Source organism: Schistocerca americana, chromosome 8, assembly GCF_021461395.2.
Source record: "Schistocerca americana isolate TAMUIC-IGC-003095 chromosome 8, iqSchAmer2.1, whole genome shotgun sequence".
Classification (NCBI taxonomy): domain Eukaryota; kingdom Metazoa; phylum Arthropoda; class Insecta; order Orthoptera; family Acrididae; genus Schistocerca; species Schistocerca americana.
Genome location: NC_060126.1, coordinates 109,315,989 through 109,388,077, shown reverse-complemented (window position 1 = coordinate 109,388,077; position 72,089 = coordinate 109,315,989). Strand labels below are relative to the sequence as shown.

Here is a 72,089-nt window from a genome sequence, read left to right as displayed (position 1 = left end):
CCCGCGTGTCGCCACTGTCAGTGATTGCAGACCGAGCACCGCCACACGGCAGGTCTAGAGAGACTTACTAGCACTCGCCCCAGTTGTACAGACGACTTTGCTAGCGATGCTACACTGACAAATACGCTCTCATTTGCCGAGACGATAGTTAGCATAGCCTTCAGCTACGTCATTTGCTACGACCTAACAAGGCGCCATTACCAGTTTATATTGAGATTATAAGTCATGTATCAACAAGAGCGATGTTCTCCAATTGTGGATTAAAGTTAAGTATTCCAAGAGCTTCGTACTTTATTTATTAGACTCAACTCCTTTAACTGTTCCAGACCTCACGCCAGTCTGCGTGAGCTTAAATGCGTGCATTTCGGCCTCCTCTAGCAACACGGTGTTGGCTCTTCTGCCGACACATCAACAGGTCCAGGAATATATTACAACCTCAGTCATATCACTCCCGTAGCCATCGTGAAGACAATGCTACAGGGTCAACGCAGGCGTGGATAGAGGGGAATGAAGCTGTCAGAGGTTCATGAATCTATCTACTCACTCCGTTCCCCTTACAAAAACTAATAAAATCGTTTACATTTTTACATAGACAGCATCAGTTTCCAAACTTTTCAGTTAACTTCCAAAGAATAAAGTAGCGTGAACACTAAGAATCCTGAAAACGACAAGAAATCTTGGAAATTACAAGATACGTGTAGAACAAGATTGTTTTAGTTGCTTGTGTGAGAGCGCCCACGTGGGAGAGCGTGTGGTCTGAACATCTGCTGAAACCATTCCAGATAGGATGACCGTGCCAGCTGCCAACACCCTATCCGACACTGTTCGTGAATCCACAGGCAGAACCGGCAAACCGTAGGGAGTTTTGTAAGGCAAGACAGGAAGGGAAAGACCCTCCAGAATGAAAAAAGAAAAAACAGAAATACTCACTTCCCGAAAGAAGGCAGAAACGATTGAGAGAAACGGAATTCCCACCACTTACATGCTCACAAAGCTACACCGTACAAAGCAGGTTACAAATGAGAACCGAATCCTGTACCTGATATGACGAGGCATTTTTGCAGACAACGAGAAGAAGTCCTAACAACTGGTCAAGTAGGAAACACCCTCTGCCATGCACTTCACAGTATTTTGCAGTATGTCGATGTCAGTGTAGGTGTAGATTGTTCTGGGCATTTATCGTCAAAGCAAAGTTCCTCCTTGTCCAAGAAACCGTTTTATTAGTTTTGCTTCGCCAGTTTCTATTCTATCCATTTTCTGTCGGTAAATTATTATTACATCTTAACATCGTGGGTATTTTATACTAACATTTGGATTAGGTTTATTTGCGAATACAATGGCATGGCAATAAATATTACGCGTCAAATTTTACGTCAGTTTATATACCATACAGTATGACGTTAAAGATACATGTTAGAAAGTTCAGGAGATGTGTGTTGTATGTTCGCGCTATGCTGAGAAATTTAAGTCTAGGATACTAATTTTGAAATAATACTCTTGTTCAAATACTTCACATGAGACCGTCAACTATGTACGTTTTGTAGTTTCATACCTACTGTTCTTTCTACAGCTTTTCATCTCTAAACGACCTTAAGTATTCTATTTTTCTGTTAATGTTGAAAATCTCTGTATTATATCGTCTTCTGTAGCATGTTACTTACGATTCCCTTGTTTATGACGTTTGAAAACACTTATTGAATTATTTCTATTGTCATTGGTATTACACAAGCAAATTTTCTATCGGCAAAACATAAGGCTTCTGTCACCATTTCAGGCGTTGTTGTAACTATGTGACTTTTATCTGTCTCGTTCGTTTTTATTTTTAGGGCGTCACCTGACTTCAAGGGGCTGTTGACGTTTGAAATGTTAGCTTGGTGTGTGTATGAGGCAGAGAGAGAGAGAGAGAGAGAGAGAGAGAGAGAGAGAGAGAGAGAGAGAGATGGTTCAAATGGCTCTGAGCACTATGGCACTCAACTGCTGAGGTCATCAGAACTTAGAACTTCTTAAACCTAACTAACCTAAGGACATCAGACACATCCATGCCCGAGGCAGGATTCGAATCTACGACCGTAGCGGTCGCGTGGTTCCAGACCGTAGCGCCTAGAACCTCTCGGTCACTCCGGCCGGCAGAGATGGAGAGCCCGATAGAATGAGTAGTTTATAGGAATGGGAGGCGATATTTAAATGTGCAAACTAATTATACGCTGTTTGGGTTGAGTAGGGTAGGGTGTTATTTATGCAGTTCTTCTTTTGTGGCAAATAATAGTTTACTGTGAAGTAATGTCTATTCGTTTACTAAATTCTCTCAATGAGCTATTGATTTATGTATGTCATTCCTCTCTTCTATTCTTGTGCAAGCTGTTGCTAGTTTTAAGAATCTATAAATCATTTTCTATGCTCGCTGAATGGTGATCCTGTGCCATTAGGTGATCAGCAAATACTGTGTAGCATTTACAGTTATTGCTTTTCAATATTGTGGGATATTCTGTAAATCGGTTCTGAAATTTCTACTTAAGTCGCAATTTCTCTTCAGTTTTTCTTAATAAGCGCTGAAGGAGGAGCTAAAACACCCAAAACATGTAAAAGTCGTCGTGAAACGGACGGAAGGGAAGAATACTGAGAAGCAAAATCTCTTACCAGTACTCGCTTGGCATGTTATGAGATACGTCACCAAAGTCGTCGTGAAACGCACGGAAGGGAAGAATACTGAGAAGCAAAAATGTCTTACCAGTACTCGCTTGGCATGTTGTAATGAGATACGTCACCAAAGTGTCCTCCAGCGATGCCCTGTGGCTTGCATACCAGAGCATCTACGCTACTTCCTTCTCAAGGTGGAAAAAAGGGAAGGAGAAACCTGATCAGGTGAGCACCGCCTGTGGTCGAGCCGAAACCTGACCCTCAGCCCGCGCACCGCGCAGTCTGCTCGTGTGTGCGCTCTACGCTGCGACTCGTCCAGCCGCGCGCTACTGGATTTTGGAATGCTACGATGAGGTATTCGCGTGACGTGTTGATCAGTGCCACGGAAAGAACGTGTGCGGGAAGAGTGTTAAGCCTCTGACGCCTACAGGAACTACATTATGGCACAGTTGGCAGCACAAAGTGTCGGCAGCATAATCCAGGCTCGTTCCTTTCAGTAGGCTGAAAAACTTGTTGTAGTGTCATGTTGAAATCAGTGTCGGTATTCCGAATCCCGTCAGCTATGACGTGAGGAGTGAAATGCAGTACGGTTTCCTCTTCCAAAGAGATACACGCCATCCCAGATTTTTAACGAAATCAAAACTTTTTATAAGGATACTATGATGAATCCTACTAACGTGTGCAAATGGGGTCGTGAGTCTGAAGTTGGCAGAACGTATGTTCATGATGAATAACGGGGTGGGCGTCCGTAATCGTGAATGTTGGTTCGTGGTGACCGTCGATCGAATATGGATAAGATGAAGCAATGTTTTCAGAAGTCTCTAGACCTCATCTGTAGGAAACTGTAACAGCCCTTGACAGGCACTGTTACAAAGTTTGGTCTGCCTCGGGAGCAGCGAAACCCGTGCTTTGTTTTCGAGCCGGCCGGTGTGGCCGAGCGGTTCTAGGCGCTTCAGTCTGGAACCGCGCGACCGTTCCGTTCGCAGGTTCGAATCCTGCCTCGGGCATGGATGTGTGTGATGTCCTTAGGTTAGTTAGGTTTAAGTAGTTCTAAGTTCTTGGGGACTGATGACCTCAGATGTTAAGACCCATAATGCTCAGAGCCATTTGAACCATTTTGTTTTCGAGTGTTAGTGTTCAAAACGACAATAACACTCGTCTTATCTGGCGGCAATTGGCAGTGAAAAAAATTCTGATTATAGCAGGCTCTAATATTCGATACGTGTAGGAGTTTCCTGTATCATCAAAATAAAACATTGTCTCAGAAGCGACTATGAAACTCTGCCTTCAGATAATGTCACGTAACTGCACATGACATTTACGTTTGTGCAACTTTCCCAGATTATCTCTTCCCTGTCTTAAATGTTTCAGTGAGGAAGATAAGTAAATAACTAACGCGGATATTTAATAACGGGTATCTGTGATTTTATTCTGAGTAAAACTCAGAAAAGTTTAGAGTGTGTTCCACATAGGTACGTCGCAAAGATAAACTAAGCATTTGTCTTTAAATAATTCTCAAGATACATATTGCTTAATCAGTCCAGCAAGCTCAAATACCCAGATAAGGCCTAGACAAAACCAACGGTAGAGGTGAAGTTCATAAAATAGCGGCTGTGCCTTTTATATTTTTTAGTAGTTAACAAGTGGAACGAAAATGACTCCAATGATGTTTAGGTTATGCGCGGAAACGTCTCTGAAATTTAACACGACCAATAATCAATGACGCTTAAAATGATTTGAAATAAAACTATATATTATAAAATCGTTCCTGAAACGCTTGTTTTTTGAAGTTGTGTGAGAGGTGGGAAGCAAAGCAGCTCACAGATCAACACTAGGTCAACAGAGAGCATAAAAGACAGAGTCGATAAGTCAGCCATAATTTTAATTGATCCAACTGTGGGTTCTTGGTGAAACACTGTATGTTATATTAAACAAACGGAATACTTTTTTATCTATGTTTCATAAACCTTTTTATTACTTTATGAACTAGGTTTCGGATTATAGCCGGCCGAAGTGGCCGTGCGGTTAAAGGCGCTGCAGTCTGGAACCGCAAGACCGCTACGGTCGCAGGTTCGAATCCTGCCTCTGGCATGGATGTTTGTAATGTCCTTAGGTTAGTTAAGTTTAACTAGTTCTAAGCTCTAGGGGACTAATGACCTCAGAAGTTGAGTCCCATAGTGCTCAGAGCCATTTGAACCATTTTTTCGGATTATAAGCCTATTTTCTAGCACATAACTGATTCATAATATTCCTTTCTCGTATGTATATCTTGCGAAAAGACTTCTTCTTCTTTTGCTTTCGCCTTTTTCCCGCATTTTTCGCAGGGACGCCGTGATTACAATCGGATTTGGCATGGTTAATTTGAAGGGGTGGCTGGATGCCCTTCCTGCCGCCACCCCGTATCCCCCGGGACAGAATCAGTGTATCCCAGCTGTCTGCGTCTAGTGTAATACATGAAGGAGTGCGAACGTGTTTCAAAAGCCCCCGAGTCGGGTAACTGCACCAGCCCGGTATTCACCTAGTGGGATGTGGAAACCGCCTAAAGACCACATCCAGGCTGGCCAGCACAAGGGCTCTCGTCGTTAATCCATCGGGCGCATTCGATCCGAGGTCGGCGCACCTATCCGAGTCCAGGAAACAGCGCATTAGCGCTCTCGGCTGACCTGGAGGGTTTGCGAAAAGGCTGTGAAGGTAAAAGTAAGAGAGATTCGAGGCCACACCGAAACTTGCCGGCGATAGTTGTTCCCGCGACCCACCTGCGACTGGAACAGGAAAACAGCGATGTGACGCTGATAGGCAATGTAAACTCCGTCATACACCGTAAGATGGCTTGTGAGATAAGCTGTAGATGTAGATGAAGAACGGCATCTTCACGAAAATTCTAACTGAATGAAGGATAATACCTTCTATATTCTGGCTGGCGACGAAGTATGGGTTGCCCAAGTCATGGTTAAGAAAAAAAGACGATCAATACAATGGCATATGCACAACAACACAAAACTAGCTCTCAAGAGGGATGCCTCAAAGGCCATAGATAAGGTAAAGACACCAAAATTTGTTCCCTAAGGTTCTGTCACATGTCGGTAGGGGCGCCATGAGTGATATAGTTCGATAGTTGTGCTCATGGCTACTAGTTAGTCAGTTGTGAAAGCTTCATGCGACCAGTCCTTTGCGTAGCCGTTTGAGTAAATGTATTCTAATTTCTCAACAGTTTGAGTAAATGTATTCTAATTTCTCAACAGTTGAGTTGTCGAAATACTACACACACCAAAAGAAGTTTTGCATCACCTCGGTTCCGAGGGTTCCGGAATCTGTACAGAAAATTGGAACAGAGATCAACATAAACATCATTTCCGCCCTTTTTATTTCTCATGAAAACCACACATTGCATGTTGTACCACACCATACAGCGAGACCATGAGAGGTGGTGGTCGAGACTGTTGTACACATCGGTACCTCTAATACCCAGTAGCACGTTCTCTTGCTTTGATGAATGCTTGTATTCGTCGTGACATACTATCCATAAGTTCATCAAGGCACTGTAGGTGCAGATTGTCCCACTACTCAACGGCGATTCGGCGTAGATCCCTCAGAGTGGTTGGTGGGTCACGTCGTCCATAAACAGCCATTTTCAATCTATCCCAGGCACGTGCGATAGGGTTCATGTCTGGAGAACATGCTGGCCACTAGTTGAGCGGTGTCGTTATCCTGAAGGAAGTAATTCGCAAGATGTTAACGATAGGGGCCCGAATTGTCGACCATGAAGACAAATGCCTCACCAGTATGCTGCCGATATGGTTGCACTATCGGTCGGAGGATGGCATTCACGTATCGTACAGCCGTTACGGCGTCTTCTGTGACCACCAGCGGCGTACGTCGGCCCCACATAACGCCACCCCAAAAAGCATTGACCCTCCACCATGCTGCACTCGCTGGACAGTGTATCTAAGGCGTTCAGCTTGACCGAGTTGCCACCAAACACGTCTCCGACGATTGTCTGGTTGAAAGCATATGCGACACTCATCGGTGAAGAGAACTTGATGCCAAATCTGAGCGGTCCATTCGGCACGTTGTTGTGCCAATCTGTACCGCACTGCACGGTGTCGTGGTTGCAAAGATAGACCTCGTCCTGTGGCTACACGAAATGCATTATTCAACGTGGTGGCGTTGCTGTCAGGGTTCCTCCATAATCAGTAGATAGCAGTCATCGACTGTAGTAGTAGCCCTTGGGCAGCCTGAGCGAGGCATGTCATCGACAGTTCCTGTCTCTCTGTATTCCTCTATGTCCGAATAATATCGTTTTGGTTCATTCCGAGACGCCTGGACACTTCCCTAGCTGAGAGCCGTTCCTGGCCCAAAGTAACAATGCGATCGCGATCGAACCGCGGTATTGACCGTATAGGCATGATTGAATTACAGACAACACAAGCCGCGTACCTCCTTCCTGGTGGAATGATTGTAACTGATCGGCTGTCGGACCCCCTCCGTCTAATAGGCGCTCCTCATGCATGATTGTTAACATTTTTGAGCGGGTTTAGTGACATCTCTGAACAGTTAAAGGGACTGTGTCTGTGATGCTCCAGTTGAAGACAGACTGTGGATATATATATATATATATATATATATATATATATATATATATATATATATATATATATATACTACAGGCCATTAAAAATGCTACACCACGAAGATGACGTGCTACAGACGCGAAATTTAACCGAGAAGAGGAAGAAGATGCTGTGATATGCAAATGATTAGCTTTTCAGAGCATTCACACAAGGTTGGCGCCGGTGGCGACACCTACAACGTGCTGACATGAAGAAAGTTTCCAACCGATTTCTCATACACAAACAGCAGTTGACCGGCGTTGCCTGGTGAAACGTTGTTGGGATGCCTCGTGTAAGGAGGAGTAATGCGCACCATTACGTTTACAACTTTGATAAAGGTCGGATTGTAGCCTACCGGGATTGCTGTTTATCGTATCGCGACATTGCCGCTCGCGTTGGTCGAGATCCAATGATTGTTAGCAGAACATGGAACCGGTGGGTTCAGGAGGGTAATACGGAACGCCGTGCTGGATATCAACGGCCTCTTACCACTAGCAGTCGAGATGACAGGCATCTTAACCGCATAGCTGTAACGAATCGTGCAGCCACGTCTCGATCCCTGAGTTAACAGATGGGGACGTTTGCAAGACAACAACCATCTGCACGAACAGTTCGACGACGTTTGCAGCAGCATTGACTATCAGCTCGGAGACCATGGCTGCGGTTATCCTTGAGGCTGCATCACAGACAGGAGCGCCTGCGATGGTGTACTCAATGACGAACCTGGGTGCACGAATGGCAAAACGTCATTTTTTCGGATGGATCCAGGTTCTGTTTACAGCATCATGATGGTCGCATCCGTGTTTGGCGACATCGCGGTGAACGCACATTGGAAGCGTGTATTCGTCATTGTCGTACTGGCGTATCACACGGCGTAATGATAGGGGGTGCCATTGGTTACACGTCTCGGTCACGTCTTGTTCGCATTGACGGCACATTGAACAGTGGACGTTACATTTCAGATGTGTTACGACCCGTGGCTCTACCCTTCATTCGATCCCTGCGAAACCCTACATTTCAGCAGGATAATGCATGATAGAAGGTTGTATACATGGAAGAACCCTGGAGATACTAAAAGGTATCAGATAGATTATATAATGGTAAGACAGAGATTTAGGAACCAGGTTTTAAATTGTAAGAGATTTCCAGGGGCAGATGTGGACTCTGACCACAATCTGTTGGTTATGACCTGTAGATTAAAACTGAAGCAACTGCAAAAAGGTGGGAATTTAAGGAGATGGGACATGGATAAACTGAAAGAACCAGAGGTTGTACAGAGTTTCAGGGAGAGCATAAGGGAACAATTGAAAGTAATGGGGGAAAGAAATACAGTAGAAGAAGAATGGGTAGCTCTGAGGGATGAAGTAGTGAAGGCAGCAGACGATCAAGTAGGTAAAAAGAAGAGGGTTAGTAGAAATCCTTGGGTAACAGAAGAAATATTGAATTTAATTGATGAAAGGAGAAAATATAAAAATGCAGTAAATGAAGCAGGCAAAAAGGAATACAAACGTCTCAAAAATGAGATCGACAGGAAGTGCAAAATGGCTAAGCAGGGATGGCTAGAGGACAAATGTAAGGATGTAGAGGCTTATCTCACTAGGGGTAAGATAGATACTGCCTACAGGAAAATTAAAGAGACCTTTGGAGATAAGAGAACCACATGTATGAACATCAAGAGCTCAGATGGAAACCCAGTTCTAAGCAAAGAAGGGAAAGCAGAAAGGTGGAAGGAGTATATAGAGGGTCTATACAAGGGCGATGCACTTGAGGACAATATTATGGAAATGGAAGAGGATGTAGATGAAAATGAAATGGGAGATACGATACTGAGTGAAGAGTTTGACAGAGCACTGAAGGACCTGAGTCGAAACAAGGCCCCCGGAGTAGACAAAATTCCATTGGAACTACTGACTGCCTTGGGAGAGCCAGTCCTGACAAAACTCTACCATCTGGTGAGCAAGATGTACGAAACAGGCGAAATACCCTCAGACTTCAAGAAGAATATAATAATTCCAATCCCAAAGAATGCAGGTGTTGACAGATGTGCAAATTACCGAACCATCAGTTTAATAAGCCACAGCTGCAAAGTACTAACACGAATTCTTTACAGACGAATGGAAAAACTAGTAGAAGCCGACCTCGGGGAAGATCAGTTTGGATTCCGTAGAAATACTGGAACACGTGAGGCAATACTGACCTTACGACTTATCTTAGAAGAAAGATTAAGGAAAGGCAAACCTACGTTTCTAGCATTTGTAGACTTAGAGAAAGCTTTTGACAATGTTGACTGGAATACTCTCTTTCAAATTCTAAAGGTGGCAGGGGTAAAATACAGGGAGCGAAAGGCTATTTACAACTTGTACAGAAACGAGATGGCAGTTATAAGAGTTGAGGGACATGAAAGGGAAGCAGTGGTTGGGAAGGGAGTAAGACAGGGTTGTAGCCTCTCCCCGATGTTATTCAATCTCTATATTGAGCAAGCAGTAAAGGACACAAAAGAAAAATTTGGAGTAGGTATTAAAATCCATGGAGAAGAAATAAAAACTTTGAGGTTCGCCGATGACATTGTAATTCTGTCAGAGACAGCAAAGGACTTGGAAGAGCAGTTGAACGGAATGGATGGTGTCTTGAAGGGAGGATATAAGATGAACATCAACATAAGCAAAACGAGGATAATGGAATGTAGTCGAGTTAAGTCGGGTGATGCTGAGGGTATTAGATTAGGAAATGAGGCACTTAAAGTAGTAAAGGAGTTTTGCTATTTGGGGAGCAAAATAACTGATGATGGACGAAGTAGAGAGGATATAAAATGTAGACTGGCAATGGCAAGGAAATCGTTTCTGAAGAAGAGAAATTTGTTAACATCGAGTATAGATTTAAGTGTCAGGAAGTTATTTCTGAAAGTATTTGTATGGAGTGTAGCCATGTATGGAAGTGAAACATGGACGGTAAATAGTTTGGACAAGAAGAGAATAGAAGCTTTTGAAATGTGGTGCTACAGAAGAATGCTGAAGATTAGATGGGTAGATCACATAACTAATGATGAAGTATTGAATAGGATTGGGGAGAAGAGAAGTTTGTGGCACAACTTGACCAGAAGAAGGGATCGGTTGGTAGGACATGTTCTGAGGCATCAAGGGATCACCAATTTAGTATTGGAGGGCAGCGTGGAGGGTAAAAATCAAGGGGGAGACCAAGAGATGAATACACTAAGCAGATTCAGAAGGATGTAGGTTGCAGTAGGTACTGGGAGATGAAGAAGCTTGCACAGGATAGAGTAGCATGGAGAGCTGCATCAAACCAGTCTCAGGACTGAAGACCACAACAACAACAACAATGCACGACCGCATGTGGCCGGTCCCGTATGGGCCTTTCTGGATACAGAGATAGTTCGACTGCTGCCCTGGGCAGCACATTCTCCACATCTCTCACCAATTGAAAACGTCTGGTCAATGGTGGCCAAGCAACTGGCTCGTCACAATACGCCAGTCACTATTCTTGATGAACTGTGGTATCGTGTTGAAGCTGCATGGGCAGCTGTACCTGAACACGCCATCCAAGCTCCGTTTGACTCAATGCTCAGGGGTATCAATGCTGTTGTTACGGCCAGAGGTGGTTGTTCTGGGTACGGATTTCTCAGGATCTATGCACCCAAATTCCGTGAAAACGTAATCACATGTCAGTTCAAGTATAATATATTTGTCCAATGAATACCCGTTTATCATCTGCATTTCATCTTGGTGTAGCAATTTTTAACGGCCAGTAATATATAAATGAAACTTTTCTTCACCGCGACAAGTTTCGAAAGAAAGATTAGAAATTCTTGAAGCAGTTGTTTATGTTCCTTGGTTGCGCTGTTGCTTCTAATCGTCTTGAAGCAGTCGTGTCACAAACCTCACAACAACTATTGTACGTAGCGGCCACTGATCACATCTTAATGTGCTACAGCACATAGTAAATATCACACTAAAATTATGCTATTTTTCTTCGAATGCGAGGCAGAAATAGCATTAAAATCGCACCGTTTCTCTTCAAATGTGTACTGGTATGCAAATAAAAATGGTGAAATTAACGTTTCTTTGCACTCTGTCCGCGGTAGCTAGAAAGCAGTGTTGAGTTCTCACATGATGGTCAGGCATATTACGATCAATTCAGAGAAGGGACGCAGCTGTCTATTTTCGACTGCACAGGCTCTGATATGACGTCATTCCTGCCAGCACTAAGGGTGCTGCGTTGCTCATAGCGTCAGATCAGTACTTTTCTTTGAAAGCGCGTATAAAGTATTGTACAAGCAACAAGGCGAATTTTGTAGACGATCTGCTAAAGAGGGCCTTGTCCAGTAGATCTTTGGAGGAGAAAGTGAGAGTTACTTACTCCAAAAAATCCATGGGACGAGGCTCGCCGATTTCACTGAAACTATGTGAGTAGAAACAAATAGATGCTCCTTACAGGTTACCAGAATATTTCGCCTGAGTGGGTCATGCAAAAAGATAAAATGATCTCTAAAAATTTATGAGAAAAGGGTAAGGATTTTTTGAACAGAAACAGATGTATCGATGCTGTGGTGCAGTGGTTAATCCTACCGACTGGTAATTTGTCTGCTCAGATTCAATTCTCACTGCTACTTTTTTCATTTAATTATGTTCCTAGCAACGTTAAATTATTAACTACAACATTTAATTATATTTAAACAGTTCAATTTATACACACAAAATTAATATGTTCAATTTAGTTATGATTGTTACTGTTGTAAGTCAAAAGGCTATACGAAATGAGGACGAAAGCGAATATATGAGGAAAATTTGTGTAAAAGTGTACGAAAAGACTTGTAGTTGACGGTATGATGTGCACAATGCACTTTTTGGCTTTCCGCGTTTGGTATTCGGGAACAGTGATGTGTGGATTAGAGGGGGAGTGAAAGATCTAGGATATTTTATGAATTAATAAAAATACAGATCAAATGTAAACATATGAACAATATACTTGAGCTTAGCGCATTAGGTAAAGTTGATGTCGCATCAATAGTAAGTCGCGCCGTTCGTGACGGCAAAGTGAAACAGAATCTGATTATTTTTCTAGTATTGAAAGACGTCGGTAAAATTTTGCATCAGCTGACACTGGTATCATGATCAGGACTGCTGATAGAATACGTTTCACATGTACCATAACGTACTCACAAGGTGTCGTAGAAGCCTTGCATGAAACTTCCTGACAGATTAAAACTGTGTGCCCGACCGAGACTCGAAAGCTGTGAGGACCGGGCGTGAGTTGTGCTTCGGTAGCTCAGATGGTGCCGGCACGGTAGCTCAGCGTGTTCGGTTAGAGGGTTAGCTGTCCTCTGTAATAAAAAAAACTGAGTTAATCGATCACCAACGAACTTAAACGGATGTCTTACTACGTCCGCCACGAGCAAATTCAACGAAGAAATGCGAACAAAATGAGATTTTTTTTAAAAAAAAAAAAAAGATAGTAGAGCACTTGCCCGCGAAAGGCAAAGGTCCCGAGTTCGAGTCGCGGTCGGGCACACAGTTTTAAGCTGCCAAGAAGTTTCATAACAGCGCACACTCCGCTGCAGAGTGAAAATCTCATTCTGGAAGTCTTGCATGGTCTGTCTACGAGCTTGCAGAATCCAATCCCTTACTTTATAAATATTTTCTGGAGTGATTCCAGCTGACAGCCGACCGGAAGGGGTGTCACAATGAGTCGATGTTCGGCCGTGTCTGAAACTTTTACACCAATCCTAAGTATGTGTCTGACCTAAAGTGTTGTCTCCAAACGCTTGATTCAACTTTTTGTATACTTCTACAACCGTTTCCCCAATTTTAACACAAAACTGTGAAGAGACACTCTGCTCTTTCTGGTCAGCCATAGCGCACTCGTAAACTCGAGGAGACACAACAGTGGGACTATGGCCACCAACAACGAGCAAAACCATTCAGCTTGCAGCCACTCGTGACGCTGATTCGCAAAGGACATGTGAGAGACACAAAGCGATATTTCAATGTACTTATTGGTAACCCTTTTCATGAAAAATTCAAATTTTGGGAATTGTTGAAAAGCACTTCGTTACCAGGTTTATTTGTTGCAGCATACTTGAGCTTCGTTTAACAGTCCTGCATGCTTCACTGAGCGCTGTATCCACCCGTCTGTTATGTGATGATTTGTTCCAGAGCGGAGAAGCGGTTTCCACAGCAGAAAAACAGAGCGTCACTGAACATGCAAGAATTGTTGCAGGACGTGAGGAGTCAGAGGAAGACTCAGTAACACTGTTAGAGTAGATGGAGTTAAATTGCCCCATTGATGCAAGCGCTAGCGTGTCAACAACTGGTTCTGAGGATCGTCCTCGGAATTAAGCCGAGGAAGGTGGTGTAGTGGTGAGCCACCAGACTCGCATTCCAGAGGATAGATGCTCAAATCGCCTTTCAAGCACTCAGATTTGGGTCAGCGGTTTCCCTAAATCCAATAAGGCTAATATGAGATGGTTTGACTGAAGTAACGATCGATTTCCATTCCAAATCTTCCTAAATCCTTGCTTGATCTCGCCTCTAATGATTTCGTCGTTGTCGGGACGTTAAATTTTAACCTACCTTTCTTATTGGGTAAAGTCCCAGCGACTGACTGGAAGCGTCACTGTGTTAGGGACGAGCCCTGGGGTGTTGATGTTACATTATTATTGACTATGCCCTGGCGACGTTATAAAATCAAATGACTATTTTTGTAATTGCAAAAACCTGAAGAAGTGAATGTTGTCCATTAAAGCTCCATCTACCACGAAAATAAAAAAAATGTTTTTGGTAAACCCTGGATATTTTTTGGTGTAGAATTCAAACTGGAGGGGGGAGGAGGAGGAGGAGGAGGAGGAGGAGGAAGGAGAGGAGGCTTCCCTTTCGAAAATAAAATGTGGGCGGGTTATGGGGTGGCCACATTTAGCACAGACAAAAGCCGCCTTGAAAATATTTTCATCCATAAATTTTTTTTCGTTTGTTGTGTATTTTTGAAGATATTTAGTTGTTCCAAGTTAAAATAAGTACCCTGTACACATATAAGGTGAAATTAGGTTTAGCTATGTTGGGTTATGTTGCATATTGATTCACGCTGGCTATATAGATGTTTGTAACTGGCTAATTAGTTTTGTTCAAGATTTCTTCTAGGGTACAGTTGGAGTTGTTAACTAGAAACAATTTCAATTTACATTTGAAAACAGTTCTGCCATATGTCAGCGATTTATTCACTGGTCAGATATAAATAATGTTTTGTAGCTGAGTGTTGCATTCTATTCTCTTCCAAAGTTAGAAGTGCAGAGGAAAGCGTAGATAGTTTTTCCTTCTAGTATTGTATTGGTGAATGTCTCTATTACTCTCAAACTGCAATGTGTTGTTGAAATTTCGTTCCCTGTGAATGACTTACTCGGGGGAAAGATGGTGACTGCAATATAAATGCGTGAACAATCCTTTTTGTCGCGCTTTTGGGTTTGTAATTCAGTGTGCCAACTTTGCGTCTTGTGATGGTCCCAGGATGCTGTCTTAAGGTCTCTGTGCCAGGGGATAGCTATCGATCCTCGCTCTTGCTGCTATCTAGACAGGGGTGGAGGGCGGAAGGTGGAGGGGTGCCCGCAACGTAGGAAGGAGGCAGCAACTGAAGTCGGGAGGGGGCCACGCCGCTACTTGGAGGCTGAGGGGCTGGCAACTGGCCAGCAGTAACAGGCAGACGACTATCTCACCGTGAACACCTCGGATTTCAAGGAAGCTACAGGCTTCTTGCATAGACGAAACAACCATAACCTCACCGGACAAAAAATTAGTCTCCGCAAGGATAAGTCACGTTAATCTCGTGTAACTCCGCCTCTAGGCTTGATAATGCCCTCAGTTAGGCGAAGAGTAGTCTAAAAGTTTATCAGTTAACGTCATATCCACTTGAAACCACTCACTGATAATCCTTCAGAGCTGTGGTGGTCAACCCGTCCCATATTTTATGGAGGGCTGTAGGTAGTTGTAGGTTAAAGTATTTTCATTAGATTTATATAAAATTTTGACATTAATTATGTGGTAAGTAATTAATATTACATGATTTAACTAGCTGCAACCATTCTTTACAAATTTTATAACGTAATGTTACTTCCATGTTTTAGAAATCACCATTACTGAAGAACTGATGGGCGGTTACAAAACTTTATTACTAGTAAAAATACAAGAGTAGGCGGTAGGTAGAAAAGGTTGACTACCCCTGCTCCACAGTTACCAGAGTGCGGGTGTATTGCCTGCTATGTTTCATCCGCTGTCACCAATAATTCAATACTTGTTTTGCGGATTACGATGGGATGATAAGCGGGCCATTTGAGGTGCGTAATAGTGAGTGTTCATCAAATCATAAATGTGCGGCTGCACCCGTATAAACACACATTTTGTCATTTAAGCGCAGCATTCTCATCGTCAAGATGTAGCTGAAATGGCAATATTTGGTCACTGAGAATCCTGCAATAAACATTCTTGTACTTGTTCACGGTAATTCGAATAGGTAGGCGCCAAGGATGGTACGAGAAACACTGGAAAAACATCGCAGAGCCACACCAAGCCAAACTTACACCCTCCACACACTACAAGTTTCGTGGGAATGTTTTCTTTGTAAAAAGGACAAATGGCGAAATTTTGGACTTAACTATACCCCTCCAGTCAGCTACTGGCCAGTTTGTGTGTTATTTGATGAAATTAAGACGTGCAGCTTCATGTACCACTGTGGGCAACGGCCTTTAGAGAGGTATCCGATTTCAGATGTGCGTAGCAAGCGGTTCCGTTGACAATGTTCACTCGGACCCTGGCCGGGATGGCCCTGCATTCACAGACAGCAACCATTCCTCTTTAGTTTCGAACAGGCTGTCAATTACATGGCATGATATTCGACAACGGATCCTGCCGCTTAGGATTTTATGTAATACCATTATTAGTCCATGTTATATGGCTGCGAGTGCAGAAGCAGACTAGAACAGACAAGCAGTCATTCTTCGCTAAAAGAAGTTGAAAGACGTGCACTTCATTTACCATTCAGTGCTCATATTTCATATTTCTAATCACAGCATTCTGGTATTCGGTAATATAATAATTCAGGCCCTGTTAATAATTTCTATGGGTTGCCTTATTTATTTGACGATGTTTACAGTTTGTCTCACACTGACCTGTGAGAGGAGCTTGGCGCTACGAGTTTTCTTTATTGATGGGCGAAGGCAGCAGTCTACTTAGCACCCATGATGGCTTCCTTTTCCATCCTTTTTCCGATCGTCAGGTTAGCAAGTGGTGTCGTTTGAAAGTTCAGTAGTGCCCAAAGTTTCTCCTGTTCTCAGTTCCCAAACCTGCCTTATCAACCTTGTAACTGCAACTTCTGCTCGATTTTAACGTCGCGAGGTCGCCTCCCTGTGAGATTCCGGCCCTCTGATTGGCCAGTTCAGGTGTGCGCCCGTTTTTCGCGGGTGGGCTCCAACCACCCTCCGCGGGTGGATAGTGGATTAGGGGCAGTAAGTCAGTTCTAGTGTGACCGCGCCTGAGGCTGGACGGACTGATTCCAGAAGATGAAGTTTCGGTAAGCTTGGGGGCCGACGTGCAGTGTACCTTCGCGCCCTGCGGCCCAGAGGGAACCTCATAGGTCATTTTACTGCTGTGCGTTCCTTAAATTACGGTTTACGCAATTTTTCCGCGTTATAAGACTGTAGGTTTTCCTTGTACAGTTGGGCATAATGTGCGCGATGTGTTGGTTAGACACAGTAGCTTGCAGTTCGCCACTAAAGTGCATACTTTCATGCTCACTTTTCCGCATCGTCTGGCAGTAGCTCTTTAAGTTCTCCCATGCAAAGTTTGACTCAGAATTTAGGTCTTCCTAGCTTGAAAACTGGCACCCTTTGTCCTACGCCACGTGGTGAGCGTCTGGCGCCCCTTCATGTTTCGTTAACCTAGTCGGACCGCGAGCCAAAGTTATCTAGTATCGCCTGTATGAATAGTTTCGTGTCTTGCCGGTTTTATCTCTTTAGTACAGGAGGCTAATTAGCGATTCACCCCCAGTAGCATCTTTCTTAGTGTTTGGCTGATTCAAGGTGGTGGTCGTTGCATGCCTGCAATCCCTTCCTTTAGGAAATTGAACACCATTTGATAATACGGCGATCGTTCCTAAAATTCCTTTTCTCCTGCTATCGTGGCTTATTATGAACGTACGTTGGGGCAGGCTGCTGAACTCAATTCTTTCTCCCCCCACCCCTATTTGATTGTATAATTGTTCAATACTCAACTGTTAAATAAATGAGTCCTTTAATCTTTATATTCTTCCTTTCATTACGTGAAATCACTCTTAGTGTCACAGTAGAATAATGCAGAACTATAACGGTTGCTATAAGGTCGTACAGGCTCGTACCTTTAATGATAGGATAAAGATCCAATATCACGCGCCTGGCACGATCATTGCACCCATGGCAGCGATAACAGTAGTAATCATGTTCAATTATTCCCCATTGATAAACTGGGAAGTGTTCACGGCTCAGTGTGAGTACGTGAGCACTAAATCCACTTGATGTGGTGGAAGTAGTGGCCTCTGTTTTACCTTGCTGGTTTAGAAAAAATATCAAAATCACAGCCCCTACAGCATGGGATAGTAACCTGTAAAAAAAACCAGCCACCGCTTTTAAAGTTTACCAGTGAAACATGGTTCTTGATTTGAGAAACATGAATTCTTTCGATTTTGGTGTGACTCTCGACCTACATAGCTTAGAACTGTTAACACGACTTGTTTTCATGGAGATTTTTGCAGAAATTGCTATGAACCATTTGGAGCTGATGTATTCCCTGTAAGCAGGGGTGCTACTTAGCCCAGTGGTTGGAGCTCTGAATCTCCCTGAGTGTACAGCACGGTACGGAAGTGATCGTGGATTGTGGGAAAAGTGGGGAAGAAGAGAATGGAGCGTCTGAGATGCGGTGCTAAAGAAAGATTTTAAAAAATAGGTAGACTGATAAAAAATGAGTATGTTCTCTGCAGAATCAGCCATGACAGGAACATTTGGGAAACACTCACTAAAGGAAAGAAGAGGATGATAGGACATTTGTTCAGTGGTCCTAGCGAGAACTGTAGAGGCTAAAAATTGGAAGGGAAGACAGAGGTTGGAGTATATCCAACAAAAAATTGAGGATGTTTGCTGTTCGTGTGTCTGAGATGAAGAGGATGGTACAAGAGATTAATTTGTGGTGGGTTGTATCAACCCAGTCAGAGCGAAATGTTCAGCCCGTGGTCAGGCGTGTGTTTCTTTCATTTTCATTCAGCATACGTAATTACTCGATATGATGCGTTTAACTGATCGATAATTTTCGTTGTATATGCAAAGCATTGGTATTACCTATTGGAGTACGCGATTGTATAGGATTGCTTTTAATATCTTTTAATTCTAAAATGCATATTGAAATCACTGTTGTGGTAGTTAGCGGAGAGTGAAAGCATGGCCGTTGAAGTTTCATTCACCGCAGCGGGCGAGGCGAGTGACTGGAAACGTGCGACCGAGGGATGGGGAGAAGGGAGGGGAGAGACACCAGCCACCCGATTCTCTCGGAGCAATCGCGTCTGTCCCATTCACTGTGACAGAGGGCGGTGTGCGCCTTTGACAGGGCTAGCCGAAGAAAGTGCTGGCTGGAGTGCTGAGTTCAGTGAACTTCTCCAGCCCGTGCCGCAGTGGCGAACATGAACACGGAGTTTTCTCTGAAGGAGAGGCTTTCACTAGCTTTTGGAATCAGGAGTAGTGATAGGTCGGCGCTCGCAGTCTAGCAAAAATTAACGCTGAACTTTTCAGAATAAAACTATTAGGAGTTTTCGGATTGGAGAAATAGAGGACAAGATCTAATTTTGGCCAAAAATGGCGGTTTTGGAGGGCTTACACCTCGAAGGAGCCGGAGAGCGGGAAGACGTAGTCGATGCCTGGGGCTAATGCAAAATCGAAATCTGGACGTGGGTAGAAGCGGTCTACTTGCGGCCAGAAAGGGCCGTGCCAAGCTAGCGTCCGTCTCTGTCTGCAGCTACAGCTGCGCCACCTCTCAGCTCTCTCATTTGATGTAAGTTCTGCAGAAAAACAGCGTACGAAATTTGTACTAAATTAAACTCCGTCCGAACAGGCCTTGGAAGGCCCAACGGTGTACAGGATGATAAGTACACTGTCTCAGATACTTTATCAGTCACTGCATGGTGGTCTCTCGGCCATGGTTTCACTCTTTGCCGTTCTCTTTCTTTTTTGTCACTAACATTCCAAATGCAACCATCACCAATACAGTTTTGCGATTAGTACTTAGTTAACAGAATTTCTAATCCGTTCTGTCTGTTGTGTGGGAACTGATCCGGTTCTTCCCTTCCCAAAGATCCACAATCATCATGCATTTTTATGTATATGTGCACTCACTTCCGTGATGAATATTTGATACTTACTTGTTCTGAGCAAACACCTGAGTTTGCAACCAATAAAGGTACGTGATTCGTAAGTCTTTTTTCATTACAGTAGCTGATAGTCCCAACGACTGCTTGATAATTATTAATATTTTTCAGTGCACACAGCTAAGGGCCAGGTGTTGGGGCCAAACCTTTCCTTCTGCTTTCTTTTGCACAATTGCTTTCCACACACGTTGATCATAATGGGGGACTTGCACCCTAAGCGGGGATACAAGTTAGTGGAAAATCAGATTGACTAGAACCTTAATCCCAGTAGTGTCTTGCAAGAGGACTGAAAAGAAACCACTGGCTATTGTTACGTATTTCAGACATAACAAATGTGAGATTTCCTGCTTAAAGTCATGACAAAAGATTCTGTGCATTGTCAGTAGTTTGTGTTTCTTTCACACTAGTGTCTTTTGTTAATGACAGTAATTTGTTTCCTGATGGCAATCTAATATGCCGAAACCTGTGTAGTAAGACACAGATCTTACTTTTCAACCTTAAATACTGACATTCATTTTCAGTCTCATATGGTAGAATACAGGCAACTGAATTCAAACGCAATAAACGTACAACTACGAAAATGTGTCGATAGGGATGGTCATAGAAAATACCTTCTGCCTATCGACAACGCATAGATGCACTACGCATGTCTTTATTTCTGTCTTTTTCCGGAAAAAAAGTGTGCGCTTCCCGTATCTGCAATCCAAGTATGCATACTGACTTATGTACAAGTAGAGAGATAACTGAAGAACGTATTGCAATCAATCTACGCGTCTTTTAGATAGCTCTGCATTCTGTTTACAATTGGAATGAATCTTCTTTGAAAAGGTCATACCAGATAAGAATATAACAATAACGAGAAATTCCCTAAAACAATAATATGCTATGATACATCTATATCTACATGTATACCATGTATAACACTGTGACGTGGACAGCGGTTGGTAATTCCAATTGTATAATTTATTAGAGCTTCTTTCCGTTCCGTTCGTTTATCGGGTGTTCGAACTTTGATTGCTTCACTGCCTCTGTGCGCGCTGAAATTCCTTATAGTTTAATACGGTCTTCTCCGTCCTTATGCGAGCAATAAGTAATGGTTCTAGTATTTATATACTCGTATCCACAGGTTCCTCACTTAATACTGCCTCTTGAAAATTTTAAGTGGTTCTTGTGGAATAGCTGATGTCTATTTTCAAGCGTCTGACAGTTTAGTTTCTTCAGAATCTCCATGACGCTCACCTATGGGACAAATAAACCCATGACCATACGTGCTGCCTTTCTTTGTACACAATCAGTATCTCCTGTTAAGCCTCATCCGTATGGACGCCACAAACTTGACTTATGTCCTAGGATAGGCCGCACGAGTATTTTGTAAACAGTCTCATTCGTAGACTGGTTGCATTTTCCCAGCATACGACCAACGTATCGAAGTCTGCCACCTGTTTTACCTTCGAGGGAATCTATGTGCTCGTACCCTTTCATATCCTCGCAAGTTGTTGCACCAACGAATTTGTATGGGTTGGCTGATTCCAACTGAAACTCATTGATATTGTAGTCACAGGATAGTAGTTTTCTTTTGTCGTTTTGTGAAGTGCTTAATTTTACAATTTTTAACAAATTTGAACCACATAGAAATGTTATTAAAATCTGACTTAATATTTATGTTGTTTTTCAGACAGTTTTTTATGGTAAACAACTGCATCGCCTCTCGAAATTCTGAGGTCGTTAATATACAACGTGAACAGTAACGAGCCCGACACATTTTCCTGGGGCAAACTTGAAATGTCCTTCCTGCAAAGATATTCTCAATCCTGTCACAATTTTCGCTGGGTGCCACTTATGATCGTACTTGTAGTGAGAAGAAGTGGTGTGGCACTGAGTCAAATTGCAGCCTCGCTCACTTTTTCTCTAGCCATACATTTGGTAACGTAAATACCTCGTTTAACATGTCCTGCGCAAACGTATAATTCTGTGTTTAAACTGTTACGTCTGGGTTGATTATTTGCTCGACCTCGAAACATGAATTCGACTTCCGGGTGCATCTTAATTTTCACACTCGCATAAAACCACAAATTTAGACTTTGGCAGTTTCGATTAAGCATACGAATACAGGCTATTTGTAACTACATTGGCATTTGTAACCGTGTGTAAGCCTGTACTGAAACTATTATTAAAGACAATCGTATGTTCAATTATTAAAGGCAATCGTATGTTCAATCCCGAAGCGTCGAGTGTATACGGGGTTCGGGTTTTTAACTACAACACGTATATATAGTACACTTCGCTGCGCTTCCAACCACCACTATCGTTTTGATATTTATTTATATCCACCATTCAAACAGTAATTATTGAGCGACATGATGAGAGCAGCAACTATCTTACCGTGAGTGCATCGGAATATGGTTTACTTGCTTACGCGTGTAATTTCTTTTACACATGTGAATGTAACGTAATAAATTATCATGGGAGCTGAACCGTCATTTACAAGTAGCAAAATATTCTACATTACATTAGAACTAACGATTTGTATACATTATTAAAACTTACAAATAGTTAAGTTCAAAAATAATATCCTGGTTGGATAAGATTTCTTTACAATTCAGTATCGACTTTTATCAGTATGCAATTTTATAAAAAGTTTAAACTTTCAAGATGTATTTACGTATTTTGTTGTTGCTACATTACAAAATGATTTTCGGAAGCCAAGAAATACAGCATCTACCTTACATCCTTGATCATATGCTTCAGGATGTCACGTGAGAAATCAAGTGTTGAATTTCTCATGACCGATGTTTTCGGAATACATGTTGGTTGACATGGAGGTGTTATGACCTCATAAAGACTGGCGTATTACAGCGTGTCCCTAGCCTTCTTTAGCACAGACAGTGTAAGAAATCCCAAACTGAATATTTTGAGCTAAAAAAAGTAATGGACGGAATGTTTACTCTTAAAAAAAACTGACACTTTAGAACCACATGTATAGACCACAGAAATTGTTCAAGCAACCGACGTTCGGATTACAGTAGAATCCTTTGACAGAACTGATCCCTCCGCTCAAATTGTTTGACTCCACTGACGCACACGCTGTCTATGATCATGGTGTATCTTCCTCTCCGGCAGTAGTCCTCACACTGTGTTGTAAGGAACGTACAAGGGGCGAGGGGGGGGGGGGCGGAGGAGCGGCAAATAAAAGTGGCCAAGACGAGTGGATACGACTGGACATCAATGTATGCTTATAACCACACCATGTGACGTTTACACCATGTGCATGTCAGCCATGTAATCCACGCCGCTTCAGAGTGTAGTCGGGGCTCAGTCAGTGTGAGTGGAGAGGGTGCAAAGGGGACGAAGGTACTCACAGAGGGGCATCTGGTGTTCGTTGTGCAAAGTTACATGACGACAGAGTCGTGGAAACGATGTGGTCAGTTGTTTGCTGAAAAGTGTACTGGTGTCGAAGTGCCAGCAAAGAGTTCCATGCAACGCTTAGTCCAAAAATTGCGTCAAACATGATCTTTTTTGAACAAGTAAAAAAAAATCAGAAGCGTGCCCGCGCACCACAAAATGTGGCTGCAATTCAGCAGGAAGTGCTTCGGAGTACTACCAAATCAACCCGACATCTGTCGCAAGAGACCGGCATATAACGTCGATCGTACGGACGAATACTCCAGCTGGACCGGTACATACATCCCTACTGAGTGTCTGTCGTTCAAGCATTAAAACTAGCAGGTGCTCCTCATCGTCTCTAGTTTTGCGAGTGGTTGTCCACTGAGATAGCTCGGACATGGACTGTTCTAAAGGTGTGATCAAGCCTGGTTTCACCTGAGTGGTTATGTCAGATCACAGAACCACAGGTTTTGGACAGTGAAGAATCCGCATAACTCCCACAAAACACCATTGAAGCATCGGAAGGCTTGGGGTTGGTGAGCAGTGTCTGCACGCCGCATTATTGGTCCCATGTTCTTTAATCAGAAGCTGACTTCGACACTCTACATTGCCAACATTTTGAAACTGTTTTGGGCAGTATTAACCGAGGAGGAAAAGACCTACACTTGCTTCATGCAGAATGGAGCAACTGTCGACCGAACCTTGGAGCACACTTACACTGTCTTCACACCTGACAGAGTTGTAAGCAGAGGTCAGTCTGGTTGCGGTCCTAGCTGGTCAGCCAGGAGATCTGATGTGCCAGTGTGCGGTTATTTTGTGTGAGGACCCCTCAAGTCTAAGGTGTATCGCAACAATCTTCATAGTCTTCAAGAACTGCAGCAAAATATTTGGGATGAGACTATAGCAATTAGAGCATTCCAGCTTTGATCCTCCTTCATCAAATTGCTGATCAGGGCCCAAAATTGCCAAGAGATGAAGGATGGCCACTTCCAACATCTGCTATAGTCAGGTTAGTAGTGTATTTCCTTCCCTCTGCGGTGTTTCTTTGTTCCCTGGAACTCTGTTCTCTGGGCCACTTTTATTTGCCCAACCGTGTACCTGTCATGAGAAAGCTGATGAGTGCTTATGGATGAATTTTGTCCATCGCAGTCCAACACTATCTTCTCAAAATCTGCTGTGTAAACTACACTGTTGATCCAGAACTGTATGATCACTCCTCATCGCGAGATTGAATGCCGCCTGGTGTCGTTGCGGACATGTGACACGAAAAGAGAAGAGTGTAAACAAGTAGAGGTGGCTAATGGTTCAAATGGCTCCGAGCACTATGGGACTCAACTGCTGAGGTCATTAGTCCCCTAGAACTTAGAACTAGTTAAACCTAACTAACCTAAGGACATCACAAACATCCATGCCCGAGGCAGGATTCGAACCTGCGACCGTAGCGGTCTTGCGGTTCCAGACTGCAGCGCCTTTAACCGCACGGCCACTTCGGCCGGCAAGTAGAGGTGGATGGAGAATCATTGTAGTGACGGTACAGGCCTCAAATAGGTAAATCCACTGACATAGGCGACTGTGACCAAAAGTAGATAGTTATGGTCCGAGCATCTCGGCAACGGCGAAGGAGGTCAGCATTTCGTGTGCTGCTGTAGTGAGCTTTTATCGATAGTGTTGGAGGACGGTAGAACGACAAGTAGGTGACAAGGTGACAGACTGTTGAGTGTCCATGCTTCGTCAAATAACGTGGAGATCGAACATTTGCCAGCTAAATAAACCAGGACATTTGTGATGGGTTTGACGGCAGAGTGCGAGGGTGGTTCGACAAGTAATGCAACACATTATTTTCGTGGACTGCTGCCAGTGGAAAAACGCGGCATTAGTTGTGGGGCATGGTGGAATATTCCCACTTCAGCTCCTTTAGTTTCATGAAGTTCCAAAAGGTGGCGGCGCTATATGTAGCCTTCAAAAGAAGTAGCAGAGGTGTGTTTCAAGCTGAGAACAGTCATTGAGTTTCTTTTGGCAGAAAACCAGAGCACCACAAATGTTTATAGGCGCTTGAAAAATGGGCACGGAGACCTGCTGGTGAACAAAAGCACGGTGAATCGTTGGGCGAGGCATCTGTCATCATTGTGTCAAGATCACGCAGACTGGTCCGATCCACCGCGCACGAGCCGGCCGCACACAGCTGTGACTCCTGCGCCGGCCAATGTGGCCGAGCGGTTCTAGGCGATTCCGTCCGGAACCGCACTGCTGCTACGGTCGCAGGTTCGAATCCCGCTTCGGGAATGAATGTGTGTGATGTCCTTAGGTTAGATAGGTTTAAGTAGTTCTAAGTTCTAGGGGACTGATGACCTCAGATGTTAAGTCCCATAGTATTTAGAGCCATTTTTGTGACTCCTGAAATGTTGGAAGGTGCGGACACTCTCATTCGAAGTGATCGACAGGCCACAATCAAACACCTCGCTGCTCGGTTGCACATCTTTGTCGGTGCTGACACACTCGTCCAGCAATTAGGGCATCCAAAGGTGTGTACCCACTGGACATCTAGAGACCTAACAAAAGACTTCCAGGTGTTCGGCCCAATGAAGGAAGCAGTCCGTGGGAAGCAGTAAGTGGATGATGTGGAGATTATTGATACATGAGGACGTCGGCTCCGTTGTCGACCAATAGATTAGTATCATGCGGACATACAGGCCCTGCCAGTAAGTTGGAGTAAGACCGTAGCATTTAACGGAGATTATGTTGAAAAATAGAGTTTTGTAGCCACAAGACTGGATAATAACATGGTGTACTGAAATCCTGAGTAAAACCAACGTGTTTTCAGAAAATAAACGTGTTATATTACTTATTGAACGGCCTTCGTACAGTACTGGTGCAGGCAGAAGTGCTCCAGAGCACACAGTTCAGCAATCTTTGTTGACCATGCAGCACACGACCCCTAAGCGTTGCCATGTCGACCGAACGACATCGTCAATTACGACTGTAGTGGGTACAGAGTCATCTAGACTGAACTATACGTGTCACCTGATCTATAACTCATTTTTCTTGCTCACCAGATCAATTGTCGTGTCTGTGATGCTGTTATCCAGGCGAATGGCTGATCGAAACGACTAGTATTACGCTGTGGGGAGCATTCACCCGGGCTTCCGTGATACCTGTAGTATACTCTGTTCATGATAAGAATAAACATGATGTGAACATGTATTCTTCCATGTTTTCTTGGATCTCATTGGATTTCTTTTCACGTGGAGCAGAAGCCAAGCTGTGACCAGTAGAATCAAGTACGATCATAAGGAAACGTTTTAGGCCGTGTTACCGGCGTTGGTGTTACACGCACATAGACTCACAAGGAGAAGGCCTCAGACACGGCCAACCGATTCGGCTCAAATTTGGCAGGTCGCTTGTGTACAACCTAAAACGAAGGAATCTAAGATATTTTGGGTCAACACCCCCGCGTTTTTGAGAAAATCACCCCTAAAGGTTATGACGAGCAATCGACTCAAAATTGGAGGGATCGATAGATAATTGCAAATAGTGCATTTTTCATCATCAGATATGGGGTCCGCAAACGCAAACTTTTCCAGAAATCGAGGAAAGAAACTTTTACGACTGCCGCTTCTCTACCCAGATGGTAAACGCTTTTCGCAGACAGCGGTGATAGCGCAACGGCCAGGTAACTGGCTGGGAATTGGAAAACCCGGGTTCGAATGTGGAAGAAACGTAGCGCATGTTAGTCTTTTCGTTTGTATTTTTCCATATCTCAATTGATAGGGATTGGAGGGTTAATAAGGTAAGTAAATCAATAAGGAATGATAACAATAAGGTAGGCAAACTTTTATCAAACGCCGTGAGCTAGTAAAGTATTAAAATTTTAAGCCTTGTCACATGAAAACAACTCCGAGTAAGAGTGCTGCGAATTCCTCACGAGGGATCACAGATAGCCAACCGCGCGAGGCTTGTTTACAGCGAGAAACGGGACAGAATGCACGCGGGGTGAGTTATGTTGTCCCGGTTGCCTCTTCGTCATATCATAGTTGCGAACCTGGAAGAGTGAAGGTGTCCAGCACGAACCTTATAGAAGTCAATCGGAAAGAGTTGTTTTCCCTAATTAGGCTATCGTGAACCTCGCGGATACATGTAGTGATTTTTCCATCATTAATGCGCCGAATGAAATACGTTTTGTGAATTAATACAGTATTCTTCCGAAGGTAACATATGACGAGTACTGTATGTAGTTTGCTCGTCTGTTTATGCCGTAGTAACTAGTTATTGTTCGTTGCGTCATATCTTTCAGGTGCATAATCTGAATAATGGAGGACGTACACCCTTCAACTAGCGCTGTAATATATAGTTTGGAGCCAGTCACTGACGATGGCAAGAGGGAAGTTACCGGCGCTGTGTATTGGTTTGTGAAAGTGTTGCAAGACAGATAGATTATCAATGCACTACCGGAAGCAGGCAGTTCTGAATCTCGACGTTCCAGACTGATAGGAGCGGCTATCATCGAGCGATCTTTGGAGCTGACGAAGGAAATTACTTTTGTTGATACCGAAGTACTATACAATGAAGACGAAGCAGAAGGTAATTCAGTGGAACATATCCCGAATAGTGAATCGCAAAATGGTCATAACACTTTGGAAATCTCCACGTCACTGGGAATATGTGCTTCATCTGTTCCCGATGGTTATTACGAACCCGCTACTAAACGATTGAACTACGGCGCTGTGCCCCTTGAAGTAAAAGTAAAGACGGTAGCGCTAGCCAGGAATCATCCAAATTGGATCTTACAAACAATGCAAAAGAATGGAGCAACAACAGCCCTGAGAAGGAAGAAGGACTTGAAATTGTGGGAAAGTGATATCCTTAAAGGAGGGACAAGATATGACAAATACCAGGCGATAAATAAGTGGACGTAGGACCGCTTTGTCGAATCTCGTTGTCGTAACGAGAATGTAACAAAGAGAATACTTCAGGAGCGGACTGCAGGTGCAGCGTTTCAATATACGACCAACAATGATTTTACGTTTGCTGCATCATTATCTTGGGCAAGAAATTTTCAATCCGAGTATAAAATTCGTCAACGGCACGTCACTAAATACGTCTCTCATAAGGAGGTACAAAATGTAGAAGATATAGAGAAAGTGGTGGCTCTTTTCAGCACGGAAACGGCGTCATTTATGACCGGTTTTAATCGTGATTACGTGATCAACACCGATCAAACAGGATGCGAGTGTCGGGTGAACATTCAACGCACGTTATCGCATAAGGGAGAAAAACGAACCCTTGTCGCAGTTGGTAGTAAAAACAAACTAACACATTTGTACACGGCGCAATATGTCATCACAGCCTCTGGAAAAGTGTTGCTTAAGGTTTTTCTGTGTTTACAAGAGACGAATGTTACATTCGGTCCTCGGTTTATAGAAGAGGTCAGTCGTTTAGCCGACTCGTTGAAAAATATTTACATTACCTGCTCCAAATCCAGGAAACTGACGAATGCGATTTACAGAACATTTCTTGAGAATGTTTTAAAACCATACGTTTCTGACAAGTTTTGTCTAATATCGAATTCCTGGAGTGGACAAATTAATACTACAATATATGACACAATGTTTATACACTCCTGGAAATGGAAAAAAGAACACATTGACACCGGTGTGTCAGACCCACCATACTTGCTCCGGACACTGCGAGAGGGCTGTACAAGCAATGATCACACGCACGGCACAGCGGACACACCAGGAACCGCGGTGTTGGCCGTCGAATGGCGCTAGCTGCGCAGCATTTGTGCACCGCCGCCGTCAGTGTCAGCCAGTTTGCCGTGGCATACGGAGTTCCATCGCAGTCTTTAACACTGGTAGCATGCCGCGACAGCGTGGACGTGAACCGTATGTGCAGTTGACGGATTTTGAACGAGGGCGTATAGTGGGCATGCGGGAGGCCGGGTGGACGTACCGCCGAATTGCTCAACACGTGGGGCGTGAGGTCTCCACAGTACATCGATGTTGTCGCCAGTGGTCGGCGGAAGGTGCACGTGCCCGTCGACCTGGGACCGGACCGCAGCGACGCACGGATGCACCCCAAGACCGTAGGATCCTACGCAGTGCCGTAGGGGACCGCACCGCCACTTCCCAGCAAATTAGGGACACTGTTGCTCCTGGGGTATCAGCGAGGACCATTCGCAACCGTCTCCATGAAGCTGGGCTACGGTCCCGCACACCGTTAGGCCGTCTTCTGCTCACGCCCCAACATCGTGCAGCCCGCCTCCAGTGGTGTCGCGACAGCGATGAGAGTCGCTTCTGCCTTGGTGCCAATGATGGTCGTATGCGTGTTTGGCGCCGTGCAGGTGAGCGCCACAATCAGGACTGCATACGACCGAGGCACACAGGGCCAACACCCGGCATCATGGTGTGGGGAGCGATCTCCTACACTGGCCGTACACCACTGGTGATCGTCGAGGGGACACTGAATAGTGCACGGTACATCCAAACCGTCATCGAACCCATCGTTCTACCATTCCTATACCGGCAAGGGAACTTGCTGTTCCAACAGGACAATGCACGTCCGCATGTATCCCGTGCCACCCAACGTGCTCTAGAAGGTGTAAGTCAACTACCCTGGCCAGCAAGATCTCCGGATTTGTCCCCCATTGAGCATGTTTGGGACTGGATGAAGCGTCGTCTCACGCGGTCTGCACGTCCAGCACGAACGCTGGTCCAACTGAGGCGCCAGGTGGAAATGGCATGGCAAGCCGTTCCACAGGACTACATCCAGCATCTCTACGATCGTCTCCATGGGAGAATAGCAGCCTGCATTGCTGCGAAAGGTGGATATACACTGTACTAGTGCCGACATTGTGCATGCTCTGTTGCCTGTGTCTATGTGCCTGTGGTTCTGTCAGTGTGATCATGTGATGTATCTGACCCCAGGAGTGTGTCAATAAAGTTTCCCCTTCCTGGAACAATGAATTCACGGTGTTCTTATTTCAATTTCCAGGAGTGTAGATGGTGAGGGTCAGCCAACGTGCACACTAAAAGTAATACCGACAAACTGCACACCTGTGTGCCAGCCGTGTGATGTTTATTTCTGTCGCCAGGTTAAAAACTTTATTTCCAGGCTTCAGAATTGCAGTGTGCTTCTGGAAACCCAGCGGGAATTGCACCATCACATGGATGCAATAAATATTCACAGCATAATTCGTAATCAACTTTCAGCACCGATTTTTCAGGCAGTGATATCGTATGCGTGGTAGGCATCAAAATTAATTCCCGAAAAAGACATATTTTTAAATGTAAACCAAGTTTGTTTTTCGCGGACTCTTCGGAAGGAACAGTGTAGCTGTCGAACGATTGCATTCATTAGATGTTCTTGGTTCCGTGAGTATATTTGTTTCGAATGTTTATATGACAAGTACCATCCATCTAGTTGTTCGAAGAAAAGTGAGGACAAGTAACATTTTAGTTGTTTACTATCCCAAGAGGTTTGAGAAATGTATTTGCCTACGTTATTATTATCATTCCTTATTGATTTACTTACCTTATTAACCCTGCTATCCCTATCAATTGAGATATGGAAAAATACAAATGAAAAGAAGAATATCCGCTAGGTTTCTTCCAGATTCGAACCCGAATCCCAGCCAGTTACATTGGCCGTAGCGCTATTTCTTTTTTTTTTTTTTTTTTTTTTTTTTTTTTTTTTTTTTTTTTTTTTTTTTTTTGCGGTGTCGATCGTTGGGTTTGGTCGTTGCGGACGTCACATGACATCCGTTAAAGTTCGTCTGTTGACCCTTCCACTCAGTTTTCTTATTACAGAGGCCAACCAGCTCTCTGACCGAACACGCTGAGCTACCGTGCCGGCGCTATCGGTGCTGTCGGCGAAAAGCGTTTACCATGTGGGTACAAAAGCGGCAGTTGTAAAAGTGTCTTACCTCGATTTCTGGAAAATTATGCGTTTTCGGACCCCGTACCTGATGATGAAAAATGCTCTATTTACAATTATCTATCGATCCCGCCAATTTTGAGTCGATTGCTTGTTATAACCTTTAGGGGTGACTTTCTCAAAAACGCAGGGGCGTTGACCCAAAATATCTTACATTCCTTTGATTTAGGTTGTACACAAGCGACCTGCCAAATTTGAGCCAAATCGGTTGGCCGTGTCTGAGCCCTTCCCCTTGTCAGAGATAATGCGGGACAACAGCTTTACCGTCGCATTAAACTTGGACAGCACTGGCCAGCCAGCCAGCGGTTCAACCAATCTGCAGTGATGTGTGCAGCTGCAGTTCAGACGTAACAGAAGACGAGCAAAGGAACAATATAGCTTCGAATGTTATTTAACTTTTAAAGAGATTGAAATAATATTTGGAAAAACTCCAGCACTACCGCGCGCTTCTTAGGTAACCAGACGGAAAGCATAAAATGCTCTCGTTCTCACCTGACATAGTATTCTAATTACAAAGAAGAGTGATGAAAATTTCAAACTTAAACACAGCGTGTATGATGCAAAAGCATACTGCAGGGATTTCACCGTACTGTTGAATACTGAAGCCACTGAGACGATTAATTACAGTTTGTCGTCTGGTAATCTCTTAGCTCCTTCCTTATCTGAATCCGAGAAATACATTACAGTTCTGGGAGTGTCACCTGCTGCTTTGATAACGACTCTATCAACAACAGAACCACGAAGCCAACTAGGTGCAGCACTTTCTCCTATTCTTTTATGACGAGTCGTAAGCCCCGCCAGCGTTCGGCAGTTACATGTGAAAATACTGCGTGCGTTAGTTCCAGTACGTCTGGCAGCTTAACAGCCTTGTTATTTCTCACGCCAAATCCCGTAACTTGTCTCCAGATCAGTTCTATTGGGTTCTTATTGTAATGGTACTGTGGCAAACGTAAAAATGCAGCATTTGTGTGGTGTTCAAATGTGTGTGAATTCCTACGGGTCCAAGCTGCTGAGATGGTACATAGGTCCCTAAGGTTACACACTACTTAATCTAACTTGCACTAAGGACAACACACACACCCATGCCCGAGGGAGGACTCGAACGGAGGACTCGAACCTCCGACGGGGGGAGCCGCGCCACCCGTGACAAGACACCTTAGAGCGTGCGGCTACACCGTGCGGCGTGTATGGCGGGCTCGATGCTGTGCAAATGATTGTTTTTCATGTTTCTACAATACTTATCTACATATGCGGTATAAAACGATGCATGTAGTCAAAATAAAATTTGGTTTTTCATTTTTTGCCTCAAAAATTAAATTGTTATGTTTTCTTAATTTAAGCAACTTTTAGTAACAGTCTTTCATAAAATATCGATAATTAAGAATTTGTGTTTGAAATGTAAACAGAAATTTCGCGTGCAATGTGTAATTAGAAAAAAGAAGACGTGCATTATTCACAAAAAAATGATGATGACTTTTACAATTACGAGATGTAAGTATTTCAAATTGAACAAGAAAAGTCGGCCGCGGTGCCGAGCGTTTCTAGGCGCTTCAGTCCGGAACCGCGCGACTGCTACGGTCGCAGGTTCGAATCCTGCCTCGGGTATGGATGTGTGTGATGTCCTTAGGTTAGTTAGGTTTAAGTAGTTCTAAGTTCTAGGGGACTGATGACCTCAGATGTTAAGACCCATAATGCTCAGAGCCATTTGAGCCATTTGAACCAAATCCCTTTTCTTGTTGTGGATTCCATCACAAATCAAACGAGATTTGAACCAGCGAACTATAAACTGCAGTTGGTTATCGAACTGTTATGCTGCTGATTCCGCTACACATCCGTCAAGCAACTGCGTCTCAACAGTATACCATACACTGCAACGGAAAGCTTTGAAGCCGATTATCTCTGTAAATTTATGATAAACATCAAGAACAACCTATTTCTCGCCAATTTTTAATCGTGTTTTACTACGGAACAAGAAGTAAATGGTTCAATGGCTCTGAGTACTATGGGACTTAACATCTGAGGTCATCAGTCGCCTAGACTGAGAACTACTTAAACCTAACTAACCTAAGGACACCACACACATCCATGCCCGCGGCAGGATTCGAACCCGCGACTGTAGCGGTCGCGCGGTTCCAGACTGAAGTGCCTAGAACCACTCGGCCACTACGGCCGCCTATAATAAGAAGCATCCTCGGCCGTTCTCATACTGCGGAATAACAGTGCGACAATCAGAGCACAACACTGCAGAGTCTGTGACTGTAGACGATTTTTGAAATAAAAACTGCGCAGCTACGGCGTGATTAAGAAAAACGTCGATGGCTGTTGATACATTTGAATATCTTAAAGTTTCATTTAACATTACTTAGTAATAATATATCTAATACATAGAGGTATGCAGGACCCACTTCCAAGAGCGTAACAACACCAGTGTACGTGTGCTACGGCTTCTGACCAATCATCGCGTTTGTGTTTCTTTACGTGAGGTTTATTCTTATGATGAACGGAGTATAGTAACCGAAGACATCATGACAGCTGTTAGCCTTGTGAACATTACTGCGGACCATCTGAAACCCATCGTACTTGAAATCTATCCCAACAGTGATGATATAATCCAGCGGGATACTTCTCCATGTCACTAAGATAGAATCATTATTTAATGGTTTGAGGACCATGATAGTGAATCCATGTTGATGTCTTGGTGGCCTCATTCTCCTGATATGAATCTGAACAACATCTGTCAAATTTACGAAAAGACATCAAAAAAGTCACTCAGTGAATTCCAACAGTATGAATTCTCCATTGTATATTAAATATCGTTGTCAAGTGGATCAGATCATGCTGGATAATGAAGAGACCACAATTAAGACAAATTTTTGTTACGCTCTTACACTGACATACTACAGCTGTTTGTAATTCCAATTGTGACATGTTTAACACATATATTAGCTACAGCTAAAATGTGATTATATAAAAAGAACTGTTCACACAAAATATATCGCAAATACAGTATACGTAATTACTTACCATCTGGATCAAAGTATCACTAGTACCTTTATTATTCACATACGACGCATCCGTTCATACAAAAATTTATTCTCTGTGATAGGTGGCTTGCGTAAACAGGCAAAGCTCTAAACTAGTCAACCAATAAATAAATATCAGCTCTGGTGTAAATAATTAAAAAATCTTTTCTTCACTGAGAAATGTGTCTCGCGTCAGTCATTATCCAGAGAACGCTCTTATAAGAAAGCGTTGCCTTCCCTGTCACGAGATTAAGTGCAACCAGCACAAGTCCTACTCAACGAGGTAAAGTTCTGGGCAGTATGGGGAATCGAATCCGGATCCGATGCACGGATGCTACATAGGCTAACTACTGAACTACTCAGGTGGACCTATGGAGCAAATGCAATTAACAAAAATATTGTGGCATTGTGGCATCGGAGAAGAAATAAAAATTTTGAAGCTTGCCGCTGACATTGTAATTCTATCAGAGACAACAAAGAAGTTGGGAGAGCAGTTGAACAGAATGAACAGTGTCTTGAAAGGAGGAAATAATATGAACATCAACAAAAGTAAAACGAGGATAATGGAATGTAGTCGAATTAAATCAGATCATTCTGAGGGAACTAGTTAAGGAAATGAGACCCTTAAATTAGCAGACGAGTTCTGCTGTTCGAGCAGCAAAGTAACTGATGATGGTGGAAATAGAGATGATATAAAATGTAGACTACAATGGCATGGGTAGCCTTTCTGAAGAAGAAAAATTTCTTAACATCGAATATAGACTGAATGTGTTAGAAAGTCTTTTCTAAAACTATTTGTATGGAGTGTTGTCACGTGTGGAAGTGAAACATGGGCGATAAACAGCATAGAGAAGAAGAGAACAGAAGATTTTGCAATGCGGTGCTACAGAAGAATGTTGAAGATTGGGTAGGTTGATCACGTAACTAAGGAGGAGGTACTGAATAGAATTGGCGAGAAAAGAAACTTGTGGAGCAACCTGACCACACGGCGGTGGTGGTGGTGGGTGGGGGGGGGGGGGAGGTGAGCAAAAATCGTAGAGGGAGACCAAGAGATGAATACAGTAAACAGATTCGGTAGGATGTAGGTTGTAGTAGTTATTGAGAGATGAAGAGGCTCTCACAGAGTAGGGTATCATGGAGAGCCCCACGAAACCAGTCTTCGGACAGGAGTCCACAACAAGAACAACAACATTGCTTACAACTCAGAAAACTTTTTAAATCGTAGCAATCCTCATTGCAGTCATGGTGAATGCTATCAACGGCGCGCGACCGTGCCATGTTTTTGTGTAAGGGTCTCCACAGTAGAAGAAACGAGGTGAATGGACAGAAGTTGTGTGACATGTGCCTGAAGCGTTTGGCTGTTACAGCCAGCCCATATGATCACGTTTTCGGTAGTAATGTAGAGTGGTAGTGATGAGCTTTGTTTTAACTGTAGGCTGTCTACGTTGATCGGTCAAGTGCTTGCAGATCGGAATCCTTCTGAATGTAGTGCAATTATCATTTGTGATGATTGTAACCCGCTCTCGAGGGTTGTAGTGAGAATGCCGACCCCATTAAGTCTGTTTGAAAGACACAACAGTGCCGAGAACTGACCTGAGTCCGATTGTAAATGTTTTCTTGTGGGTCAGCGATACGACACTTCGCCTTATGTGTTCTGTCCTCCGCACGTCAATAGGAGCTCAAATTCTGGCTTCAGACTTCGCGCTGCATTGCATTTGCAAGAACAAATGGAAGGAACGTTTCGATACTATACATTAGATTTGTGCATGACAACCGCCATTTTTCAAAAATGGACAGTTTTTTTTTTCTGTGTATCATTGTCGTGTGAAAAACAGGTTCAGTATCTGAAGCGTCAACACGAAGTGTCACGGAAAGCTGTCGAAGGAGGTGTCGTTGCTCCACCACAACTGCCCAGATTATTCTGCACAAGACACAGTTATACATCATGGTTGAAGGAACAATACCAATCGGATCCTGTCAGAGGTAATAATCTCAGAGTATCCACTGTTAATGCACCAATGAAGTATTTTCAGTTCTTTACAATAAAAAAAAGCTGAAATGATATCGCCTTAAGTGAAAAAAGTGCAAATTTCGTCTAAATACAAAAGAATGAAGTACACTGTAATTTGGGCATCGAGTGCTCCGCGAAGCTTTTCGCGGACGAAGCGGGCTGCATCTGTAGGCAACCTGCAACGCTGACTGTGGTGAATACCTGCAGAGGGAACTCTCCAAACTACTTGCTGCTTTCACACGTTACTTTCAGTTTAGCAACAGTTCCTTTCTCAGTGGTAAGATTGTCTAGTGAAACGCGGTCCAGTTCCATCAATGGAACCATTGACTCAAGAACTGCTGTCTAACACTGGGAGATACCTAACAACCAATCGCAATGTACTCTGTTTTTTCATATATGCGACAAATCGACACAGAGTCAGACAAAGATACTGTTTCCTCAACGACGAATACTGCTCCTTTAGACAACTGAATTTTGCCCTCCCCCTCCTCTCCTCACCTCACCCCGTCCGCTCGTCCTCCTTGCCAACCCTATTCTCCCTATTCTCCTAACTAGCGCGTTGTGGCTTATTCCTTCTTCCTCGAATGGAGAAACTATTCGTGGCAGGCATTTCCAGAATGATGACGGAGGATTCCGAGATACATAATTTCCTGAACAGCCAGAGTGCAGACTTGTACACTATGTCATCAAAAGTATTCGGACACCCCCAAAAACATGCGTTATTCATTTTAGGTGCATTGTGCTGCCACCTACTGCCAGGTACCCCCATATCAGCGACCTCAGTAGTCATTAGACATCGTGAGAGAGCAGAATGGGGCACTCCGCAGAACTCACGATCTTCCAACGTGGTCAGGTGATCGGGTGTCACTTGTGTCATACGTCTGTACACGAGATTTCCACACTCCTAAATATCCCTTGGTACACTGTTTCCGTCGGCCGTTGTGACCGAGCGGTTCTAATCGCTTCAGTCCGGAACCGCGCTGTTACTACGGTCGTAAGTTCGAATCCTGCCTCGGGCACGGATGTGTGTCATCTCCTTATGTTAGTTAGGTTTAAGTAGTTCTAAGTCTAGGGGACTGATTTTTTCCACTGTTTTCGATGTGATAGTGAAGTGGAAACGTGAAGGGACACGTTGATCACAAAAGCTTACGTGCCGACCTCGTCTTTGGAAAGCTATGGTAAGGTCTTATGGAACCAAACTGATGAGGTCATCGGTCCCTAACCCTACGCAATACTTAATCTAACTGAAACTAACTTACGATATGGGCAACACACACACCCATGCCCGAGGGAGGACTCGAATCTCCGACGTGGGGAGCCGCAAAGCGCCCTAGACCGCGGGGCTATGCCGCGCGGCCGACCTCGTCTGTTGACTGACAGAGACCGGCGACAGTTGAAGACGGTCGTAATGTGTAATCTATCCAGACCACCACACAGGAATTCCAAATTGCATCATAATCTACTGCAAGTACTATGACAGTTAGGTGGGAGGTGGGAAAACTTGGATATCATGGTCTAGCAGCTGCTCATAAGCCACACAGCACGCCGGTAAATGCCAAACGACACCTCGCTTGGTGTAAGTAGCGTAAACATTGGACGATTGAACAGTGGAGTGACGAATCACGGTACACAATGCGCTGATCCGATGTCAGGGTGTGCATACTGCAGATTGTAGTGCTTAGAAGCGCTCGGCCACACCGTCCGGTGAAAAAGAAGCACTTCAGGTAAAAAAACGAAACATGCCGCTGCAGTAGAAACTGGTTTTACGGCATTTCAGTCTCTTGTTCTCTGCAAGTTAATTAAACAACACTGTATTAAATTATTCCTTTTCGAAAAAAACTTGTAACCATGCGATTGCAGGCTTTCTCGGCGTATTTTAGCTACGAAATCTTCACGGGTTATCAGCCTAGTGGCGTTGTCTTCTAGTCGCAATGTTTCAATGGATTGTGTATCCATCATCTTCAGTCGAAGTAACCAGTGACACTTTACTCACCTTTGTAAGTCTTTTCAAGTTATAAGCCATACCAATATTTTAAACAATGTTGTTTGATGTTATATATTCAGATTGTATATTATCCCTTACATGTCTCATTTCAAACAGTAAAAATCTTCCTCATTTCCTTAGAAATTGTTCAAACATGTGAATATTTTATTCTGTGTTAGTCGCTATGCACTGTGATCAGCAGTTTTCTTGATGTCAAAGATGTCATCTGTTCTGTTTCGTCGGGGTGAGATACGGCATCGCACCGATAATATCAATGACTGATCGATATTTTGTAGTATAACGCAATGCCGAGTGAGCACGATGTTACGAGTATAACTTGCTACTAACTCATAATTTTCAGTGGCTGCAATTAATGTTCCAGCTCCCTTCCTCCGCAATTATATTTTTGATCATTTATTGTTTTGACCGTCATGTGCCATTGTTTTTCAGTAAGTTGCTTGAAACTATGAAAGTCATACTACTTTTGAACAATTTTGATTTTTACTATTCTTTTAAAAAGGTTGATAGAAATTTGCATATTGAATATTTCCATATGTGCTGTATTCTTAGGTTCAATTCCAGCAGCGTGAAGCGTTACAGCTTCGTCTTTTTGGTACTACTTTGTAGCTGCAATTACCGACAATTTTTTTAGTGCACCTACAATGACCAATCTGGATGTTGCAGGCATTATTCACTGCTAGGCCATAAACGGCAGTGGTTTCATTTTATCGTAATAAGTGTCCTTATTCCCTTCCTCCCACATTCTAAAGTTTTATATTTATTGAGCTATTTGTAATTTTCATTTTTCTGTGTGATATTGATTTTATCCTTTTGTATGAAAATTATACGGGTCTTCTGCGCTACTTCGATTTGCTTCATTTCGTATATTCAAATTCTAACACCTTTAGAATGTAGCAGCTTCGGCCTTGTTGCAAATACCTTAACATAGATTACATAGAATATTTCGTATGGAATTATATAAATGTTATTCCCAAGAAACATCTGAAAAAATGTTAATTGACTTTAATACTTTACGTTAAATATTTTCTTTCTAATAGGGCTACTAAATCGCTAAATCTTTTATAAAATCCGTTTTGTGAATATGGTTTATACAGTAAGGTATCAAAAATAATGTTTCGTATTGCTTCTGCGATTTGTCAGCACATCACTTATCAGATTACTAGAATGTTATTTGTGTGAGTATGTAGTTGGAAATTTCGGAAATTTGTGGTAAGTTCCTATGGGACCAAACTGCTGAGGTCATCGGTCCCTAGGTTTACACACTACTTAATTTAACTTAAACTAACTTACGCTAAGTACAACATATACACCCCATACCCGAGGGAGGACTCGAACCCCCCCGACGGGGAAAGCCGCGTGAACTGTGGCCAGGCGCCTGAGACAGCGAGGCTACGTAGTTCAATTTGTCTGCGTTGTAGGAATTTCTCCCTTTGCACCTGCTAATAAAAATAGAAGATTTCAGGAGATTTCATATTCTGAATGGCAAGAGAGTCAACAGAAAAATCTACGTGATCTCCGACGTATAATAAATCGTAGTTACATAAAAAGGGCTTTGCATTGAATGAACGTTTATATATTTGACATGGCGATACATTTTACGATTCCATTTCGAGATAATTACAAAATTACATGAAGATAGTTCATTACACAGTTAAATACAGACGACACGTTTTACAAGTTTTCCGTTAACACATTATGTTATAGCGTTCTGGCATAAAATTAAATCATCTTAGAATATTATTGAAAGATCGGGTGTTGTTTTATACAATAAATACAAATATTTTCAAACAGATGTGCTGTTTGCAGAAAATATGATCCCACCGTTCTCCAGGGCAACCTTTGCGTTTCTAGACTGCCTTGTATATTTTCTTGCATATAACATTATTGAGCTGCATAGTCTGAAACAGAGGTTATTATTAAAAATTAATCAATGTAAAAGCAATACGAAACTGCTTAGAGGACATACACGAATTGGCTTTAGGTATATGGAACATGGTATTAACAATCTCACATTTTTACAGTTCTTTTTTTTCCCTTCATATGCACAGAAAGAAAAATAAGACACATGAGAGAGACTCAATTTATTTCCAAAGTTTTCCGAGTTTGATGAAGAGGAAGACACTACATTTACACAATTCCTTCTGTGGACAAGCGTTCTGGACCCTCCCATTGTTGGTGTGAGAAAATAATTAATTAAAAGTCTTGTGTTTGATAATACTGACACTCGAAAATTGTGCTGTTTCCGAAAATAAATGTTTTTGCTATTTTTCATAAAGTTGTGAGGAGTCCAGCAACCACAAACGAGGAATGCCAGTTTTCACTTTCACTTTTCTCGTCACACAGGATCGTCCTTGATATCAATACTATCTATCATTTTTTTAAAAGACTATTTCAATGTTTTGCGACATCTGATTTTTTCTGATGCAGTACCAAAGCTGGAAAATGCTGTTACTGTTCGTATGAGGTGGATAAAAGACCAAAGCTGGAAAATGCTGTTACTGTTCGTATGAGGTGGATAAAAGATATACTCTGTACCCTTTCATGATGTAAAAGGGTTATTTTATTTCAGCACCTATGGTAAGTATGAATATGAGAAAGGATTTGTGCACATCTACCGATTTAAACCAGTTGGTACTGTGCTGACAAGCGTGTTAAAAGTATTAACCACACAACATAATTACGTGCCCCTCTGCGTACTGTTATTAGCCGCAAATCTCGTTTAGTTAGCTTCAAACGTTCGCAATATAGCAGGTATTACACGACTTAACCTGTGGGGATGCATGTCACAAACTGAAGTCCAACGCCAGATTTTTCTGTCTGTGTGTTACGCTAAATCTTAGCATCTACTGTAGGGATTTTGATGTGGTTTTTCATTAATTGATAGACTGATTGACAAGGAGGGTTGGTGTAAGTCTATACATACTACAAACAAGTAGTCTTATCTTGGATAGTTAGTGTTGCTGCACGAACCCGCGCGTGTCGCTAGTGTTTTATATAAAGCTGTTCGAGTTACGAAAAGGAATGCCGACGGGACATGATGGTATTTCTATACAAATGGTTAAAGGCCGAGGCATAGTAATCTAACGTTATTTACAGAATGTTTGCAAAAGAAGACAATTCTCCACACTTGGAACAGAGCTAAAATAGTTCCGCTTCATGAAGGGAGACAGAAAGATTACATAAAGAATTGCCATCCTATCAGCAAAACTGGAAGCGCATTTAGGCAAGGAAAGAGCGTACCACAAAAAGTTATTCTCAGCTCCTGTATAGGAAAACATCAGACCCTCTAATTAGGAAAGTAGGATACGTGTCAACACAAAACCATGCCTAAACCACTGTCTATCTGTTCTTGACGTCGTACAGTTTGCGCTTGGTAGAAACAAATTTAACGACTGATCGAAGAACTCAATAAAGCAATTCTGAAAAGAAGACGTAAATCAGCTTTAATAATGCTAACATCAAATAAGACTATACATATTACTGAGTTGAGGAAGTTTTGTATTTCGGGTAGCAAAAGATAACGACTGATTTGGCAGCATAAGAAAGAATCAGAAGCATGGAACTCCGCGGGAATTTATCCAGGGGGGAGGGGGGGGGGGGGGAGGGTTGGACGCCGCGAGAGGAAAGGGGCGTGTGCAACACTCTCTAAAATTGTTATTTTCGATATAAATCACTGGGTCACCTTCGAGATGTGTCATGGCACAGAACAGAATTTTATGGGTGACACAAAGAACTTAATAAATCACATAGAAGGGATGGTTGTCGATTCAACTCTAGAAGTGTATCAGAATTGTGTGATTAATAAAAAAGTCCTGCGGGAGGAGGGGGCGGGGGGGGGGGGGACAACGCCTGACAAAAGAAGGTCGACACGATGTTAGAAGGTATCCCATGACTTTCAGCACCTCAGTGTGCAGCACTTGTGTACCAGCATTATAAAAGGTAAAACGTAAGTTTATCTGACCTCACAACGGTCCTTGTTCTCCCTGTTTAAGTGTTCAGACCTCGAGAATTAATTTTCGTGAGGAACTTCACCACCAGATTCGAACGATTAACTGCACTACTACACTACTGCAGACAGAGTCAGTGGCAAATGAACAATTCCAAGCATTCGTAATAATTTTCTTTCAGACCAACAGGATTGCTCGGGAGATGAAACAGTCATGTCTCGCTGCCCTCGGGCAAAACTGGCTCCACAAACAGATTCGAAGCAGTGTTTTGAACACCCTGTGTAATTTATTAAAATAAATTATTCTCAGTTTCTCCAACGTTGCTTTCCGAATTTTGGAGTGGAACTGCGGTCAATTATCACTTATATTGTGTACTAATTTGCTTGAATGAATAACGTAAACATTTTTTATATTATTCGCTAATGCTCTCCTTGAGCTTTTTCTCGAGGGGTACAGTGCTACAAATTTTGAACCAACATCTAAAACTACAGTCATCCATCACTTTAAATTTAAGTACACCTCCATATGCTTTTATCCAAATACATCACATGTTGTCAGGATTTAATTTATACATACATACCATTCTAACACACAGTGGTTTATCCACAGAAACACCCCCTGTAGCTTTACCAGAATACGTCCACACAGCTTCTTTTAATATTAAGATTTTATGTGCAACAACAGCATGAGGTGGAATAAGTTTTGAAGACACAATTGTTGAAATACTATCTTTGCCGTCTCTAATAATACCGATAGTGACCCAGTTCTGACACCATGAATGTCAACAGTGGTTAATGCAAAATCAAACTTTGTATGATGGCATGTGGCAGGACCACAGAAGAGTTACCGCTAGGTAACACTTGTAGCCGCCACATTACAGTCAACATCAGCATCATACAGTTATTTATATAGTGTAGTATTTGTAGGCTGCCAGTGACAGTGAGACGCTCATGGCATACACCCTTGTGTTATTGCAAGAGGGGCGTAGATGTGCACTGTGGTTTTATCTGAAACATTATCAGAAATGAATGGATAGATCTCTCCTTCTTTATATTGATTGGAGACCTTAGTTTTTTTTTGGTGCTCATATGCTTCCAACAATTTTCTCAGTCTTTTCTCCACATTGTTAAATATTAAGAATTCCCTGAGGTCTTTGGTGCATTTCTTTATCCCAAAATGTCCATAACTTAAATAAATATCATCATCATCATTTATTGCCTTATCGGGCCTTTAAGGCCTACAGCAAGAAGAACAAAAGGAAAAGTAAAGACAAAAAGACTTACAAAAGTACTCTATACAGTAGTAAAAGTTACATATGTACATTACAGCTTAAAGAAAAACGAAAAAATAAACAGGGCATTTAATCAAAGGTTTAAAAGGCAAGAGGGATACATTACAGAAACAAAAAAACAAAAAAAAAAAACACACACGCAGTGTCTGTCAATTACACGAGAGGAGGGAGCTGTTGCAGATGGCAGTCCATCTCATCCGGTCGTTGGCGTCCTCCTCCACGGCTGCTGGTTCCACTTCTTTCAGGATCGTTGTTATCCTATCCTTCCATCGAGTTCTTGGGCGTCCTCTAGGGCGTTTTCCTGTGGGTTGAGAGTGGAGGACTCTGTTTGGAAGGGATCCGTCTGCCCGTAGGATGTGGCCAAACCATTGGAGTCTCTTCTGCGCCAATATTCGTCCAATGTGTGGCTTTCCATATCGCTGGTATAAATCTTCTTTTTTTCTTCGTTCCCATTTACCTTCCATGGCATTGTAGATGGGTCCATATATCTTCCGAAGTACCTTCCTTTCAAATGCACATATTGCTTCTTCTGCTGTTGCTGATGTTGCCCAAGTTTCACAGCCGTATAAAAGTACTGGTCTCACCAGTGTCGTGTATAGGTGGATCTTGTTCTTCTGCGATATCAGCCGAGATCTGAAAAGATTGTTCAGGCTAAAGAACATACGATTAGCATTTGTTATACGTTGCTGTACTTCTTTCGTTACTTCACTTCTATTTGTTAGTATGGAGCCCAGGTACTTGAACTCTTCAACTCGTTCGAAGGTATGCCTGTCGACATCAATGGAAAGAGGGAGATCTCGGCGGCGTGATACAACAAGATATTTAGTTTTTTCCTCGTTCACCACCAGCCCAATTTTCTCTGCATTGTGGAGGAATCGGGAAGTATCCCTGCGTACTTGCTCTAGAGTGTCGCCAAGGATCACAACATCATCAGCAAATGCCAAGATTGTGTCTGCTCCCACCATCTCCATCTCTCTGGTTCGACAAGTGTCACGGCTTACTTTTTCCAGGGCCAAATTGAATAATATTGGCGCCAATGGATCTCCTTGTCTCAATCCATTTTGTATACTGAATGATGGTGATAGTTGATTACCAAACCGCACTTGGGCCGTAGACTGAGAGTAGCAAGCAGCAATTAAGCGGATGTATTTTGATGGGATGCCAAGTTCCTCTAACGTTTCCCATAACGTGGCGCGGTCAATGCTGTCATAAGCTTGTCGAAAATCGATGAAGATGAGGTGTAGATCCTTATTGAATTCGTAGAATTTTTCTATCAACTGCCTCAGAGTAAATATGTGATCAATTGTCGATCGTCCAGCAACGAACCCACATTGATAGGTCCCTACAATTCCTTCAGCCAGTGGTTTCATGCGGTTTAGTAGCAGTGTTGTAAAAACTTTGTAGCCAATTTCAAGTAACGAAATCCCTCGGTAGTTGGATACATGAGTAGCATCTCCCTTCTTGAATATGGGACATATGATTGCTCCCTTCCATTCCTCAGATCGATCACGTTCTTGTTGACCGAAGACATCATTGTAGTGTCGAGCATGTAAGATCCTTTCGCGGGGCAGATATGAATTCAGACCATTTTTTAGTGGTAGTCAAACTACGTCTGAAACTTTCAACCATGTGGAGAAGAAATTCTGAAATGATGGTCCGCTTCGACAAGAATAAGTTGAAAGATGTAGAAGTGAGACAGACGAAACTGGATACGTAAATGGATTTTCTGGATTTAGAATTGGAACATGGAATGTAAGGTCAATCATGACGGGGGGAATGAAACAACTTGGAGGAGAACTGAGTAAATATCAATGCATAGTGGCAGCAATTCAAGAAACAAGACTTCCTCAGGGTGTTATGAAGATTGGAGATACTCACACGCTCTTTAACAGCAATGAGCTAAGCCCAGCCTGGACTTCTGGAGTTGGTTTTGCTGTACACAATAAAATGATATCGGCTGTCAACAAATGGTCTCCTGTAAACGACCGAATCTGTTGGATGATTTTACACGCTAAACCATATAAGATCTGCCTAGTCAACTGTCATGCCCCATCAGAGGATGCCGATGAAGAAACAAAGAATAACTTCTATCTAGAACTAGAGAATGTAGTAGACAAACTCCCAAGACACTCAATTCAGTTGATAATGGGAGACTTCAATGCCCAAGTGGGAAGAGAAGTGCAGTATCGTCCAACGATAGGGCCTGATAGTATCCATGAAACAAGCAACGAGAATGGTATCAAATTAATTAACCTTGCCGATACAAGGAGAATGATCGTTAGAAGCACATACTTCCCCCGCAAAGCAGTGCATAAAGTAACCTGGATATCCCCAGATGGAAGTACGATGAACCAGATCGATCACGTTCTTGTTGACCGAAGACATCATTGTAGTGTCGAGCATGTAAGATCCTTTCGCGGGGCAGATATGAACTTAAATAAATATATAAAATTAATTTGTCTACCTCATTTTCCAGCTAATCAAACTTACAGTCACTCGAATCAGGATCAATCTTTTGATACAAAATGTACTAAGTAACATTTCCTTACTTTTACTTCCCATAATTATTCCACTAGATTAGTGTTTCTTCTGAATTTTGCTCTTTGTGCATGTTTTGACTAACCTTTGTGACACGGTCCCCAAACTTCCTCCTTTTATGTGTAAAATCTTCATCTCTTGTGGTTTGGTTTCAAGTACTGTAACGATATTCATGCCAAGTAGCAACCTAGACAGATCCGCGGCTACAGTAGTTTCTGAACCCGGCACACAAATAACTTGGATATCATATTCCTATGGCACTAATAACCATCTTTACAGTTTCCCACTTCTTAAATTGCTGTCTGACCAGAACGGTAATGCTCTATGGTTGGTGTATACGAAAATTTTCTATCCATAAGTTAATATCAAATTTTTTTGAAAGCCTGTTCCATAACCAAAGCTTCTTTCTCTGTCACAGAGTAATTTCTTTTCCATTTGTTTAGAATTCTGCTAGCAATACTGACTGCCTTTCTTTCTTACCCTATAACCTCAAATAATATTGCAGAAATATTCGGACACATCTGCACCTAATCAAAATCTCTGTGACACATCAAGTGTGACAATATGACTGATCTACATAATTCTTCCTTAATTTGCGCTGTTTCTTTCCTGCATTCACCTGTCCACATTCGAAACACACTGTTCTTCGTTACGTCCAGCAGTTTTTTGGCAATAATTACCTGATTTATAACAAATTTGCGATAAAATAGACAAAGGCCTAGGAAACATTTTATTTACTTTCTATTCTTGGGACCAAGAAAGTCCATAATAGCTTCCATTTCCTGAGGATCTGCTCTTATTTCAGAAGCTCAAGTAATATATCCTAGAAATTTTATTTCCTTTCTTACCAATTTTGATTTTTACAAATTTAGTGTAATGCTCTTGTCTTTAGATGTCACTAAGCATTCTTTTAATACTTGATGATGTTCATTCCAACTTCTTGTGGCAATTAATATGTTTTTTGCATAGAACATTGCCTTCACCAGTGAATCCTCACCCAACACTGTGTCTAACTTTGAAATAAATGCTGCAGTCGATATTTTCAGGCCAAATGGGAGTGGAATCTTCATCCTTCCCCCCTCCCCTGACAAAGACTGTGTATTTCCCGCAATACCTCATCTAAGGGCACTTGCCAAAGTTATATGTTAAATCAATGCTGCACATTACTCTTGTATCATTAAATTTCTATACAAGTTTCGCTTGAGACTCTGATCGAGCCATTTGCGGCACTATGATCTTACTGATAGCACCTGCATCTAGCGCAGTTCATACCGATACGTCTCGTTTCAAAACCACTACTAGAATAACTAATTCCATAACCTCTCAGTCAATCATTTCTTTATCAAGTACCTCTCTTGTCCATACTGGGACAGGATGTGGTCACATTCCAAAGGCATCATGTGGTATAACCTTAGATTTATGCACAATGTTTTCCATCAAACATGGTTAACTTATTTGCCTCAGTAGCAGTCAACTCTTTTATTTCTGTAACCCTTTGATGTATCTTATTGTTAATTTCAGCATGTATTCCATTATCTGAATGCACAAGTATATCTTCCATCATCGATTCGAACTATCTTTCTTGTACATCCCACAACAAATGTTCCCACATTATCTTTACTTTCATCTCTGCATTCTTCTCTGCAGGCATTTCATACCTTCTCCATGAATTTATTATTTTATTCCCATTTACAGTGATTTTACCTCTGGCAAAATCTATTTTATCTGAGTTGCTCACTTATCAACCAGTTCATACTTGGTCTGGTTACTACCATTGCATTAACTGTATAGTTCTCCCAAAGGATGACAGAATCTTACTTTTATCTCCACATGCTGTGACTGTTCTTATTCCTTGTACCTGTAACTACAGGATCTCATTACTTACCTTAGTCCTAAATGAACGTTTTATGCTATGGTACTTGTTTTGGATCCTGAATCCACCATGGCTGACCTTTAAATGATACAGCTTTATACCAATTTGAGATTGAAATGCTTCAGCAACTTCTCTCATCCTCCTTCATCAGTGTCTCTTTGATACTATCCCTTGTATCATATCATAGAAAATTAATCTTTGGTCCTTCCCCACTTGTAGGTCATGTCCTCATCTAAGCATACTGTGAGTTTCTGGGAGGTTAAGCCTCCAATTCATAATTCCCATTATCAAGGCGATTATAATCTCTAATGAACGCAGTGGAACGAATCATCATTTGTGAAGAACAGCATAATCTTAAACTAATTGATGTCCTTAATCGTCTTAATAGTAAGGAAACCAGTAATACATTAAGTAGCTAAATGACAACACAGATCAGTGTAAAAAGACATCATTTCGATGGCCAAAAATGTCAAAATCAGGCCCTATGCTTTACCCTTTCGTCCTAATCAACTCGCGAGTGAGGGAAATGGTCGCTGTCACCGATTAAAACAGTGCTTCTCTGTCTCCCAAGAAAAGTGGTATAAATTACACAACTAATTCGTGATATGTCCTAAAGTTTCTTAATGTCATCCACATGTATTCAATAATATTATTTGTTCATTTTTTTCGAATCCATCAAAGAGCTCTTTTTGTGGCATATTCTATGCAATCACTTTACTATGTGTTCCACCAAAGTACATTTCACTTTCGTTAGTTCGTATTTTTCCCCCTTTTCAACCTGTTACGCGACGCAGCAGTTTGTTTTCAGTCTCTTTTAGAATTCACAGCCCCATCTCTCCATTTGTCGTAAAGCACCGCTAGTTGACGTATACTGGATAGAACGACAGTTGCAGGCGAAACGCCCAGACTGCACACACATTCACCAGGAAATGCTCCGACCGTTGTTGCAAGAGACCTGGTGACTGTGTTGAAAAATAGTGTCATGTGCTTGTGTCACTTATAAGTGTAGTGCAGCATTCAATACAATGTACTTCCCTCCACTCTTTGTCTTTCGCTTATTTCGTTTACTATTTTCTTGTCTGGCGGCGCCCTTGGGCATAACGACCTCGTTAGGTATAGTGATCACGATTAAAGTTAATAAAACAATGTCTTTGCTAAAATGTATTGTGCAACATGTCTATACTCATTTGTCACGGGAAATGAAGACGATACAGTTCCGTTGTTTCATTATTAAACAGCAATGAAATCCTAAACTCAGATTGGAATGTATACTGCAGAGACAGGCTGGACAGTGAAGAGGGAGGCGTGTTTATAGCGATAAGAAGTGCAATAGTATCGAAGTAAATTGACGGAGATCCTAAATGTGAAATAATTTGGGTGAAGGTTACGGTTAAAGCAGGCTCAGGCACGGTAATTGGATGTCTCTATAGGCCCCCTGGCTCAGTAGCTGTTGTGGCTGAGCACCTGAAGGATAATTTGCAAAATGTTTCGTGTAGATTTCCCCACCATGTTATAGTTCCGGGTGGAGATTTGAATTTGCCGGATGTAGACTGGGAGACTTAAACGTTCATAACGGGTGGCAGGGACAAAGAATCCAAGGAAATTTTTTTAAGCGCTTTATCTGAAAATTACTTTGAGCAGTTAAACAGAGAACCGACTCGTGGCGATAACATATTAGACCTTCTGGTGACAAACAGACCCGAACTATTTGAAACAGTTAACGCAGAACAGGGAATCAGCGATCATAAAGCGGTTACTGCATCGATGATTTCAGCCGTAAATAGAAATATTAAAAAAGGTAGGAAGATTTTTCTGTTTAGCAAAAGTGACAAAAAGCAGATTACAGAGTACCTGATGGCTCAACACAAAAGTTTTGTCTCAAGTACAGATAGTGTTGAGGACCAGTGGACAAAGTTCAAAACCATCGCACAATATGCGTTAGATGAGTATATGCCAAGCAAGATCGTAAGAGACGGAAAAGAGCCACCGTGGTACAACAACCGAGTTAGAAAACTGCTGCGGAACCAAAGGGAACTTCACAGCAAACATAAACACAGCCAAAGCCTTGCAGACAAACAAAAATTACGCGAAGCGAAATGTAGTGTGAGGAAAGCTATGCGAGAGGCGTTCAATGAATTCGAAAGTAAAGTTCTATGTACTGACTTGGGAGAAAATCCTAAGAAATTTTGGTCTTATGTCACAGCGGTAGGTGGATCAAAACAAAATGTCCAGACACTCTGTGACCAAAATGGTATTGAAACAGAGGATGACAGACTAAAGGCCGAAATACTAAATGTCATTTTCCAAAGCTGTTTCACAGAGGAAGACTGCACTGTAGTTCCTTCTCTAGATTGTCGCACAGATATGGTAGATATCGAAATAGACGATAGAAGGATAGAGAAACAATTAAAATCGCTCAAAAGTGGAAAGGCCACTGGACCCGATCGGATACCAGTTCGATTTTACACAGAGTACGCGAAGGAACTTGCCCCCCTTCTTGCAGCGGTGTCATTCTTAATGGAGAGAAGCCTTCCGAAGTAAGAGTGATTTCAGGTGTGCCGCAGGGGAGTGTCGTAGGACCGTTGCTATTCACAATATACATAAATGACCTTGTGGATGACATCGGAAGTTCAGTGAGGCTTTTTGCGGATGACGTTATAGTATATCGAGAGGTTGTAACATTGGAAAATTGTACTGAAATGCAGGAGGATCTGCAGCGAATTGACGCATGGTGCAGGGAATGGCAATTGAATCTCAATGTAGACAAGTGTAATGTGCTGCGAATACATAGAAAGATAGATCCCTTATCATTTAGCTACAATATAGCAGGTCAGCAACTGGAAGTAGTTAATTCCATAAATTATCTGGAAGTACGCATTAGGAGTGATTTAAAATGGAATAATCATATAAAGTTGATCGTTGGTAAAGCAGATGCCGGACTGCGATTCATTGGAAGAATCCTAAGGAAATGTAATCCAAAAAAAAAGGAAGTACGTTACAGTACGCTTGTTCGCCCACTGCTTGAATACTGCTCAGCAGTTTGGGATCCGTACCAGATAGGGTTGATAGAGAAGATCCAACGGAGAGCAGCGCGCTTCGTTACAGGATCATTTAGTAATCTCGAAAGCGTTACATAGATGATAGATAAACTCCAGTGGAAGACTCTGCAGGAGAGACGCTCAGTAGCTCGGTACGGGCTTTTGTTGAAGTTTCGAGAACATACCCTCACCGAAGAGTCAAGCAGTGTATTGCTCCCTCCTACGTATATCTCGCGAAGAGACCATGAGGATAAAATCAGAGAGATTAGAGCCCACACAGAAGCATACCGACAATCCTTCTTTCCACGAACAATACGAGACTGGAATAGAAGGGAGAACCGATAGATGTACTCAAGGTACCCTCCGCCACACACCATTAGGTGGCTTGTGGAGTACGGATATAGATGTAAATGTAGATTAAGAAAATAGACATCTCGCTGTGTGAGACTTGCTGTAAGCTACAAAAAAATGGTTCAAATGGCTCTGAGCACTATGGGACTTAGCATCTATGGTCATCAGTCCACTAGAACTTAGAACTACTTAAACTAACCTAAGGACATCACACACATCCATGCCCGAGGCAGGATTCGAACCTGCGACCGTAGCGGTCACGCGGTTCCAGACTGAAGCGCCTAGAACCGTCGGCCACACCGGCCGGCTTGTAATCTACACTTTGGTGAAGAAAGTCATGGGATAGCGATATGTACATATACAGATGGTGTAAGTTGGTTGGTTTTGGGGAAGGAGACCACACAGCGAGGTCATCGGTCTCATCGGATTAGGGAATGACGGGGAAGGAAGTCGGCCGTGCCCTTTGAAAGGAACCATCCCGGCATTTGCCTGGAGCGATTTAGGGAAATCACGGAAAACCTAAATCAGGATTGCCGGACGCGGGATTGAACCGTCGTCCGATGGTGTAGGTATCGCGTACACAAGGTACAAAAGGGTAGTGCATTGGTAAAGTTGTCATTTGTACTTAGGTGAATCATTTGAAAAGGTTTCCGACTTTATTATGGGCGCACGACGAAAACATCATCCTTCTAATCCTTCCAAAACAATTAAGGGAGATTTAATTCTTAAAAAAAATCATTTCAGGTGGTATGGATGCATCATATAATTCGAAGTGGTGCTGAATGAGTTGACCTATTTGACTACAGGAATATCTCCTGTGGAATTGTGAACCAGCAAGAAAGCTACAAACTTAATCACAAAGTCACTGTCATTCACTCCAAATAACAATCTCACAGTCGATAAGAAATGAATACTGCGCTGTAAGGAATAAAAGACAGGGCAGAGCAAAGAAACTTAAAGAACTGGAAAAGGATTGGATCGGAAATGTTCAGCCTAGGTGATGTAATGCTAGTTGAGACGAGACACAAATCTTCAGGAATCAATGCCAATATAAATTTTTATGAGATATACGAAGAACCCTATAAATTCACTCAGACTGCTCGCCCAAAGGTGGAGAGATACAACAGTTAAAGAAATCAGAATAAAGGGGTCCACAACATTAGGGAATTAAAAAGATAGTAGCGTAGTTAACAGTAAGACCTTAGTCGTCTTATCAAGATATTTAGATGATGACCAAAAGGACCTTAGTAACGGGTTCATATTTCTTACCTTGTGTTTTGTGTATGAGCAAGAAATCTCCATGTATTCTGTCAATCGTTAAAGCATAAAGCTAATCTTTATCCATCTATCTCTCTATGAAACTAAGAAAAAACGACACCAGAAAGCAATGTGAATACTGAACAATATACATAAAGCTGAAATAAAACGAGTCATACTGTGATAAGATAGTCAACAGAAGAAGTATCAGACGGAGTATTAAGGTAATTAGAAGAGAAGCAAAGAAAAAAAATATAGAGTGGATGAGATTAATGACAAATGGTGCACAAATGTCTTAACATGTTATGATTAAAAGATTAATATATTGTGGTAAACAATGATAAGTATATGGACAGAGAATTATAGATAAACATACTCCAGAAATCAATATACAAACATCTTCATCAGATAGCACCGACGAGTATGACGAGAGGATTAACAAAATGAGATAATAAATTTCCAAACTAAAGTATAAGGTAAGTCATTCAGTCGAATTTGTCACCATCATTAGCAAACAGCTCATATTATCAAGATGTAGAGGAGACTATTGAATGTAAGTGACAATCAGTGTACTGCATTATAGTAGATATTTGATGCAAAGTATATTCAGTGGGCAACGAATATTCTGCCACTAGAAGGAAAATTAAGATATTATTGAGTAGAGGTTAAGTAACTTCTCCACTAACAGTATTGATAGAGAGGGAACAATAGTAGGCGACAAGTAAGCTGGTAAGTATAATGAATGACTATGACATGAATGTGTATAGTACTTAAGGATTATTAACAGTTAATATCATTTTTATCACATGGAAAAAATAAGCATTTCAAGTTAGAACAAATATGATAAATCAAAGACGTGAGAAATTGGTTTACCGATCAACAATAAAGTACCACCATTGGAGTTGTTGTTTTTGCAGAGACACCACTGAGAGGGGTGCATGCAGAATTTAATGATCATAGTGACAAGAACCCAAATCAAAGGAGCAGCAATTATAAGAAGGAACAATGCTCTTACAAGAAAATCTATCAGGCGACTGTAGAATCTCGGCATTCTAAAAGAAAAAAATAAAGCAATGTCTGTATTGTAACAGTTGCAATAAAACACATAATAAGATGTGCATGTTAAATGTAGAAAGTCTGTAATGACAATAACGAAGACAGTATATATGGAGCTGAGGAACACTAATGGAAGTGGATTGTTTGCAGGCTGGAGGCGAAAGGATCACCCACAGCTGGTCGGCTACCGAAGGCAAAAAAAAAAAAAAAAAAAAAAAAAAAAAAAAAAAAAAAGGGAGGAGGGAGAGAGAGAAAGACATTGTTAGAGAGAGAAACTGTCAAAGTCGCATCTGGCGAATTCAGACTCACTATCGGTTAGAAAAGACTTGCAAGCTTCGTAGTAGTGAAATAGGGAGCAACGTTGGAGTAATGTTGAATTAATATTAAGACAAGAGAAATGAGTGATTAAACAAAGTTGCAATTCTTTTCAGGTTTAACGTAGTATGACCTGTAACTAATCGGTGTTAATGTCTTCTATTGCATGCTAAAATGCTGATTGATCTATCTGCTGTGGAGTGGAGAGAATATTGTTGATCTGCCCAGTGTCAATGAGGGACCAAGGGAAAACTGGCAGTAGCAGTACCAGTATCAAATGACCCTCGACTGGAGTTTCACTCCAGATGACTCCAATCGAAAGAAGCAATATGTAATAATTGGAGAGACTTCATTAGATGACAAGGTGCCTCCTTATGGAAGATTTATTTTATTTTGTGTTTAGTGCTTAAGTATATGACATGGTATGTAGAAAAAGGACGACCATGTGCGAAGAAATGGACAGTTATGATCACAATTTCTACTCATTCTTAACTGATGCTCTGTTCTCAGATCATGCTAGTAATATCGATATCCATCCCGTCCATCTAAATTATACTTCTTCTAATCACTGAATATCACTTTATCCCATTCTGAAGTCCATGACAGATGTCTTTCAGCAAACTACAAGGTAGCCTGTATATATTTTGGTGTTAGAGCGGGTTTCTGCAGCCGTTTCTTGAATGTAAGATGTTCGTTATACGTCAAAATTTGCCGTAAACTTCTGGCAGTTACTAGGAACTGTAAATCAGCAAGAAGGTGAGAAGAATAACTGTTTGTGGCTCTTGATTTGCGAAAGAGGAACCATTTCTCTATCTCAGATAGTTTTTATTTTGCCCGCGTCTTCCGTTCTGTTCGTGCAGTGCGCCCAGCCTAACGTAATTACCAGTAACTGACAGTTCAACGACCTGACGATTCGACTATTAGAGTGAACCACTTACTTTTACGTATTGATTTTTGCTTTTTGGTCTCACGATAACGATTTTCCTTATGTCAGTGTCACAAACGTGGTTTATGTACTCAACATGCACTGTCACTAATAGTACCTGCTTACTATCTGCAGTAAAAGCACGTACGCACACACCAGCACCACGCAGAGCCTTCTATCTTTATTCCAATCACTACCACCTACTTTTTTTTCCTTCATTGTCGTTTGCATTCCCCATCAGGGGCGGGCTGGCAGCAACATAAGCGCTACTCTTCAACCAAGAGACATAAATAGACAGGAAGACATTTAAAAAAATAATATAAAGGAGATAACATGGAGGAATATAGAGACAAAAAAGGCGGAACAGAAGCAAATAGGACATACAAAGCTGTGACTCACAAATCTAAAAAAGTATGTTACACAAAATAAAAACACACACACTACATTAAAAGGTACCAGGCAAAGTACGACCGGGTCATAAAAGTCCGTAGAACAAGTAAAACAGCCATATTACGAGCGGAGAAACAAGGAACTTCATCGACAACTATCAGGTCGAGCACTCATTAAAACCCACATCACTAGATGACACAGTAGAATGGCACCAAAACACAACGCTATTGTAGCACACTGATACCGAATAAAAACCTGGGAGGATCTGCATGGGAGGGGGGGGGGGGTCAAGGGAAATGGGAAGAAGGGGACGGAGGCGAGGAGGAGGGGAGAGAAAGGGGGAGGAGGTGGGTGGCGCGCCGAAGGAGGGCTGGGAAGGGAAGGGACGGAAGAGGAAAACAGCCGAGGAGGGTGTGCAGGGACTAAAGGAGGGAAGGAGGAAAATCCACTTTGGGAGAAGGAAGGGTGAGGAAAAAGGGGGCCCTGGGGAGAGGGGGACTACCACCTACATCGTTGATGTCTTTTTATATGCCATACTACTGGCATCAAAATGCAATACCATTTGACTGCATTTGTGGGTGTACTGATTTTCGTACTATTGCATATACATTGTGAACAACTATTCAAATCGACAATGTTAATTATCCCAGAAATATCCATGCCCTTATACAACGGTAGTAGTGAGTGGGATGTGGAGACTCACAATGGTGACCTGCTCGGGCGTGAAGTGCCTGGTGACGGTGGCGCTCTTGCCGTCGTCGGCCATCTGGCGGTGGAACAGCGTACTCTCGTCCTGCAGCGTGATGACCGCCTTGACGAGGGCTCCGTCGTGGCGCTCCTCCTCGAACTCCTCGCCCAGCCGGAACTTCATCTCGCGGTGCTTGAACGACGAGCTGGACGTCAGCGTGTACGTGTCGCCGTCCCGCTTCAGCTCGATGTACGGGTTCACCACCTGCGCCATCTTGCGGATTAGGTAGCCCACACCTGCAACATCGCACTGACCGTTAACTTCGCGTCCAGAACTACAATCATGCTCCTAAATTAAGGATAACAGCAGAATTTGGTGCCACACAACGTGGCACTACACAAAACTGGTGCTACTCGTAATAGTATAGGCACGTAGGGAACACATACGCCACAGATCTGTAAGTCCACAGTATTAGTGATAAGTTGAGAAAACCGTTCCGAAACACATGTGCTACAAAACATCACTGTTTCCTGCGCATGTACCCCGACATCAGTATGCACACGTACACAGGCCGCACAACGGATTGGCGTACTCTGGATCAGGTGGTCGAGCAGCTGCTGGGGTATAGCCTCCCATTCTTGCACGAGTGCCTGTCGGAGCCTAACCTAACCTAACCTAACCTAACCTAACAGGCAGGCCCCTTCATTCGCCTGATATCTTCTGTTTCAAGGTACTCCTCCACGATGGCAGCTCGGTGGGACCGTGAGTAATCATCCATCAGGAGGAAGGTGGCACACATTGCATCCCTGAAAAGTCAGACATACTGATGCAAAATGACGTCCCAATCGATCTGACCTGTTACTATTCCTTGTCAAAGACATGCAGGGGTGTACATGCACCAATCATAATCCCACCCCACACCATCAAACCACGACATCTATACAGGTCTCTTTCAAGGACATTAACGGGTTGATATTTGGTTCCTGGTTCACGTCAGATGAAAACCCAGGGAGAATCACTGTTCAAACTATACCTCCACTCGTCCGTGAATATAACCTAGGACCACTGTTCCTATGACCATGCCCTGTGTTCTTGACACCAGACTTTACAGGCTCTCCTGTGACCAGGGGTCATGGGATACACCTAGCAGGTCTCCGGGCGAATAAACCATGTTTGTTCAGTCGTCTGTAGACTGTTGGAGACAATTGTTCCAGTGGCTGCGGTAAGGTCCCGAGCAAGGCTATCTGCAGTACTCCTTGGCCGTCTGCGGGCACTGATGGTGAGATATCGGTCTTCTTGTGGTGTTGTACACTGTGGATGTCCCGTACTGCAGTGCCTGGACACGTTTCCTGTCTGCTGGAATCGTTGCCATAATCTTGAGATCATACGGAGGGCCTGTGCTACGACCAGCCTCCAGTCGCCCTAGTACTCTACCTCTCATAACGTCATCAATATGAGTTATTTGAGCCATTTTCAACACACAGTCACCCTTAGGACGTCTGAAAACGGCTGCACATTTACTCGCTGCACCGTACTCACATGCACCAACACACCTCTGCGTATGTGGACTGCTGCCAGCGCCACCCTGCGACGACCGCAGGTCAAATGCACCGCATGGTCTGCCCCCAGGTGATTTAAACCCGCAAACCGCCCACCACAGCGTTGTTTTACCATGTATCGGTATTATCCTTAGTTTATGAGAATGAGTGTATATCATAGTCGTTCTTACAGGGGGCGTGTTGCTCATCGTACAGAAAGCCGAATGCGGTTCACATCGCGGTTCACGTACACCTGAAAATGAGCTAGTGCTTCACATGAATCGCCCGCATCTCGTGGTCGTGCGGTAGCGTTCTCGCTTCCCACGCCCGGGTTCCCGGGTTCGATTCCCGGCGGGGTCAGGGATTTTCTCTGCCTCGTGATGGCTGGGTGTTGTGTGATGTCCTTAGGTTAGTTAGGTTTAAGTAGTTCTAAGTTCTAGGGGACTGATGACCACAGCAGTTGAGTCCCATAGTGCTCAGAGCCATTTGAACCATTTTTTTTCACATGAATCATAACGTGCTCCGCATCACAATTTGCGACCACAGCGCTCTCCACTAGCAGTAGTCAGCTGTATCTGCTTTGCAAACCACACAGTTCGTTTACGAACATGGATGTGCGTAAAACTGCTACGTTAGCTCTATTAAAACAAACATTTCCATGCTATACTTCCAATATTCCTAAGCATCGTATCACCCAAAATGAAAGATCTCATGTCCAGACAGCAACGACAACAGCATTTAAAACTTCCATTGCAAACACTGTGATACAAACTTACAACTGTATTCCTCATAACATAAAAAGCATACTGATGTAAAAAAAAAATAGCAATACCAAGAATGCTTTTTGCGACATAAAGGCAATGTGGTAGGTGTGTTTTTACATCTGAAACATGTTGTCTATTCAGATTTCGCATAAGAGGACGTAAATCAGGTTTGCTTAAATACACGCTGTAATGTTGAGCATTAGTTACCTTTGAGGCTGGACGTTAGTAACGAATGCCTCTAAGGCGACGAAGATGTCGTTATCAACACCTCACTGAATTTGGCGAGGTCGTGTAATAGGTCTACGAAAAACTGGATGCTCCTTCTGCGATGCTGCAGAAAGACTTCCAGGAATTTAGCCAATGTACGTGACTGCTGGCAGCGGTGGTTACGAGAATGTACAGTCGCTAGTAGAAAAGGCTCAGAATGGCCACATGGCACTGCCGTGAGGGAAGACCATCGTCTTCGGCGTGTGGCACCGAGCGAGGTGGTGCAGTGGTAGCACACTGGACTCGCATTCCGGAGGACGACGGTTCAATCCCGTGATTTCCCTAAATCGCTCTAGGCAAATGCTGGGATGGCTCCTTTGAAAGGGCACGGCCGACATCCTTCCCCATCCTTCCATAATCCGATGAGACCGATGAACTTGCTGATTGGTCTCTTCCCCCAAACAACCAACCAACCAACCAGCGTGTGGCTGTGGTGCGTCGTATTACCACTGCAGCAGCAGTTTGAGTAGCAGTTGGCACCACAGTGACACAGCGAACTGCTACATATCGGTTACTTCAAGCAGAGCTCCCAACCAGACGCCCTGAAGCGTGCATCCCACTGATCGCAAAGAACGGTGACTCGCGTCAAAATTGCAAAGAAAGTGTTGCAAGAAAATACCAAACAATAGTACAATGTATTTACTTGTGTTAAAAGTCTTAATTTGTGATGTGTTTGTGTCACGTTTTGACATGTAATACGATCACGATGATGGAAACAATGATGATGATGATTGTTATGATTTTTATGTAATAAAACATTATATAAGTTAATAAAGACAGTACCAGACAAATACTGTAACTATCCTTTAGTATGTTATAACTATCAAATTTCCTTTTGTGTGGAATTTTGCCCCATAAGAGTAGGACGTTTACCACACGCCTGGGGCAAAGATAGATTTTCTTCATCTGTAACGTCTTGTTAAATGTTGCTTTACTAAGCTCAAGTTCAGAAAAAACAGAACATCTTCAACGACTAGAGATAGGGCGTTCATATCCACAGCACATGTACATTAGTATGTTGTGCAGAAATGATTAGCGCTTCAACCATCTCGACCTGCTGGTAAAATGGTGTGTGGATCTCGTTGTCGCTATAATCCTAACGTAATGGACCAACGTGACTTGGGCAGGCCAGCAGGAAGCCTCGCAGACGTATGCGCAAAGCGTACCTCCAGATCACTGAGTTTCAACGAGGGTGCATTTTTTGCAAGAGAGAATGTGGAAAACTGCTGCTCGTGTGGAAAGAAGTGTTTCGACTGTGCAACGAGTGTGTGCCAAATGTTTCGCAGAAGGCCGTAGAATACGACTAGATGGGTCAGCGTACACCACCCAGACCACCCCCACAGAAATCGTACCTCATCCGAATGGCACTGCAGGACAGATCTGCGTCCGCCTCGGCTCTGGCGCCACAGTGTAACACATCGTAGATTATCAGGGGTGGCAGTCCGCCGGTGTTTATTACGGTATGGGATAGGTGCGCAACGGTATGGGATAGGTGCGCGGCGTGCGGTTCTCCGCCTCCCTTTGACGAATGTGCTGACACATGCTACACGGCAATGACGCATGGAACGACGTCACTGGAGACAGGAATGGCATCAGACAGAGTTTTAGGAAGAAACCAGTCTCTGTTTCTTTGAAAATGAAGATTGCATTTTGGTTTTCCGCAGACAGGGGAATTGGCATGACAGTGAATGCATCCGCAGGAGATATATACTGTCAACTCAAAGTCTTATGGTATGGGTTGGTGCCACAAATCACAGCTGGTGCGTTTCCAGAACACTGTGACCAGTGTGACCTGCGTGAATGACATCCTGCGACCCGTAGCCATACCATTTTGCACAACACCTCCGACGCCATTTTCCAGCAAGATAATGCACTACCACCTGTTGCTGATTGAACACGTGCCTTCTTGATGTCACAAGATATCAGCCTTTTCCCGTGGCCCGCCAGATCACAAGACGTGCCACCATTTGAAAATGTGTGGTATACAGTGAAACGATGGTGCAGTGCTGTGACCCAGTGTCAACCACCACAGACGAATTTTGCAAGAAGATAAATGCGGCATGGATGGCTATACCACAGGCAGCCCTTCGCCCCTTGTACGCGTTGATGCCATCACGCATGGAACAAGTCATCAGGGCCCATGGCGGACCCTGTGCGTTCTGACCCAAGGTGACTGAAATGCTAATCACTTCTGCAGGACACACTAACACAGATGTCGTGTGAATACGAACGGCCTAACTCTACTCGTTGAAGGCGTTCTGTTTTTTGTGAACATTACTGTAAATCACTGAAGCAATCTTGAGCTAATGGTGTCGCGTTAAGTATGATTCAAAGCCTACTTTGTACAATTTTCAGTGTCATGTATCCAGAAAAGTGGAAGAGAAAAATAGAAAAGTGTTAAGTGCGCACCTTTGTCCTCACCTACTCTAATACGAAAACAAAGAAATAAGAATGGTGTTTAACCATCAATATGACGTTTCCTGTAATTTTATTACAACAAATCATACCAGTGACGGCCCATTTTCGAAAGCTCCTCAGTGTTCTGGTGCTTTGGAATAGGTTATATTTATATGATATAAGCCCACCAAATGAAGGCTTCCAACACGGCGTCTCCAAAGTTCTGTTTGTGATGCACAACGCGGTCTTACGTCTTATTGGCCACGTTCGCCTCCACGAATCGAAAATCTCATTTGCTTTATCCAGTCTTCCACGCTACAAGGTGCTGTGAAAAGTGAAATTCCACGTTGTGATGTCATAAAACTCGACTACCCCCTCGTCCATGGACGCTTTGTCGTACCGTGTCAGAGTGTTGTTAAAAGTACCTGGGCGTATTTTCCTACATCGTTCTGTGCGCAACTCCTAACATTTTCTTAAAAATTAGAAGGTACTGGGACACTAAGTCGGTTGTCCCACTGACAGTTTAGCCATGGCGGTACAGCCGCGCGTCTGATCCGCTGTTAAAGCAGTCGGGCATGCGACAACCCACTGCACAGTGCTCCTCAATCTCCGTGGGAAAAGCTCTGTACGTGAGAGAACCATTTGTGAAATGGATTCTGGCAAGGCTACTACTGCACTACTTAAAAGAAAATACGAGCACCTACGACATCACTGGAAGCATTCAATTCATCCGTTGGTAACAGCTTGGGAAAAATACGAACCGTTTTTGTATTTGAAGAAAGGAAAATGCCAAGCAATGTTGTCTGCTTCTTTAGAACATCTGTGTCGCCTTTTGATGCATCATGTGCTTCATTAAGCCTATGTTGTGCCAAGAATGGCAATATGATACCTCCCCAAAGTACTATGTCACGGATGAAAGTCGAGGGAGTTGCCGCAAAGTGTGCAACGCAGTGCAGAATTATACAGGCATAGTGATCATCAGCCCCTCTGTCTGCGAGGAACAGCTTGTAACGGAGCGCATAAATTAGGAATTCCAGAAATTATCTTTACAACTGAAGACTTTAAAGTTTTAAAGCTATAACAGATATTCACAAACAGTTTTCGACATGTCGTAACATAACTCTTAAGGTCCCCTTATCTTCCAGGTGACGCAGTATGACGCAAAACAGAACCTGATAAAATGCAGACGCCACAGGAGAAAGCTTAGTGTGTGGAATGATTCGTACAGACGACGCCCGATACCCAACTGCAACGAAACTTTCCAACACGGTACGGAAGCCAACTACCGTCCCGACCAACTAACGATGTTTGGCACACGTCATTTATGGAAACAGGTAGTGTTGTCCATAAAAAGCGGGCGGTCGCCCATCTATTTCAGAGGCCAACGTGGACAAAATATGGCATGTGTTTGCCAGGAGTCCTATAAAATCTGTGCGTACGGCGGCCAGTGAGTTGGAAAGGAGACGGTCAACTGTGCGCAATGTCTTACATAAGAGCTTACTGCTATTTATCTATGAGGTACAGCTGCTTTACGCATTAAAGCCTTCGGACAAACCTCGATGTCATCAGTCCCCTAGAACTTAGAACTAGTTAAATCTAACTAACCTAAGGACATCACACAACACCCAGTCATCACGAGGCAGAGAAAATCCCTGACCCCGCCGGGAATCGAACCCGGGAACCCGGTCGTGGGAAGCGAGAACGCTACCGCACGACCACGAGCTGCGGACTATTGACGCAAACAAAGACTTATTACAAGAGACTTGTTTCTTCGATGAGACAAGGTTTCATGTACCCAGCAAACTTTACCATCATAACGTTCGTATATGGGGTTCACAGCATCCTCATGTTACACGTGAAACAGAAAGAGACAGTCCCACGGCCAACGCTTGGCCCAAACTGATGCACAGCTGCATCAGTGCTCCATTCTCTTTCATCGAATCTGCCGTCAACGGTGGCGTTTAACTGGACGTATTACAAAAGTTTGCTGTGCCACAGCTGTAACACCTGCAACCTGATGTATTCTAGCACGATGGGGCACCACCACACTGGTCCCTAAACGTCCGTTGATTTCTGAAAGAAAAGTTTCCGGATAGTTGGACTGCACGAGACGGTCCAATTCGGTGACATGCTTACATTATAAAACTGAATATGCAATTCATTCTCATATAAATACAACCATCTTAAGTCGTGGTACATGCGAGGGCTGGAGACTAATGCCTCCAAACTTTTTATGTGAAAACTCTTAAAGCTTATCAAAAAAAAAAAAACTTTATTAACATTCTACATCCTTATTCATCACGTCTGTATATTTGCTGCCCTCTGCCACTAGACGGTTCGTAATTGTTGCGTGTAACATGGTAGTATGTTATGTAACTATGTCGGTGCGTGCGAACAGCGTACCATAATGAAGTTTCGATTTTGAACAGTTTGTCCATACATGGAGCACCCTGTCTTTCTTCATGACATTTCCCAGACCACACACGAGTGCTGCATCATCTGCAACATTCTGACGCCTCGGGCTCCGTAAACAAAGTCGACCATTCTGTAGTAACGGTATCAACAAACTGGTCTCGTTGGGAGAAATGCGTTCGTGGCCAGGGTGAATATGTTGAGTGATATACATGTGCATATAAAGAATAATGATGTTTTATTAAAAAGCTTTAATAGATTTCACATAAAAATTTCGGAGGCATACTTTCCAGCAAGCCCTTATATATAGTGGAACGAGAAATAGCACCAGAGGGCGGAAAATGTAGTGGTTGTGTTATTTAATTTGCTAAACAACTGTTCAAAATTAATAACATTTTCTTTAACGTTTTAAGGAATTGCTCAAGTTTAAAGAGGTTCTATATCTGGTGTGTTTTAACTGAGCCACGAAATGTCAGATGTTGAGTGATTAAACGGTTGTCCCATTCAAAGAGGCTTTGTACTGCGAAAGCATTGTTTAGTTTTAAGAATGATTTTAACTGTTGGCATTTCTATCACAGCCATGAAGAGCCAGATGTTTAGCTAAGTAATTCTTCAAATTTATTATTGCCAGTTCTAAGAAAATATATTTCAGTACAGTATTGTTTAGTTTCAAAAGCCGGCCGCGGTGGCCGAGCGGTTCTAGGCGCTTCAGTCTGGAACCGCGCGACTGCTACTGTCGCAGGTTCGAATCCTGCCTGGGGCATGGATGTGTGTGGTGTCCTTAGGTTAGTTTGGTTTAAGTAATTCTAAGTTCTAGGGGACTGATGACCTCAGATGTTAGGTCCCATAGTGCTCAGAGCCATTTGAGCCATTTTTTTTTAGTTTCAAAACGTTTAAATTTTGCCGTATCTGAATGTGGAGTTTTGTTAGGAAAATCAAATCTGATTAAACAGCTATTGAACATTTTTCCAACCCAGTCGACCCGGACCATTAAAGGAAAAATACGATGGCATCAGAATATATAACGTGATATGCCGGCACTTCGGCATCTTTGAATTCGCGACGTAGGCGTCGACTGAAATAACTCCCCTGCCTTTTTCACAGTCTGTCCGTCAGCAGTGTTTCGTTAGCGGGCGGCGCTGCGACGTCCGGAGAGATCACGGGGCATGAAGTGCCAACTAGGAGGATTTCAGTGGCTGGCCGGCCGTGATGGGTACAACAGCATCGTCTAGGAGTCTGCGGTGGAGACCTCGAGTTTGATGCAGGCCGTATACAAGCAGCCGGTTTGGTTTCCCAAGACGCGACTGCAATTTATCAGTTGGAATTTGGTAAAAGGTTTACTTGTGTGTAATGCTTAACCCACGCCATTTGATTGTTTAGTTGGCAGGCCACAGTGACGTTACAGGCCAGTGCAATCCGTTGTTGCTAAACAGTGCTGTTGTTGCGAGCGCCTGTTGACGTGTTTGCAATTCGTCACACCATCGGTTTTGGAGTGGATGGTGACGTGTGCAATCTACTCGTGTCACGAATCAGTTATCGTTTACAACCAATTACACGAAGACGAGCACTGGAGGGCACAACGCCGTGAAGTATAATTTCTTGGTGTTGCTTCTTTTTGTCACAGTAAGATCTGATTGGAATAATGAGGTTAGTTCGTGTTTAATTGGTTCCGCTTGATATCGAGAGTGGATTAATGCCGTGTTCACGTAGTTGACCTGTGGAACCGAGTCTTATGGCGTTGTGAACACCTGCTACCTAAAAAGGCTTGATATTTTGCTCACTCTCGGTCTGATTGTTCTGTAGCTGATTATTTGAATAAGTGCAACAAAGTGTATGCTTTTGGTTTCGGTTGGATTATGAGGCAGCGGACCTCATAGTGGCCGGCCGGTGTGGCCGTGCGGTTCTAGGCGCTTCAGTCTGGAACCGCGTGACCGCTACGGTCGCAGGTTCGAATCCTGCCTCGGGCATGTATGTGTGTGATGTCCTGAGGTTAGTTAGGTTTAAGTAGTCCTAAGTTCTAAGGGACTGATGACCACAGATGTTAAGTTCCATAGTGCTCAGAGCCATTTGAACCATTTTGAACCTCGTAGTGTGGAAGGCTTGCTGTGAGACACAATTATCTTGTCGGAGGGTCAGACGATTCCGGGAGTGGAATCGTGTTTAGAGAAGAGTGATGTCTGGTCGTTATTGAGCGGCATCCGCTATGTTTGTTTGACTTCAAAATCTAGTGTCGTACAACTGCTCCATCTTCTGTGGCGGGTATTCCTTAGCGAAAGTAGTTATACTAGCCCTTGCCGAACTTAGTAGCGATGAATCACTATAGTTAGATGTTTAATCTAAGTATTAGATTGACGGTAATTAACATTTCTGCTACGGTCACCCTCAAGGTATCTAACCCGCAGCGCAAGCGTGTTTTGATTATTTAACTGCAGGCAACTACTAACGGAAGCCGTACACAGGCACTCGTGTCACGACGCAGGGTAGTTCTTTAGAACAGGACGACAAAGCGTCCTATTACTTAAAGCTTTGTGTGGCTGCATAGCGGTGGCTCGGTGGTTGCAATCTGTGCAGTTTTGTAAGGTCTAGGTTCAAGGGCGTTATGTCATAAGAAGGGTAGTTATTTAACACGGCGAGGTCAATCTATTATTCTAAGCAAACTTGTGGTTCTCTGTATGACTGTATTGCGCTGGTGCTGTGTTGTGTAAATGGTGTTGTTCTGCGTAGGAGCGTTACTTATAAACTTAAATTACTGTTCTGATATTTGCTGTGTTTTGTTTTTATAGACCTAGTGGTCGTAACTGGAGAGAGTATCCTATCTTATTGCCTTGTTGGAGATTTCTCTCAAGACTTATTCAATTCGGTATTTCAGAAATTAAAGCATTGTACAACAAGTTTACCGATATCATAACCGAAAGATTAGGACTTACCCACTTGATCAAGTATTCAAGTGAGTGAGGAGGGGCCCATTCGAAAACAGTCTTATAGGTTCCTGCCGTCCCCCTCTCTCCTCCAGTCCGCTGCATAAGACAGTAAAGCAGGTAAGGAATCTCTTACAACAAGGAGTCACTAGACCATATATTTACTGCTAAGAAACCGCAGGGAAGAATTTGACCTGTTGTTGACTAAGAAGGTAATTTTGCGTTCAGTACCATTGCCCAATCTCCACTCTTGTTTGGTGTAGTTTAAGGAAACCAAGGTCTTCACCACTATAGACTTATACCAGGCCTATAATCAAATACACGTTGAAGAATCATCTTAGATGGTAGATTAGATTAGATTCAGTTTTCGTTCCATAGACCCAAAAATGAGATGATTCCCGCGGGTGTGGAACAAGTTAGAAAGTATAACATAAATAAACATAAAACATTTGAATATAATACTCACTACCCTGACCACTTGTCAGGAGGTTGTCGAAATAGGCGAATATATTACAGTACAGTGGAACTGCTAATAATTACAGAATTAATACACTGTCAGAACGAAACATAGTTATGCACTTTTAATAAATAAACCATACATAGAATACCTAATTTTGACTGTTGTGAGCAAGTGCTGTCAAAACTGAAATCTGACAGACAGCTGGTCTAACAGTCCCTGTTAAGAAACTCATCTATAGAGTAGAAAGAGGTGCCTATCGAAATATCTTTCAAACTCTATTTAAACTGCGCTTTATCTGAAACCAAGTTCTTAATGGTTGCTGGCAACTTATAGAAAACGTGTGTTCCTGAATATTGGACCATTTTTGAACCAAGGTAAGTGATTTTAGGTGTTTATGTAGATTGTTCTTACTCCTGGCATAGATACTGTCTATTGAGCTAGCGGTTAGAAATAGATATATATTACTTGCAACAAATTTCATAAAGGAATAAATATACTGAGAAGCAGTGAATAGAATGGTGAGTTCCTTGTACAGGTTTCTACATGATGTTCTTGAATTTACGCGAAAATGAGTATTATTACACGCTTTTGCCTGCTAAAAAATTTTCCTCTGTTTGACGAGTTACCCCAGAATATGATCCCGTACGACATAATTGAATGAAAGTAAGCAAAGTATGCAAGTATTTTTATATTCATATCTCCTACATCTGACATCATTCTAACTGCAAATAAAGACTTGTTTAGGCTCATTTACTACGGAGTGGAATCAAAGTTTAACTTGTAATCTGACTGTTTCTGTGTCGTATTTTCTGAGATGGAGATTGGGGGACAAAACCAGTATTTGTGTAAATGAGCGTAGAAAATGCCCTAAAACAGCACACGGGCTGTTGAGTGTACCAGGCCACTAATCATTAATCCGCCGAGCAGGTTTCATCCTGATCTGGATCCATCCCTGTCTCGCAAGCTATGAGCGGTGAGCGTTAAGCTACATGAGCAAATTGTTTTTTCGTTGTGATTATTACTGTGACATCTATGTGCGTCTTATTTATAAAAATCTTGCGATAAATTGGAACTTTACAAGATAGCCCCGTTGCTAAAAGAGTGGTACAGAGGTTTTGGGTTACAATTAACCTATACTGGAATGAATATGCTGCTGTGAAAGTAGAAAATGATAAATGTTACATATTAAGCATGAGGTTCAGTCTTAGGTCCGCTATTGCTCTTCATATATGTAAACGATTTTCCGTCTAGTATACAACAAGCAGGACTAGCTCTTTTTACTGACGCTAGTATTGTAATCAATCCAAGCATAAATACGCCCACGGAAACGGAAGAAATGTCAAATAGTGTTCTTAAAACTATCACTGATCAGGTTTCTGCGAAAGGCCTCACTTTCAATTTTAAAAGGAAGCAACACATTCAGTTCTGCACATATACGTAAGTACAACACATGGTAAGAAAAAATTAAATATGTTCGAAACTTCTAAATTCTTCTTGTGCTTTAAACTGTGAGACTAAACTGGAAAAAATCACACTTTGGAACTGCTAAAACAACTTAATTCAGCCACATTTCCACTTAGAATCATTGACAGTGTTGGAGAGAGACAAATCAGTAAGTTGGCATATTTTCCGCATCTTCATAGAATAATGCCATCTGGAATTATGGTCTGTGGTTGCTCATCTTTAAGAGAGGAAGTCTTCGGAAACCTTACTGTAAGAATAACATGCGTGCTCCTCCACGATCATGTTGCAAGCATCTGTATATGGAGTTAGACATTTTGACCACTGCTACACAGTTGATTTATTCCTTCATGAGGTCTGTTGTAAATAATCCACTGCAGTTGAAAAGCAGCAGTACTGTACATAATTACAACTTGACAAGAAAAAATGAGATTCATTACTCCACATCTAGGTTGTCTATAGTACAAAAAAGGGTGTACAAGCTGCAACCCAATGATATAAAATGTCTGGCAGACAGCAAAGCAAAAGTTGAAACAAAGTAAAAAATATTCTCCTTGGCAACTTCTTTTGCTCCACATATTTACATAATAATCCGTGCTGCGAACATAATATGAATAGTTTCACATCATTTCGATGTATTGTGCAAAACATGCATGGGACATGAAAATGACTAATGAGACAAGGCTGCATTTAGTGACTGCTGATGTTTGATATTTACTCGGAATGTATCTTCAAAGAAGCCCTTTAAAACATCGACGAAGGAATTGTCTCAAAAGGAGAGAAGCTGAATAATATACGCTACGGTGTGGATACTGTAATATTTGCTAATAGCTTTAACATTCTTCAACATCTTGTATCCCGAATCAGCGAAAATAGTGAGCGTTACGGCCTATAAATCAACATAAGTAGAAATTAATGGTTATCATCAAGAAAGACATACCAAATTGTTATATAAACATTAACGGAAAACGTTTTGAGCAAGGAAACAAGCACACATTTCCGGAGACTAACAATCAATGATATATCAAGAAATTAGTCCTTATTGAAAAAGTCAGTCGCGTTTTGTGGAGTGACTGATGACTCATCTCTCTACGGAAGAAAGTTAAGATCTGTACGTTGTTACATATTTACCATCCTTTTCTACTTAGCTGAGACCTGGACATTGACCAAGTCGATGGCCAAATGACCTGAGATGTGGCTTTCAGGAGAATGCTAAGAGTGCCATGGACAGATAACGCGACAACAACATTGTCCTCAAAATGTAGAAAGAAAACGAAAAACTCGACAGAACAAAATTCAGAAAACTGCAAAATCTCGGCCATGTGATGAGGAATGGAAGAAAGTATAAACTGCCGCAGAACATTCTTGAATTCAATGAAAGATTCCTGGAAAAAGAGAACGAACAATAAAGGAACATCTTGGCTAAGAAACTTAAGCACATGGACTTCACACACGAGCAAGGAGATTTTTCGATCAGGTGAAAGTGATATAGCTGTGATGGTTGCCAACATAGGCGACGGATAGGCAATAGGAGAAGATTATTGTCATGCTCAGAGAAAAGTCAATGGAGAAGTAAAGATTAAGAAAAGTTAATTCATGACGTCGACGGAAAAAAAAGTTCGATCCCTGTGGCGACTCAGAAAAACAGCTACTGCCGTCGCTTATCGTTGCGTAACTTGTATTATACTGACTCACCGAAAGCCTTCAGGAACTCCTCAAAATTTTCGCTCTTCTCGAGCTTGTACTGTCGTCCAAGGCACGCTTCGAGAGACATCGCTGAACTGGCTGGAGCGAAGAACACACGCACGCGTGGTGCACTGCCGCCCTCCTGTTTTTATACTGGGCCATCAAGTCGGGCACGTGGCCGAGTACCTGGCGACCGACGGCGACAAGTACTCAGCTGGACGCCAAGTGCTCTCACAGCTGTCGACTCGCTATCAGTGCAGCCGACCGTATCGCCTGGGTATTTGCTTGTGGCCTGAGGGATGAGCCATAGCCCTGTGTTGGGCGTGGGCAGCGAGCAATGTTGAAGTATGCTGGACCGTTGACCCTCTCCAAAGTGTTGATAGCTTATCTCGGCCTTCCAGAATGTGCCATTGACGCACCGCTTCCTGCGCTAGCACGGCCCTTGTGGAGCATCGAACAACTGGTATTACCGTTAATTTTTTTTATTCCGGAACATTTAGTACGAGGTGCTATTGACAAGACACTGTATCATTCTAAGTAAGTTCAGAGTCCCTTTTCTTTGGGCAGTACCAACCTCTCCGGGCAAAAAATCTCATCCTAGACCAGTGATTACCAGCCTTTCTTAGATCACTACCCCTGACTGCAATCAGCTTTAGTTAGTACCCCTCCCACTCGCCCCGCTGCCGTCTCTTGCCCCCCTCCCCCCTTTCCCACATCATCACCAACTGTAGCCCCTAAATAAACTGTAGGTAGGATGAAATACTTTTATTTTTAAAATTATGAAGGATGTGAAAGATGAACGATACTTTGTGTGTGTGTGTGTGTGTGTGTGTGTGTGTGTGTGTGTGTGTGTGTGTGTATGTGTGTGTGTGTGCGTGTGCGTGCGTGCACGCGTGCATTAGAATGAATGATGAAGCAGTTTGCATTGCATCGCAAATGCTACCCACAGCTCCTTCTGAGATAAGAAGGATAACTATCCACCGTTAGGTACACAGTTGCTACATAACGTACTTCTGTTGCATTACTCCGCTCCGTTGCGGCGTTTGCTTGATCTCCACACTGCAGCCCCATTTAAATCCAAATAATAGATGTGTGCACTATACTTACTGTTTGCTAGACTCCTTACTTCTGTACTGGCACAAACTGGACGACTTCAGGCTGTTAATGTTTTGTGTCTAGCCAGTCCAATAATAATAATACTGCGTACTGCTGTATCGCGTTGTCAATGAAATCATTTATCTGTTTCGAAGCGAGTAATGAAGCAATTTTTTAAGGACTGCGGGTACCATCAACACCTTGCAGAAGACATTTTGTTGAGATATTTAACATTTGCTACGTATATGTCTCACTTTTATCATCAGCAGTGTACGAGACAAAGCAGAACGTAAATGTGTAATGGGTGGTCTATGTGAGGAACCTGTAACTTCCACCGGATTAATACTACTAATTGAGAAAAAGCAGCCGGCAGCTGTGGCCGAGCGGTTCTAGGCGCTTCAGTTCGGAACCAACCCGCTGCTACGGTCCCAGGTTCAAATCCCGCCTCGGCCATCGATGTGTGTGATGTCCTTAGGTTAGTTAAGTTTAAGTAGTTCTAAGTCTAGGGGACTGATGACCTCAGATGGTAAGTCCCATAGTGCTTAGAGCAATTTGAACCATTTTTGAGAAAAAGTAATTGTTGACAACCTATACAATCAATATTAGATTCTTACAAAATTGTGATAACAATAATGATCTTTTGAAAATAATTTAGTTTCGTGACTGAAACAGAATCAAATCATTTAGTTTTACCCGTCACAAAATTTCATTTTACTCCTCGAGGGGTTATTCACACACGAACTTTTCTGACGTATTTCCGTACACTGAAGCGTTTTCATATGTTGCCTTGCGGCTTATTTACGAATTAATCTTAAATTTCAGCATTACTTTGATCCGTTGAAACGCTTTAGAAATGACCCTGCGCTGTCAGATATGATGTGATACGGATGAGAACCCATCTTCGTAGCCGTGCTTACTAGCACACACATCTACAGTGATTCTTGATTCAGAGGTAATCGGTTCTGTAACACCGCGATGGAAGAAATCGCAGTCATTTGGCTAACATGTGGACGTGCATCGGACGTCTAGATTCTCCTCAGAAGACTGGGTTTCATGTCAAACATCTTCATTGCACTTTTCGCATTATTGAAGCTAATGTGGATGTTAATATCGGCTCGACAATTGACTTATACGGTTTGGGAGAGTACTAGACGGGGCGTCCGATAACGCTAGGTTGAAAAATACACAAACAATATTTGAAACTTAAGTGTTTTGACATGAGAAACAAAAGGCAACCAATCGGCAGTTCAGGCTGTACAAAGTATTGAACGAGCAATGGGTTGTTAATGCTTTCGTGGAAAAGATACACAAACACTTATGATGTAACTGCGGTGAAATTTTTCTCTGTGTGGTTACAGGGAGACGTTGGTGCATCT

The 72,089-nt window shown here is 42.7% G+C and overlaps 1 protein-coding gene across 1 annotated transcript; it reads right to left on the bottom strand.

Moving 5' to 3' along the window:
• Window positions 1-39,722: 39,722 nt before the first annotated feature.
• On the bottom strand, window positions 39,723-69,822 carry LOC124545198 (fatty acid-binding protein-like). The gene is made up of 3 exons (XM_047124062.1): window positions 69,628-69,822; window positions 55,731-56,011; window positions 39,723-39,944 (listed from the first exon to the last, which is right to left on the bottom strand). Exons 1-3 carry the CDS (start codon window positions 69,704-69,706, stop codon window positions 39,894-39,896), a joined length of 411 nt encoding a protein of 136 aa, XP_046980018.1. The 5' UTR covers window positions 69,707-69,822; the 3' UTR covers window positions 39,723-39,893.
• Window positions 69,823-72,089: the final 2,267 nt, after the last annotated feature.

What these genes read in the sequence shown, in the direction of transcription:
- LOC124545198 (XM_047124062.1), bottom strand. Translation starts at nt 69,706, where the DNA reads ATGTCTCTCGAAGCGTGCCTTGGACGACAGTACAAGCTCGAGAAGAGC. An exon ending in GGAGTTCCTGAAGGCTTTCG is followed by an intron (nt 56,012 to 69,627) that starts GTGAGTCAGTAT and finishes GCGATGTTGCAG; the next exon opens with GTGTGGGCTACCTAATCCGC. An exon ending in CGCCCGAGCAGGTCACCATT is followed by an intron (nt 39,945 to 55,730) that starts GTGAGTCTCCAC and finishes CCTCTGTTTCAG; the next exon opens with ACTATGCAGCTCAATAATGT.